Source organism: Dendrobates tinctorius, unplaced genomic scaffold (genome assembly GCF_039654945.1).
Source record: "Dendrobates tinctorius isolate UK_male_01 unplaced genomic scaffold, ASM3965494v1 ptg000257l, whole genome shotgun sequence".
Classification (NCBI taxonomy): Eukaryota; Metazoa; Chordata; class Amphibia; order Anura; family Dendrobatidae; genus Dendrobates; species Dendrobates tinctorius.
Genome location: NW_027361924.1, coordinates 10661414 through 10721816, shown reverse-complemented (window position 1 = coordinate 10721816; position 60403 = coordinate 10661414). Strand labels below are relative to the sequence as shown.

Below are 60403 nucleotides of genomic sequence, written 5' to 3'. Positions count from 1 at the left end.
CAGTCAGTACCACACAGGAGAGGATTAAATACACGGCTCAGCAGTCAGTATCACACAGGAGAGGATTAGATACACGGCTCAGCAGTCAGTATCACACAGGAGAGGATTAGATACACGGCTCCACAGTCAGTATCACACAGGAAAGGATTAGATACACGGCTCAGCAGTCAGTATCACACAGAAGAGGATTAGATACACGGCTCAGCAGTCAGTATCACACAGGAGAGGATTAGATACACGGCTCAGCAGTCAGTATCACACAGGAGAGGATTAGATACACGGCTCAGCAGAGAGTATCACACAAGAGAGGATTAGATACACGGCTCAGCAGTCAGTATCACACAGGAGAGGATTAGATACACGGCTCAGCAGTCAGTATCACACAGGATAGGATTAGATACACGGCTCAGCAGTCAGTACCACACAGGAGAGGATTAGATACACGGCTCAGCAGTCAGTATCACACAGGAGAGGATTAGATACACGGCTCAGCAGTCAGTATCACACAGGAGAGGATTAGATACACGCTCAGCAGTCAGTATCACACAGGAGAGGATTAGATACACGGCTCAGCAGTCAGTACCACACAGGAGAGGATTAGATACACGGCTCAGCAGTCAGTATCACACAGGATAGGATTAGATACACGGCTCAGCAGTCAGTATCACACAGGAGAGGATTAGATACACGGCTCAGCAGTCAGTATCACACAGGAGAGGATTAGATACACGGCTCCGCAGTCAGTATCACACAGGAAAGGATTAGATACACGGCTCAGCAGTCAGTATCACACAGAAGAGGATTAGATACACGGCTCAGCAGTCAGTATCACACAGGAGAGGATTAGATACACGGCTCAGCAGTCAGTATCACACAGGAGAGGATTAGATACACGGCTCAGCAGAGAGTATCACACAAGAGAGGATTAGATACACGGCTCAGCAGTCAGTATCACACAGGAGAGGATTAGATACACGGCTCAGCAGTCAGTATCACACAGGATAGGATTAGATACACGGCTCAGCAGTCAGTACCACACAGGAGAGGATTAAATACACGGCTCAGCAGTCAGTATCACACAGGAGAGGATTAGATACACGGCTCAGCAGTCAGTATCACACAGGAGAGGATTAGATACACGGCTCAGCAGTCAGTACCACACAGGAGAGGATTAGATACACGGCTCAGCAGTCAGTATCACACAGGATAGGATTAGATACACGGCTCAGCAGTCAGTATCACACAGGAGAGGATTAGATACACGGCTCAGCAGTCAGTACCACACAGGAGAGGATTAGATACACGGCTCAGCAGTCAGTATCACACAGGATAGGATTAGATACACGGCTCAGCAGTCAGTATCACACAGGATAGGATTAGATACACGGCTCAACAGTCAGTATCAGACTGCAGAGACCTGTGTGTCGTAAGCAGTGCCTTCCCGCCTCCCACCAATCCCGTAATAACAAAACACCGACAAGCATGGATGGGTTGAACAGGTCGGTCACAGTTTATTAATAAGCAGAGTGAGGCAAGTACAATTCGCAACGGACTCACAGCTGTAGGCCCGCGACCGCTGGGCACGTCGGCTGATGAGAGGTTACGAACCTTGCCCCCCTCTACACTACCGCCACGGAGGATCATGTGTATGACCTACACAGGACTCCGACCCCCACACAACATCATTAAGGCCTGTTCAACCCCGTCCTGCAAGTTTAATAAGAACATATCTAGCCCGATATCTGTTAGATGAACGCCGTCCGGTCTCAGGAGGGGTGAGATGTTTTCTTCCAGATTGTGGTGGTGAACCACGATGCCGAAGTTCTCTTTGACAAACTTTGCCATTTTCGAGTTTATCTTTCTCCTTGACTTGTCAATGGCTTTAGGGTCTTTAGCTCCGTGCCAGACTGTTCGTGATATTATATCAGACCACACCACCACCATATCTGGTATAAGACAAACAGCCCGCTTTATGTCGGTTTTCATTGTCGTGAAGAGCTCCGCTCCTGTTGTCTTGCACAAATCATTACCACCAGCATGTAATACCAATATCAGCCGCCCTTTAGCCGATTTAGAAATTTTAACCAACTCCGGGAAGATCTGCTCCCACTGGAGCCCTCGGATGTCTCTCCAGTTGACCTCTAGTTGTGGGAAGTAAAAATTCTTTCCACCGGGGCGTATCTCGGCTCTTTTGCACGCCCAATAAATAAAAGAATGTCCCAACACCCAAACAGCGGGCTTATAATCTCCTGTAAGAAACAAGATGTGTTATAGCAGGTCTGGTCTTATGTATCTCGCAAAGCATGCGGATTTCCAACGACCCAATCTCTGTACTTCAGCTTCAGCTGCACCGGCCCTAGCTGCTTCAGTGGCTGCTCCGATTCTAAAAGAATGCGTTCCGTATTCTTTGGGGTCTACACCGACAGCTTGTAGACATTTTTTAAAAATTGTGTGAAATTGATATTTAGTAAGTGGGGACCCGTCGGTGTGTGAGAGGAAAAAACGACTTTCGTGTCTTATAACCGCGTAGTGTCTTACTATTTTAACAGGGCATATGGGGCCTTCTAGAGCCTTGACCAGGACCCACGACCCTCTACCGGTGGGATCGCATTTGGATTTCCGCACTCTAATGCGCAGAGCGTCGCTGCATATTACGAGATCCTCATTAATTAACCCGCCTATTAGTGCTGTTTTAGAATGCGGCACCAGTTCACTAATCCTCAGCGCCCCGAAGAATGCGATTGCAAACGCTGTAGATATTAGGGCAGATTCGTATTGAGACTTGCACACCGTTTCAGATTTTGTTATAATATCGTGCAACAGACTTAAAGAAACGGGGCGACGACATTCCTGACTGGGTTGGAGCCTTCTCCAGCCTTTAACGGCTTGCTTTATGAAGAAATATTTAGTTACGTCGGCCCATCCCATTAGCTGAAAGAAAAAGGCTACTCCCGTTAAATTACGCTGCGCTAATGTGCCCGACGCACCTCTACTCTTGAGCAGATTCAGGAGTTCTACCACCACGTCGCATCTCGCCCGAACACACGTATCAACTGGCCTCCCTTTTACTAGCGAGCACCACTCTTCCCATGCCTTACCATAGACCTCCAAGGTAGCCGGTGTCACTGAGGCTCGAATCAAGGGCATCAGTGATTGGCCACTGTGTCCCAGAGGGAGGGAGGACACAGTAGGCCCGTTGGTTCTGCGCTGGGAAGGAAGACTTTGAAGGCCTGCCAATCGGAAGACAACAGAGAGTTAACCATTTTATCATCCACAGTAGGCGTCACTCTGGCTCGGCACCAGATGTTGTGTCTAAGGCATAATAGTGCAAGGCGGCGCGACAGCGCAAGAATCGGTGGTGATGAGGAAGACATACTGTTCAAGCATTTGGCGGTTCCCGGATTTTTGATTAGAAATCTGAGATTTACATTTTTTAGTTTGTCACCCCATAGTTCGACAGATGTAACTATAGCAAACATCTCCCACAAGACGGGGTTGCAGCCCCAGTTGGCAGAGGTCCATATGTCCGGCCATCTGCTTTTGCACCATTGGTTGCAGTAGATTGCAACAAAACCATTTGTGAGATCCGCGCCCACCAGTAGACCTAGGGCGCTGTTTAGCCTTTCCTGAGACATGACACATGTATGCCCATTGTAGTTTTCCAAGAATGCATTCCACACGGACAAATCCGCTCTCATTGAGCGATTAATTCTGATTCGGTGGCCCGGCTGGGCGATGCCCTTTGTAGCTAGTGATAACCTGCGTGAGAAAGCCCTGCCAACCGGCATTACCCGGCAAGCAAAGTTGAGTAAACCTAGTAAGGACTGCATCTGCTGGAGGGTGACTTTCTTTACCACGAGGAAACTTTTAACCATTTGGAGTGTTTTTTCGATTTTATCCGCTGGTAAACGAAAAATCATTTCGTTTGTGTCTATTTCAATACCAAGGAAAGGGAGAACAGTACACGGACCGAGCGTTTTCTCCGGCGATAGTGGGACACCGAAAAGCCTAGAAATAAATTTAAACTTTTGAAGCAGAAAAGAACAGAGTTTAGATTCCTTTGGACCCACAAACAAAAAATCATCGAGGTAGTGGATTGTGGAATTGCTGCCTGTTTCGTGACGTATTACCCAGTCTAAGAAGGTGCTGAAAAGTTCGAAATAGTGACAGGAAATGGAGCAGCCCATGGGCAGGCATATGTCGAAATAAAAAAGCTGGTCCACCTTACAACCCAACAAATGAAAGCATTTGGGGTGCACGGGTAATAGACGGAAAGCTGACTCTATATCGGTCTTTGCCAACAGGGCACCGGGCCCCGCTGCTCGCACAAGCTCAATTGCTCTGTCGAACGACGCGTAAGTTACCGACGAGTCTTCGGGGGGAATTGCGTCGTTGACCGAATCGCCTTTAGGGTAAGATAGATGGTGAATTAGCCGATATTTACCAGGTTCTTTTTTGGGCACAATACCTAAGGGCGAAATCCTGAAATTTTTAAATGGTAATGATTGAAATGGGCCCGCCATCCTGCCGAGTTCGACCTCTTTTATGATATTTTGCTGTAAGACCTCCGGGAACTCCCGAGCTGATTTTAGATTCTTAGCTGATGTTGGTGCTTGGTTAAATTTAAAGGGGATGAAAAAACCGGACCTAAAACCGTCAGATAATTGCTGAGCAGCTTCTTTATTGGGGTAAAGGCTTAGCCAGGGGCCCATGGCGGCTACGCTCACCGGGGTTTTGCCTCGTAGAATTTGCGTTTGCGAAGCGTGTACACCTTGATGCAGGGTGTCCGCCACCGCAGGTTGCACAATGATGTCTATATCTGCATGCCGCCTGAAAGCGACAGTTTCCTTCATTGTATAACAAGCAGGCCCCTGGTCTCCGTACGACCACTAAGTTCTGGCCTGCGGCTGCTGACAAACTAGTGGCCGATGATGAAAAGGGGGGGTGTTTTTGTGTAAGCAATAGTCGTAGCCAGACATCTGTGGCTTTTACTCCCCATCCTAGATCTGGTTGCAGGGCCAGCCTCCTGCGGAACTCCTCGTCATAGCGCCTCCAAGCAACACCGCCATGAGACTTATAGGAGTTATATATCAAATCCTGGTATATGAATAACTCAGAGCAGCGTTCTGGGTGTTTTTGACCCATGATACATCCTAGGACTGCGAAGGCCTGCAGCCAGTTGTTCATGGTATGCGCTATTTTACCTCTATTTCTATCGTATGACCATTCGCCAGTCCTCCTTTCCTTATCTACTGACTGCTGGTCTGCTGATAACAGTGACCGTATGTCAACGTAATCATTATTCCAAATTTTTTCTTTTGTATCTTGGTCTATGTGTGTACCTAGCGGACTAATTCCACAGAAAAAAGCATCTTTGTGTAAACTAGCTAATTGAGGTATATTCCTAGTAATGGTTTGACCTCCCGGCTGGTGTAAGTGGTCAACTAACGCCCTGATAGCAGATACCAGGCTGTTTTCCACAGCGTCATGTGTATTATTAGATGCGTTGATTACGCCAAACTCACCGCTGTTCCTCGCTGATCGAGAGTCTCCAGGAGATGGAGGTACCCCGACTCCGGTGGTGGTGATGTCCTGCCCATGACTGGTGACCTTTGATGACTCTGCGCTCCAAGACCCGTTGGATGTTGCTGGACTTCCATATCAGAAACGGAACCTGAAATGGGTTGAAGTGATAGCTCTTCCCGGCTTGTGGGCAATGGTGGAGCATGTGGCAGCCGATGACTGCTGTCTGCCCGTGGTGGGTATGACGGTGGAGCATGTGGCAGCCGATGACTGCTGTCTGCCCGTGGTGGATATGATGGTGGAGCATGTGGCAGCCGATGACTGCTGTCTGCCCGTGGTGGATATGACGGTGGAGCATGTGGCAGCTGATGACTGCTGTCTGCCCGTGGTGGATATGATGGTGGAGCATGTGGCAGCCGATGACTGCTGTCTGCCCGTGGTGGATATGATGGTGGAGCATGTGGCAGCCGATGACTGCTGTCTGCCCGTGGTGGATATGACGGTGGAGCATGTGGCAGCTGATGACTGCTGTCTGCCCGTGGTGGATATGACGGTGGAGCATGTGGCAGCTGATGACTGCTGTCTGCCCGTGGTGGATATGACGGTGGAGCATGTGGCAGCTGATGACTGCTGTCTGCCCGTGGTGGATATGACGGTGGAGCATGTGGCAGCTGATGACTGCTGTCTGCCCGTGGTGGGTATGATGGTGGAGCATGTGGCAGCCGATGACTGCTGTCTGCCCGTGGTGGATATGACGGTGGAGCATGTGGCAGCTGATGACTGCTGTCTGCCCGTGGTGGATATGATGGTGGAGCATGTGGCAGCTGATGACTGCTGTCTGCCCGTGGTGGATATGATGGTGGAGCATGTGGCAGCTGATGGCTGCTGTCTGCCCGTGGTGGATATGCTGTCGATGATAGCTGCGCACTGGTTCCGACCACGATCTGACCGGAGGTCCCAATTGGTGTTGAGGAGGCCCTCCGTCTGGCTGACTGGGATGGAGATCTCGTACGCCGTCTTCTGGATGCCCCCGACCGCCTGCTGCGACAACTCTCGGGTGCGTCGGACTGTTCAGAAGTAGAAGGTGACCGCCACCTGGATGACCGCGATCTGTGACGGCTTCTATTGGAGCTTCGCTTTTGACTGAAACGGGAACAGCGATAGACAGAGAGACAGCGAGAATGGTGATGGGAATCCCCTGAGGAGGGGGATAAAGACCTGTGGTGTATGGAATTTCGACTACCAAGGTTAGAGCTTATATGCTGACTTGGTGTTTGCCTAAGGGTAGTTTCTGGTACCAGTTGAAGAGGAATATTCAGAGGGCTCTGGGCGATTGCTGTCTGTGTGGCGTTTAGCAGGGAGGATGGCGTTATGTCCGCCAATGATGTGGGGTGTGCAGAGCAGGATTGTCTCATTGGAGGGTCGGCGGTGTATAGTGTGTTGTGCTTGCTATACATGTTTCACCTTGTTGTTGGAGCAGAGCGCGCTGAACGGTCGGGTTGGTCCGGACAGTGCGCTCGGCCGCAGCATTGTTTCTTCTGCATCCCACGTCATCCCGCACTGGCGGCAGAGCTGCGCCCGCAGGGATGATGTTGCAGACCGGGTGTACCTGAGATGGCTGGCGGCCTCCTCTGTAGAGGCTGCTCTACAGGACTTGCCATTGCTGCAGACATGGAGGAAGTAGAGATGGGACGCTGCTTGGGTGGATCTAGGGGCTCAGATGCCTGTCCCTAAACAAAGGATTAGGGGTGGGACTGGAGATGGGCGGGCCTATGCGGTGACGCTGGGCTGAAATGGGTGGAGCTACAGGCCGGCTATAACGCCCAGGTCCCAGCAAAAGTGAAGGGGTGGGTGTGTGAGTGGGAGGACGATTGTGGGAGGAAGTGGGCGGAGCCACTGTCTGATGCACCCGCCCAGGATTAGATACACGGCTCAGCAGTCAGTATCACACAGGATAGGATTAGATACACGGCTCAGCAGTCAGTATCACACAGGATAGGATTAGATACACGGCTCAGCAGTCAGTATCACACAGGATAGGATTAGATACACAGCTCAGCAGTCAGTATCACACAGGATAGGATTAGATACACGGCTCAGCAGTCAGTATCACACAGGATAGGATTAGATACACGGCTCAGCAGTCAGTATCACACAGGATAGGATTAGATACACGGCTCAGCAGTCAGTATCACACAGGATAGGATTAGATACACAGCTCAGCAGTCAGTATCACACAGGATAGGATTAGATACACGGCTCAGCAGTCAGTATCACACAGGATAGGATTAGATACACGGCTCAGCAGTCAGTATCACACAGGAGGGGATTAGATACACGGCTCAGCAGTCAGTATCACACAGGAGGGGATTAGATACACGGCTCAGCAGTCAGTATCACACAGGAGAGGATTAGATACACGGCTCAGCAGTCAGTATCACACAGGAGAGGATTAGATACACGGCTCAGCAGACAGTATCACACAGGATAGGATTAGATACACGGCTCAGCAGACAGTATCACACAGGATAGGATTAGATACACGGCTCAGCAGTCAGTATCACACAGGAGAGGATTAGACACACGGCTCAGCAGTCAGTATCACAAAGGAGAGGATTAGATACACGGCTCAGCAGACAGTATCACACAGGAGGGGATTAGATACACGGCTCAGCAGTCAGTATCACACAGGATAGGATTAGATACACGGCTCAGCAGTCAGTATCACACAGGAGAGGATTAGATACACGGCTCAGCAGTCAGTATCACACAGGAGGGGATTAGATACACGGCTCAGCAGTCAGTATCACACAGGAGAGGATTAGATACACGGCTCAGCAGTCAGTATCACACAGGAGAGGATTAGATACACGGCTCAGCAGTCAGTATCACACAGGATAGGATTAGATACACGGCTCAGCAGTCAGTATCACACAGGATAGGATTAGATACACAGCTCAGCAGTCAGTATCACACAGGATAGGATTAGATACACGGCTCAGCAGTCAGTATCACACAGGATAGGATTAGATACACGGCTCAGCAGTCAGTATCACACAGGAGGGGATTAGATACACGGCTCAGCAGTCAGTATCACACAGGAGGGGATTAGATACACGGCTCAGCAGTCAGTATCACACAGGAGAGGATTAGATACACGGCTCAGCAGTCAGTATCACACAGGAGAGGATTAGATACACGGCTCAGCAGTCAGTATCACACAGGATAGGATTAGATACATGGCTCAGCAGTCAGTATCACACAGGAGAGGATTAGATGCACGGCTCAGCAGACAGTATCACACAGGAGGGGATTAGATACACGGCTCAGCAGTCAGTATCACACAGGAGAGGATTAGATACACGGCTCAGCAGTCAGTATCACAAAGGAGAGGATTAGATACACGGCTCAGCAGACAGTATCACACAGGAGGGGATGAGATACACGGCTCAGCAGTCAGTATCACACAGGAGAGGATTAGATACACGGCTCAGCAGTCAGTATCACACAGGGGAGGATTAGATACACGGCTCAGGAGTCACTATCACACAGGAGAGGATTAGATACACGGCTCAGCAGTCAGTATCACACAGGATAGGATTAGATACACGGCTCGGCAGTCAGTGTTACACAGGAGAGGATTAGATACATGGCTCAGCAGACAGTATCACACAGGATAGGATTAGATACACGGCTCAACAGTCAGTATCACACAGGATAGGATTAGATACACGGCTCAGCAGTCAGTATCACACAGGATAGGATTAGATACACTGCTCAGCAGTCAGTATCACACAGGATAGGATTAGATACACGGCTCAGCAGTCAGTATCACAGGATAGGATTAGATACACGGCTCAGCAGACAGTATCACATAGGAGAGGATTAGATACACGGCTCAGCAGACAGTATCACACAGGATAGGATTAAATGCACAGCTCAGCAGTCAGTATCACACAGGATAGGATTAGATACACGGCTCAGCAGTCAGTATCACACAGGATAGGATTAGATACACAGATCAGCAGTCAGTATCACACAGGATAGGATTAGATACACGGATCAGCAGTCAGTATCACACAGCAGAGGATTAGATACACGGCTCTGCAGTCAGTATCACACAGGATATGATTAGATACACGGCTCAGCAGTCAGTATCACACAGGAGAGGATGAGATACACGGCTCAGCAGTCAGTGTCACACAGGAGAGGATTAGATACACGGCTTAGCAGTCAGTATCACACAGGAGAGGATTAGATACACGGTTCAGCAGTCAGTATCACACAGGAGAGGATTAGATACACGGTTCAGCAGTCAGTATCACACAGGAGAGGATTAGATACACGGCTCAGCAGTCAGTATCACACAGAATAGGATTAGATACACGGCTGAGCAGTCAGTATCACACAGCAGAGGATTAGATACACGGCTCAGCAGTCAGTATCACACAGGATAGGATTAGATACACGGCTCAGCAGACAGTATCACACAGGAGAGGATTAGATACACGGCTCAGCAGACAGTATCACAAAGGATAGGATTAGATGCACAGCTCAGCAGTCAGTGTCACACAGGATAGGATTAGATACACAGCTCAGCAGACAGTATCACACAGGATAGGATTAGATACACGGCTCAGCAGCCAGTATCACACAGGAAAGGATTAGATACACGGCTCAGCAGTCAGTATCACACAGGATAGGATTAGATACACGGCTCAGCAGACAGTATCACACAGAAGATTAGATACACGGCTCAGCAGACAGTATCACACAGGATAGGATTAGATACACGGCTCAGCAGTCAGTATCACACAGGAGAGGATTAGATACACGGCTCAGCAGTCAGTATCACACAGGATAGGATTAGATAAACAGCTCATCAGTCAGTATCACACAGGATAGGATTGGATACACGGCTCAGCAGTCAGTATCACACAGGATAAGATTAGATACACGGCTCAGCAGTCAGTATCACACAGGATAGGATTAGATACACGGCTCAGCAGTCAGTATCACACAGGATAGGATTTCATACACGGCTCAGCAGTCAGTATCACACAGGAGAGGATTAGATACACGGCTCAGCAGTCAGTATCACACAGGATAAGATTAGATACACGGCTCAGCAGTCAGTATCACACAGGAGAGGATTAGATACACGGCTCAGCAGTCAGTATCACACAGGAGAGGATTAGATACACGGCTCAGCAGTCAGTATCACACAGGATAGGATTAGATACACGGCTTAGCAGTTAGTATCACACAGGAGAGGATTAGATACACGGCTCAGCAGTCAGTATCACACAGGAGAGGTATAGATACACGGCTCAGCAGTCAGTATCACACAGGATAGGATTAGATACACGGCTCAGCAGTCAGTATCACACAGGAGAGGATTAGATACACGGCTCAGCAGACAGTATCACACAGGACAAGATTAGATACACAGCTCAGCAGTCAGTATCACACAGGAGGGGATTAGATACACGGCTCAGCAGTCAGTATCACACAGGATAGGATTAGATACACGGCTCAGCAGTCAGTATCACACAGGAGAGGATTAGATACACGGCTCAGCAGTCAGTATCACACAGGAGAGGATTAGATACACGGCTCAGCAGTCAGTATCTCACAGGATAGGATTAGATACACGGCTCAGCAGTCAGTATCACACAGGAGAGGATTAGATACACGGCTCTGCAGTCAGTATCACACAGGAGAGGATTAGATACACGGCTCAGCAGTCAGTATCATACAGGATAGGATTAGATACACCGCTCAGCAGTCAGTATCACACAGGATAGGATTAGATACACGGCTCAACAGTCAGTATCACACAGGAAAGGATTAGATACACGGCTCAGCAGACAGTATCACACAGGATAGGATTAGATGCACGGCTCAACAGTCAGTATCACACAGGATAGGATTAGATACACGGCTCAGCAGTCAGTATCACACAGGATAGGATTAGATACACGGCTCAACAGTCAGTATCACACAGGAGAGGATTAGATACACGGCTCTGCAGTCAGTATCACACAGGAGAGGATTAGATACACGGCTCAGCAGTCAGTATCATACAGGATAGGATTAGATACACCGCTCAGCAGTCAGTATCACACAGGATAGGATTAGATACACGGCTCAACAGTCAGTATCACACAGGAAAGGATTAGATACACGGCTCAGCAGACAGTATCACACAGGATAGGATTAGATGCATGGCTCAACAGTCAGTATCACACAGGATAGGATTAGATACACGGCTCAGCAGTCAGTATCACACAGGAGAGGATTAGATACATAGTCGGGGAGTGTTGGGTGTTTGGTCCCCACCAGTGTTGGTCAGAGACTGTGACCACTTGTGTACCTGAGATTTCGGCTGTTGTCGGCCCTGTTGTATTAGGAGAGCTGGTTGTGCGGGTGAACTAAGGACAATCTGAGGTCGGGTCGTGCAGCTCAGTTTCGGGGTGGAGGGATTGTTCGCGGCCATCTCTGGGCTCCTCAGTAAATACTGGAGACTTAAGAGTCGTGGATCTGGTTGGCTGGACCGCTTACAAAAATGAGCTGCGCCCCTGGGTTCTGTCTGCACCTGGGCATTGTTTGTCCTCTGACTCACAGCGATCGAGTATAAGAGAGAAGACAGTGGAGGAGAAGGCTTCATATCGACCCATCTGTACCGACCCGCTAAACCATGGCCGGGAAGAAGGTAGTCGTGGTCTTCGGAGCCACAGGTAAGTCAACTACTAACTACCTGACCTCAGAGCGGACACGCTCTGCCCCATCCGCGCTGGTGACACCATGCACGTAGATCCCAATGATAGGACTATATACATACTGCTCCGGAGGTCCCTCTAGTGGTGGCTGCAGTAAGACGGCATTTTATCATTGCCCTCATGACTATATACATAGCACGTATCAGGGACACAGGCGGTGAAGCTGAGGGTCTTCAGTCACTGCAAATTTCCACCAGGACCATAATATGTTTTTAGTTTAGCTTTTCTTGTGCTTTCTCTCCTAGGAGCTCAGGGCGGATCGGTCGCTGCCGCTCTCCTGGATGATGGCACCTTTGAGGTCAGGGCGGTGACTCGGGACACCAGCAAATCGGCAGCTGTGAAGCTAAAGGAGGCCGGAGCGGAGGTCGTGTCCGCGGATCTGGACGATGAGAAGAGCCTGGAGGCCGCCCTGAGCGGAGCGTATGGGGCGTTCCTGGTCACCAATGCTTTCGAAGGCTCTAAGAAGGACAAAGAAATTATCCAGGTGAGGTAATGAAGACGCCATGCTTTGCTGGAAAACTGTAGCCAGAGGATCATGGAGGAAAGTGAGGCGTCTCGGGGAGTTCTGGTACCTCCCTAACTGAGCGTGGAGGTGACGGCTCTGCCGTGTGCCCATGTAGGTGATTGTGCTACGTGCGCACTATGTCTGGATTTTATAGTTTTTTTTCTCATCATAAGCAGCAAGGGAGACACCAACTAGGATAGAAGACCCATTCTGACATTTAGGAGTCTGGAAAAGTCAAATAATTGTATTAAAGAGCAAGAACATCCTTCATTGTCTTGTTTGTGAAACAGGGAAAGTTGGTTGCGGATCTGTGTAAACGCCTGAATCTGGAGCTTGTAGTCTACAGCGGCCTGGAAAATGTGAAGAAGACCACCGGGGGAAAGCTGCACGTGCCTCACTTTGACAGTAAAGGCGAGGTAGAGGAGTATTTCCGAGAAATTGGTTGTCCCATGACCAGTGTCCGAGTAGCCTTCTACTACGAGAACCTGCTGCACGAGTTCAAACCACGGAAGAGCGACGACGGGAAGGTGTTTCTTTTAGGTATAAACATGTACAAGAATATAACTACTATAATACTGCCCCCTATATACAAGAATATAACTGCTATAATACTGCCCCCCTATGTACAAGAAAATAACTACTATAATACTGCTCCTATGTACAAGAATATAACTGCTATAATACTGCCCCCTATGAACAAGAATATAACTACTATAATACTGCTCCTATGTACAAGAATATAACTACTATAATACTGCTCCTATGTACAAGAATATAACTACTATAATACTGCTCCTATGTACAAGAATATAACTACTATAATACTGCCCCCCATGTACAAGAATATATCTACTATAATACTGCCCCCTATGTACAAGAATATAACTACTATAATACTGCTCCTATGTACAAGAATATAACTACTATAATACTGCTCCTATGTACAAGAATATAACTACTATAATACTGCCCCCTATGTACAAGAATATAACTACTATAATACTGTCCCCTATGTACAAGAATATAACTACTATAATACTGTTCCTATGTACAAGAATATAACTACTATAATACTGCCCCCTATGTACAAGAATATAACTACTATAATACTGCTTCTATGTACAAGAATATAACTACTATGAGGCTGTGTGCACACGCTGCGGATTATGTGCGGATTCATCCGCACGGATTTTGTAAAATCCGCAGGTGAAACCGCAGGTCAAAAGACCTGCGGTTTTACCTGCGGATTGCTCTGCGGTTTTGCCCTGCGGTTTTTCATCTCCTCAATGGAGGAGATGGCAAACCGCAGGAGAATCCGCAGAAAGAATTGACATGTCAATTCTTTCTGCGGATTGAAAACCGCAGATAATCCGCGCGGAAAATTCCGCACCGTCTGCACTGCGGTTTTTGATTCCCATAGGGAATCATGGTACTGTACACCGCAGCAAAAACTGCTGCGGGTCCGCAGCGGCCAAAACCGCTGCGGAACCGCAGCAAAATCCGCAGCGTGTGCACACAGCCTAATACTGCCCCTATGTACAAGAATATAACTACTATAATACTGCCCCCTATGTACAAGAATATAACTACTATAATACTGCCCCCTATGTACAAGAATATAACTACTATAATACTGCTCCTATGTACAAGAATATAACTACTATAATACTGCCCCCTATGTACAAGAATATAACTACTATAATACTGCTCCTATGTACAAGAATATAACTACTATAATACTGCTCCTATGTACAAGAATATAACTACTATAATACTGCCCCTATGTACAAGAATATAACTACTATAATACTGTCCCCTATGTACAAGAATATAACTACTATAATACCGCTACTATGTACAAGAATATAACTACTATAATACTGCTCCTATGTACAAGAATATAACTACTATAATACTGCCCCTATTTACAAGAATATAACTACTATAATACTGCTCCTATGTACAAGAATATAACTACTATAATACTGCCCCCTATGTACAAGAATATAACTACTATAATACTGCTCCTATGTACAAGAATATAACTACTATAATACTGCCCCTATGTACAAGAATATAACTACTATAATACTGCTCCTATGTACAAGAATATAACTACTATAATACTGCTCCTATGTTCAAGAATATAACTACTATAATACTGCCCCTATGTACAAGAATATAACTACTATAATACTGCCCCCTATGTACAAGAATATAACTACTATAATACTGCCCCTATGTACAAGAATATAACTACTATAATACTGCTCCTATGTACAAGAATATAACTGCTATAATACTGCCCCCTATGTACAAGAATATAACTACTATAATACTGCTCCTATATACAAGAATATAACTACTATAATACTGCCCCTATGTACAAGAATATAACTACTATAATACTGCCCCCTATGTACAAGAATATAGCTACTATAATACTGCTCCTATGTACAAGAATATAACTACTATAATACTGCTCCTATGTACAAGAATATAACTACTATAATAATGCCCCCTATGTACAAGAATATAACTACTATAATACTGCTCCTATATACAAGAATATAACTACTATAATACTGCTCCAATGTACAAGAATATAACTACTATAATACTGCCCCTATGTACAAGAATATAACTACTATAATACTGTCCCCTATGTACAAGAATATAACTACTATAATACCGCTACTATGTACAAGAATATAACTACTATAATACTGCCCCTATGTACAAGAATATAACTACTATAATACTGCCCCTATGTACAAGAATATAACTACTATAATACTGCCCCCTATGTACAAGAATATAACTACTATAATACTGCCCCTATGTACAAGAATATAACTACTATAATACTGCTCCTATGTACAAGAATATAACTACTATAATACTGCCCCCTATGTACAAGAATATAACTACTATAATACTGCTCCTATATACAAGAATATAACTACTATAATACTGCCCCTATGTACAAGAATATAACTACTATAATACTGCCCCCTATGTACAAGAATATAACTACTATAATACTGCCCCCTGTGTACAAGAATATGACTACTATAATACTGCCCCCTGTGTACAAGAATATAACTACTATAATACTGCCCCTATGTACAAGAATATAACTACTATAATACTGCCCCCTATGTACAAGAATATAACTACTATAATACTGCTCCTATGTACAAGAATATAACTACTATAATACTGCCCCCTATGTACAAGAATATAACTACTATAATACTGCTCCTATGTACAAGAATATAACTACTATAATACTGCCCCTATGTACAAGAATATAACTACTATAATACTGCTCCTATGTACAAGAATATAACTACTATAATACTGCCCCTATGTACAAGAATATAACTACTATAATACTGCCCCCTATGTACAAGAATATAACTACTATAATACTGCTCCTATGTACAAGAATATAACTACTATAATACTGCCCCCTATGTACAAGAATATAACTACTATAATACTGCTCCTATGTACAAGAATATAACTACTATAATACTGCCCCTATGTACAAGAATATAACTACTATAATACTGCTCCTATGTACAAGAATATAACTACTATAATACTGCCCCTATGTACAAGAATATAACTACTATAATACTGCCCCCTATGTACAAGAATATAACTACTATAATACTGCCCCCTATGTACAAGAATATAACTACTATAATACTGCTCCTATGTACAAGAATATAACTACTATAATACTGCCCCTATGTACAAGAATATAACTACTATAATACTGCTCCTATGTACAAGAATATAACTACTATAATACTGCCCCTATGTACAAGAATATAACTACTATAATACTGCCCCCTATGTACAAGAATATAACTACTATAATACTGCTCCTATGTACAAGAATATAACTACTATAATACTGCCCCCTATGTACAAGAATATAACTACTATAATACTGCTCCTATGTACAAGAATATAACTACTATAATACTGCCCCTATGTACAAGAATATAACTACTATAATACTGCCCCCTATGTACAAGAATATAACTACTATAATACTGCTCCTATGTACAAGAATATAACTACTATAATACTGCCCCCTATGTACAAGAATATAACTACTATAATACTGCTCCTATGTACAAGAATATAACTACTATAATACTGCCCCTATGTACAAGAATATAACTACTATAATACTGCTCCTATGTACAAGAATATAACTACTATAATACTTCCCCTATGTACAAGAATATAACTACTATAATACTGCCCCCTATGTACAAGAATATAACTACTATAATACTGCTCCTATGTACAAGAATATAACTACTATAATACTGCCCCCTATGTACAAGAATATAACTACTATAATACTGCTCCTATGTACAAGAATATAACTACTATAATACTGCCCCTATGTACAAGAATATAACTACTATAATACTGCCCCCTATGTACAAGAATATAACTACTATAATACTGCTCCTATGTACAAGAATATAGCTACTATAATACTGCTCCTATGTACAAGAATATAACTACTATAATACTGCCCCCTATGTACAAGAATATAACTACTATAATACTGCTCCTATGTACAAGAATATAACTACTATAATACTGCTCCTATGTACAAGAATATAACTACTATAATACTGCCCCTATGTACAAGAATATAACTACTATAATACTGCCCCCTATGTACAAGAATATAACTACTATAATACCGCTCCTATGTACAAGAATATAACTACTATAATACTGCTCCTATGTACAAGAATATAACTACTATAATAATGCCCCTATTTACAAGAATATAACTACTATAATACTGCTCCTATGTACAAGAATATAACTACTATAATACTGCCCCCTATGTACAAGAATATAACTACTATAATACTGCTCCTATGTAAAAGAATATAACTACTATAATACCGCTACTATGTACAAGAATATAACTACTATAATACTGCTCCTATGTACAAGAATATAACTACTATAATACTGCCCCTATTTACAAGAATATAACTACTATAATACTGCTCCTATGTACAAGAATATAACTACTATAATACTGCCCCCTATGTACAAGAATATAACTACTATAATACTGCTCCTATGTACAAGAATATAACTACTATAATACTGCCCCTATGTACAAGAATATAACTACTATAATACTGCCCCCTATGTACAAGAATATAACTACTATAATACTGCCCCCTGTGTACAAGAATATAACTACTATAATACTGCCCCCTATGTACAAGAATATAACTACTATAATACTGCCCCCTGTGTACAAGAATATGACTACTATAATACTGCCCCCTGTGTACAAGAATATAACTACTATAATACTGCCTCTATGTACAAGAATATAACTACTATAATACTGCTCCTATGTACAAGAATATAACTACTATAATACTGCCCCCTATGTACAAGAATATAACTACTATAATACTGCTCCTATGTACAAGAATATAACTACTATAATACTGCCCCTATGTACAAGAATATAACTACTATAATACTGCCCCTATGTACAAGAATATAACTACTATAATACACCCCCCTATGTACAAGAATATAACTACTATAATACTGCTCCTATGTACAAGAATATAACTACTATAATACTGCCCCCTATGTACAAGAATATAACTACTATAATACTGCTCCTATGTACAAGAATATAACTACTATAATACTGCCCCTATGTACAAGAATATAACTACTATAATACTGCCCCCTATGTACAAGAATATAACTACTATAATACTGCCCCCTATGTACAAGAATATAACTACTATAATACTGCTCCTATGTACAAGAATATAACTACTATAATACTGCTCCTATGTACAAGAATATAACTACTATAATACTGCTCCTATGTACAAGAATATAACTACTATAATACTGCCCCTATGTACAAGAATATAACTACTATAATACTGCCCCCTATGTGCAAGAATATAACTACTATAATACCGCTCCTATGTACAAGAATATAACTACTATAGTACTGCTCCTATGTACAAGAATATAACTACTATAATACCGCTCCTATGTACAAGAATATAACTACTATAGTACTGCTCCTATGTACAAGAATATAACTACTATAATAATGCCCCTATTTACAAGAATATAACTACTATAATACTGCTCCTATGTACAAGAATATAACTACTATAATACTGCCCCCTATGTACAAGAATATAACTACTATAATACTGCTCCTATGTACAAGAATATAACTATTATAACACTGCCCCTATGTACAAGAATATAACTACTATAATACTGCCCCTATGTACAAGAATATAACTACTATAATACTGCCCCTATTTACAAGAATATAACTACTATAATACTGCCCCTATGTACAAGAATATAACTATTATAATACTGCCCCTATGTACAAGAATATAACTACTATAATACTGCTCCTATGTACAAGAATATAACTACTATAATACTGCCCCTATGTACAAGAATATAACTACTATAATACTGCTCCTATGTACAAGAATATAACTACTATAATACTGCCCCTATGTGCAAGAATATAACTACTATAATACTGCTCCCTATGTACAAGAATATAACTACTATAATACTGCCCCCTATGTACAAGAATATAACTACTATAATACTGCCCCTATGTACAAGAATATAACTACTATAATACTGCCCCCTATGTACAAGAATATAACTACTATAATACTGTCCCCTTTGTAAAAGAATATAACTACTATAATCCTGCCATCTATATGTCCTGATGACATTTGTGTTGCGTGTTACTCCAGGCCTTCCGATGGGTGATGTACCCCTGGATGGGATATCGGTAGAAGATTTGGGTCCAGTCGTTGTTGCGATTCTGAAATCTCCAGCCTGCTATAAAGGAAAGGACATCGGGCTGAGCGCAGGGAAGTTATTGGTGGAGGAATATGCCAAGATAATGTCCAAAATCTCCAAGAAGATCATCGAAGATGCCAAGGTGAGAGTGACCACAAGAGAGTGGCGTGTATTCACAGACTGTGGTCCTGCCCAGTATTATGCCACCGACACTGGTAACGGCCATCTCCTTTCCACCATTAGACTCCGGTTGGATCCGTCACTTTTTTTTTCAAATCTGTTTAATTTTCTATTCTATTTTCAGATTCTTCCTGAAAAATTAGAGGAGCGGGAAGGAGACCACAACATGGGCAACATGTTCCGATTTTACATGATGAAACCCGACCGGGATGTGGAGCTCACCCACAAACTGCACCCTAAAATTAGGAGTTTCCATCAGTGGATGGAGGAGAAGAAGGAGGCCTTCAAGTGGTAATGTCACTGTCCCCTACAATAAAGTCTTCATAACCTGCTGGGTTTACTGTTTTTTGTTAGGGCCTTGTACACATTAGAAACATGTCAGCCAAATTTACGTCTTTTTACATATCCTGCTGCACTGATGCGTGAGGAGGTCTCCCAACTCTTTCCTAGGATGTGGACTTCCTTTGGGTCCTTGGGCTAAGTCCTCGGAGTTACCACTGACTGGTTGTGTAGGCTGGCAGGAAAAATGGTGAGGGATAACTAAACCCAAAGCTTACTAAATACTCCCGACACATGAATGTCTATGTCAGCATTAAAAGGCCTTGGGTAATCCCATCATTGGGGTTTGCCGGGCAACTTGTGAAACCCAACGTGGAGTACAGCAAAGGGCGGCTGCTATAAAGGAAGGGAGCGGAGCGCTGCCTGGAGCCGATAACTAAACCTCCCCATCTCCAGGTAGAGATGGCAAATGCCTCAAGCGCTGCTGAACTTCTCTGGAAAACTGAGCTCCAGTTAGTTTTCTACCATGATGTTGAGGATCTCCAACGTTTACCTTCAGGACATGGGTGATGGGTTGTGGAGGAGGCATGTTATTGGCACAGAGGAGGTGTTTCCTGGAAAAGGGGCTTAACCATGAAACCTCTGAAATTGAGAAACATTAATTCCGTCCTTTAAGTTGGCAAGTATGGTTTTGCATTTTAGGGTGACACATAATTATAGAGTCTGTCAGCACTTAAAATTGTTTGTCGGAAAAATGCCCCCAAATCTGGACCCACCCGAAAAGACTGAGCCATCTCCTCCATAAATAAGAACGTGCAAATCGACCAAGTGTTCCAGTGTTTTCTATCTAATAGTCACTGCCAAAACTCCTCTATCCCCTCTTGAAGCTTTTGTACCCTCTTAACTCCTGTCCCCCAGGACTTCACTATACTCTCCAAATTAATTTGTCCTCTTGAGACCCCTGGGACCCCTCATACTCCTTTCCAAAACTTCTCTGTCCTCCCCATATTAATCTGTCCTCTCCAGACTGCTTTTCTTTCCATACCACTCTGTCCTCTCGATCTTCTCCAGAAGACACCTCTGTCCCCTTCAGACTCCGTTCTTCTCCAAAAGAATCTGATGTCCTTTGCAGACTCCTCTGTTCCTTTCCAGGATATATTCCATTTCCTCTAAAGTCCTTTGTCCCATTCAAGATCCCACAAACTCCTCTGTCCCCTCCAGACTCCTCTGTCCCTTCCAGATGATTCCTACAGCACCTCCAGACTACCTCTGTTGCCATCCAGAGTCCTTTGTCCCCTCCAAGACCCCACAGACCCCTGTTGCCTTCTAGATGATGCCTGTATCCCCTCCAGACTTCTTTGTTTTCCTTCAGACAAATCCTACATCCCCTCTAGACTATTCCTCCATCCGCTCCAGACTCCTCCTTTCCCCTCCATACGATTCCTACATCCCCTCCAGACCCCTCTGTTTCCCTACAGACCCCACTGTTTCCCCTACAGACCCCTCTGTTCCCCTTCAGATGATTTTTACATCCCCTCCAGACCCCTCTGTTCCCCTCCAGACCCTTCTGTTCCCCTCCAGACCCTTTTGTTCCCCTCCAGACCCTTCTGTTCCCCCCCAGACCCCTCTGTTTCCCTTCAGGCGATTCCTACATCCCCTCCAGACCCCTCTGTTCCCCTTCAGACGATTTCTACATCCCCTCCAGACCCTTCTATTCCCCCCCAGACCCCTCTGTTCCCCTTCAGGCGATTCCTACATCCCCTCCAGACCCCCTTTGTTCCCCTTCAGGCGATTCCTACATCCCCTCCAGACCCCTCTGTTTCCCTCCAGACCCCTCTGTTTCCCCTACAGACCCCTCTGTTCCCCTTCAGATGATTTCTACATCCCCTCCAGACCCCTCTGTTCCCCTCCAGACCCTTCTGTTCCCCTCCAGACCCTTCTATTCCCCCCCAGACCCCTTTGTTCCCCTTCAGGCGATTCCTACATCCCCTCCAGACCCCTCTGTTCCCCTCTAGAACCTTTTGTTCCCCTGCAGCCTCCTCTGTTCATCTCCAGACTCCTGTAGCAGATGCTTATCTCCAGGGAGAACAAAAGGAAAGGATCAGCAGGAAATTTACCTGGCCGGATTCTTATCTCCTCCGAAATCATCTGGAGACCTCCGTACACATTAGACTGCTGGCCGTTCTCCTTGATATCGGGGTCTTGTGCTGCCTGGCGGGGGGACATATAATCTCCTGTGTGCTGGGCATCAGTGCTTCAGGTGAGCCCCACATGCCATGCAGCCATTGCCGTGCCCAGCACATACTGGTCAGATGTCCAGGGCCGACCCTCCTTGCATGAGGATCAGCAGATTGTGTGACTTTAGCCGGAGGAAACAATAAAGAATGCACAGGGATTTTTTGATAACGTTTTAATTGCAAAACAACCCCAAAACTCCCAAATTCTTATCTTCCCCCATTCACAGGGCTTTGATGAACGCCTCCTTATTCTCCTCCAACCAGGGCTGGAATCTCTTGGTGTTGGGGTTCAGTTTATGGGTGAGCGCCACGTCCCTGTCAGGGTTCATCTGGTAAAACTTGAACATGTTGGCCATTTCCTGAGCCCCTGGGAAGGGCAGCTTTTCGTAAACCTCAGGGGGGATCTGTGAGAAAAGAAACAAGGGACAGAATAATATTAAGGAACCTTCCCTAAAGTCTTGAGGAGCCTTGTGACGAGATGAGGGAACGTGTCACTGCACAACTAGGTAGATTGGTAAAATCTCGGCCATTAGGTGGCGATGTCTCTTGCTGCTTTAACACAGATCAGTACAGATCGCCACCTAGTGGTTAAATAAGAAACAGATTTTCCCCACCGTCCCAGACCTTGGAGTCTTTGATGGTCTTGCCGGAGACCTTGGACATGATCTGTGCGTATTGCGCCGCCGTCAGTTTTTCTGCACTGAGTCCGATGTCCTTCCCTATATAATCCTTGGGACTTTTCAAGATGCTGAGAACTGCTGGGCCCAGATCCGCCACAGAGATCCCATCCATGCCGACGTCACACATGGGAATAACTGCAAAAAAAATATATATATATATACCGGTATAAACCCACAGCCAATCACAAGAATGCTGAGCTCTGATTGGTTGAAGTCTCACCCAGGTCGTAGCAGGAGCCGTCCTTAGATTTATGGGGTTTGAGGTCGGATAAAAAGTTCTCGAAGTAGAAGGCGAGTCTGACGCTGGTCATGGAGCAGGAGATCGCTCGGAAATACTCCTCCACTTCCCCTTTACCGTCAAAATGCAGAACCTCCAGCTTCCCTCCAGTCAACTTGTTGACGTTCTCCAGTCCACTGTAGACCACGTGCTTCAGGCCCAGGCGTTTACACAAATCTGCGATGACTTTACCCTGGAATGCAAGAATTTATAATATAACTGCTGGGGCAAACAACCCAACCTGCCCACCACGGGCCAGTACCAAAAGTACAATATGCGGTATAACTGATCCCTGCTCTCCATAGTGCACAATTACAGGCAATCATCTGCTTGCCCCTTGTGGTCACTGCCAGTATTGCATTTATAAACAGTTTTTTTCCCAGTGTTTCTACTTGTGACTACTGATCTTACCTGTTTCACCTCCTTTTCCTTACTAAAGTGATCCCAGAAGTTGGTGACCACGAAGGCTCCATACGCCCCGCTCAGTGCGGCCTCTAGACTTTTCTCATTTTCCAGATCTGCGGACACGACCTCCGCTCCGGCCTCCTTTAGCTTCACAGCCGCCGGTTTGCTGGTGTCTCGAGTCACCGCCCTGACTGCAAAGTTGTGGTCCTTTAAGAGGGCATTGGCGACCGAACCCCCCTGAGCCCCTGAAATAATAAAAAAAAAATACATTTATGCATATGTAGGACTAAATAATAATGCTTTTCTGGCTGACGCTCCATATTGGTCCCTGGCAGATAGACCACGTTTCTTGTGTCAGCACGGGACCACATCTGTGTGTGAAGGGGGCTGGCTGGCGGCCCTTTATATATTGACTGGGGGCTGGCTTAGCTATTAAAATGGGCTGCCAGCCAGCCCCCTCCACACACAGATGTGGTCACAAGTCACGCTGCCACAAACTGGGATGGAGCAGCTACTAGAGGATCGGGGTATCCTATAATGTTTTTTTTTTGGCCTGGAAAACCCCTTTAAGAATTTTTTTTCCCTGTCAACTCTGACTGCCCTCGCTGTCCCAGACTCCGCTTCAGACTCCATCCTCGTGAATGTTTCACTAGTTTTGACCTTCAGTAAGTTGGTTTTCCTTCACCTCGCTCCACCAGTCAGCAACTGATCTGCAGATACATCTTGGAAGTCCAGACAATGGTGGAGGGGTTGAAGAGGAAAAACCAAAAACGTCCTTAGACTTGCACCCTGTGATTGACCGTTTCATTACCACTTCCAATAATCCGACACATTCTAGCATAGAACTGCCGGATAATCCAGAATACAGTCATGTTTTTCACTCTAGATTCTACAAGTAAATTCTACCAAGATAATTAGTGTGTGCCCCTCACGCTGTTATAATAGAGGACCTCGTAAACAACATCACAGAAAAAAAAGCCAAACACAGCCAAAACTGGCTCACAATTCCAAAGCACTAAGGTGGCAGCAGGGCCCAGTGATAAAATCTGTCACTTGCCATAAATATGTAATGTTTCTACCCGGTGTCAATGCCGCTGTTCTCCTGAATCCGGCGATGTTTTTCTTTTGCTCCTGAGCCGCTCTGTTCCTGAGATATGACCCCGATCTTTCCTGCAAGTAAATCTAGTCTTTTCCTCCAAGTGGGCATGGTCTTCTGTGAGACCACGCCTTCTTGGGTAACAAGACAATATTTATATACAGGGAGGTGAGGGCCATATCTCAGGAATGGAGAGGATCAGAGACAAAAGAAAAACATCGCCGGATTCAGGAGAACAGCGGCATTGACACCGGGTAGAAACATTACATATTTATGGCAAGTGACGGGTAGACGTCCGGTAGGGTTGGCAACTAACAAACTCTTCATATAGCATAGTCGGTCCCTAAGAAGTCAAACAGCCGCATAAGTGACCCATCTCGCAGGACAACACTTACCACAATGTATACAAGTGCCCCCAATCATTACTGATCCCACTAAGTATAGAGACCAGTAGATCCAGCTCCCATAGTCATGGCCCTGGGCAAAACTTACAGAATGCTTTGCCCATCCCTGCACTGAGCGTCTGCTACTGACAGAGGCACAACTACTGTATAGGAGGTGGCCGCCACCCCCAGGCCCTGGGGTAGGAGGGGTGCAGGATTCTAGAAGAATCAGAGGATGGTCGCAAATATTCCCTTGTGCTCCTGAAGCTTCAGGCGCTTTTATAGGTAGATTAATGGGTGAGCGTCACTGATCACTATGCAAGCTGTACGGTGATCACTGATCGCCCGACGGGATCTAGAGATGATCATTGATTGCCGGGCAAGATAGAAGATGGTCACTGATCGCCCGGCGGGATAGAAGATGGTCACTGATCACCCGGCAGGATATAAGATGGTCATTGATCGCCCAGCAGGATATAAGATGATCACTGATCGCTCTGCGGGATATAAGATGATCACTGATCGCCCTGCGGGATATAAGATGATCACTGATCGCCCTGCGGGATATAAGATGATCACTGATCGCCCTGCGGGATATAAGATGGTCATTGATCGCCCAGCAGGCTAGAAGATGGTCACTGATCGCCCGGCAGGATATAAGATGGTCATTGATCGCCCAGCAGGATATAAGATGATCACTGATCGCCCAGCAGGCTAGAAGATGGTCACTGATCGCCCGGCAGGATATAAGATGGTCATTGATCGCCCAGCAGGATATAAGATGATCACTGATCGCCCTGCGGGATATAAGATGATCACTGATCGCCCTGCGGGATATAAGATGATCACTGATCACCCGGCAGGATATAAGATGATCACTGATCGCCCAGCAGGCTAGAAGATGGTCACTGATCGCCCGGCAGGATATAAGATGGTCATTGATCGCCCAGCAGGATATAAGAAGATCACTGATCGCCCTGCGGGATATAAGATGATCACTGATCGCCCTGCGGGATATAAGATGATCACTGATCGCCCTGCGGGATATAAGATGATCACTGATCACCCTGCGGGATATAAGATGATCACTGATCACCCAGCAGGCTAGAAGATGGTCACTGATCGCCCGGCAGGATATAAGATGGTCATTGATCGCCCTGCGGGATATAAGATGATCACTGATCGCCCTGCGGGATATAAGATGATCACTGATCGCTCTGCGGGATATAAGATGATCACTGATCGCCCTGCGGGATATAAGATGATCACTGATCGCCCTGCGGGATATAAGATGATCACTGATCACCCTGCGGGATATATAAGATGATCACTGATCGCCCTGCTGGATATAAGATGATCACTGATCGCCCTGCTGGATGTAAGATGATCACTGATCACCCTGCGGGATATATAAGATGATCACTGATCACCCTGCGGGATATAAGATGATCACTGATCGCCCTGCTGGATATAAGATGATCACTGATCACCCTGCGGGATATATAAGATGATCACTGATCGCCTTGCTGGATATAAGATGATCACTGATCACCCTGCGGGATATATAAGATGATCACTGATCACCCTGCGGGATATATAAGATGATCACTGATCGCCCTGCGGGATTTAGGATGATCACTGATCGCCCTGTGGGATATAAGATGATCACTGATCACCCTGCTGGATATAAGATGATCACTGATCGCCCTGCTGGATATAAGATGATCACTGATCACCCTGCGGGATATATAATATGATCACTGATCACCCTGCGGGATATATAAGATGATCACTGATCGCCCTGCGGGATTTAGGATGATCACTGATCGCCCTGTGGGATATAAGATGATCACTGATCACCCTGCGGGATATAAGATGATCACTGATCGCCCTGCGGGATATAAGATGATCACTGATCGCCCTGCGGGATATAAGATGATCACTGGTCACCCTGCGGGATATAAGATGATCACTGATCACCCTGCGGGATATATAAGATGATCACTGATCGCCCTGCTGGACATAAGATGATCACTGATCGCCCTGCTGGATATAAGATGATCACTGATCACCCTGCGGGATATAAGATGATCACTGATAACCCTGCGGGATATAAGATGATCACTGATCACCCTGCGGGATAAAAGATGATCACTGATCGCCCTGCGGGATATAAGATGATCACTGATCGCCCTGCGGGATATAAAATGATCACTGATCGCCCTGCGGGATGTAAGATGGTCACTGATCGCCCTGCGGGATATAAGATGATCACTGATCACCCTGCGGGATATAAGATGATCACTGATTGCCCTGCTGGATATAAGATGATCACTGATCACCCTGCGGGATATATAAGATGATCACTGATCGCCCTGCTGGATATAAGATGATCACTGATCGCCCTGCGAGATATAAGATGGTCACTGATCACCCTGCTGGATATAAGATGGTCACTGATCGCCCTGCAGGATATAAAATGATCACTGATCGCCCTGCGGGATATAAGATGATCACTGATCGCCCTGCGGGATATAAAATGATCACTGATCGCCCTGCGGGATGTAAGATGGTCACTGATCGCCCTGCGGGATATAAGATGATCACTGATCACCCTGCGGGATATAAGATGATCACTGATTGCCCTGCTGGATATAAGATGATCACTGATCACCCTGCGGGATATATAAGATGATCACTGATCGCCCTGCTGGATATAAGATGATCACTGATCGCCCTGCGAGATATAAGATGGTCACTGATCACCCTGCTGGATATAAGATGATCACTGATCGCCCTGCGAGATATAAGATGGTCACTGATCACCCTGCGGGATATAAGATGATCACTGATCGCCATGCGGGATATAAGATGGTCACTGATCACCCTGCGGGATATAAGATGATCACTGATCGCGGCTGCATATTCATGTGTTTATATCCAGAAATGTCACTAAGAATTTCCGGTGTAAACTTTCCCTACATCTAGTTTCCTGTAACATTAACCCTTGAAGATGCAGCTCCCTATAAGTGAGGTAGAGGTAGCTATAAAGCATTCAGGACCCCGCTGCACCTAGTGCGCCTCCTTACTAATGTCGCTGGACCTAGTGCGCCTCCTTACTAATATCGCTGGACCTAGTGCGCCTCCTTACTAATGTCGCTGGACCTAGTGCGCCTCCTTACTAATGTCCACACCCCGACGCGCTGCTCGGGGTAAACGTTTATCCGGACCCCATGTCAGTGATAGTTCTGTTGCCCTGTGATACCAGCGCCCAGGTGCAACTACATCTTCTGCACCCCCTGTGAATTGTGCAGCACGGCGCACCGTCTGCACAGGTCCTTATTTTTTGGCCTGGGGTTCCTTTATAGGCCCAGAGGCCCACGAGGGATCGCGGACCCCGCAGCCACATAACCTGCACTCACCTGTGGCCCCGAACACTGTGATAACCTTCCTGGCAGCCATGAGGATCCGTGCAGCTTCGCAGTCAGGATCAGTGTGTACAGGGAGCTGCTCCTTATACTGCAGCCAGCCCCAGTGACTCAGCACAGTATCCAAGGGGCAGGTTGTATGGGAAGAAGGGATCGGCTGTGTTTGGATAAGATTTTGGGCGCGCCGGTTAAGCAGAGCCAATGGCCACCTGGAGAATAAAGACGAACTCCCAAAAGTTGGACTCGTTCCTAGAACATTGGGCACAGGTGAAGTCAGGAGATGCCCAGAGAAATGTGTCAGCATGGACCGGTGATGTGAGGGCTGGGGGCCCTTGTAATACGCGCTGGGGCCCTCACAAGATGTGTTCCCTGATAAGTCTCTATAAGAATATCATCCCTCAGGAGACCGTGCAGAGACCCCAGGACTGACCAGACGCAGTCAGCTCCATTCTGTGACCTTATGGATGACGCCTTCCCTGCTGTCATTCTCTTCCCTTTTCTTCTCCACCTTAACCAGACCTTCATGACGGCTTCTCCCGGCCAAGAGTCATCCGGACAAGCGCCCAGATGATTTCAGCTCCTTCTTTTCCAGCACATTCACATACTGCAATAACTCTGACAGGTAGCAGTCGATGAATAGAATATGCAGCACACTGTGCCCCCTGAATAGAATATGCCCCACACTGTGCCCCCTGAATAGTATACCCCACACTGTGCCCCTGAATAGAATATGCCCCACACTGTGCCCCCTGAATAGAATATGCCCCACACTGTGCCCCCTAAATAGAATATGCCCACACTGTGCCCCATGAATAGAATATATCCCACACTGTGCCCCCTGATTAGAATAAACCCCACACTGTGCCCCCTGAATAGAATATACCCCACACTGTGCCCCCTGAATAGAATATACCCCACACTGTGCCCCTGAATAGAATATGCCCCACACTGTGCCCCTGAATAGAATATACCCCACACTGTGCCCCCTGAATAGAACATACCCCACACTGTGCCCCCTAAATAGAATATACCCCACACTGTGCCCCCTGAATAGAATATGCCCCACACTTTGCCCCCTAAATAGAATATGCCCCACACTGTGCCCCCTGAATAGAACATACCCCACACTGTGCCCCCTGAATAGAATATACCCCACACTGTGCCCCCTGAATAGAATATACCCCACACTGTGCCCCCTGAATAGAATATACCCCACACTGTGCCCCCTGAATAGAATATACCCCACACTGTGCCCCTGAATAGAATATGCCCACACTGTGCCCCCTGAATAGAACATACCCCACACTGTGCCCCCTAAATAGAATATACCCCACACTGTGCTCCCTGAATAGAATATGCCCCACACTGTGCCCCCTGAATAGAATATACCCCACACTGTGCCCCCTGAATAGAATATACCCCACACTGTGCCCCTGAATAGAATATGCCCACACTGTGCCCCCTGAATAGAATATGCCCCACACTGTGCCCCCTAAATAGAATATACCCCACGCTGTGCCCCCTGAATAGAATATACCCCACACTGTGCCCCCTGAATAGAATATACCCCACACTGTGCCCCCTAAATAGAATATACCCCACACTGTTACCTCTAAATAGAATATACCCCACTCTGTGCCCCCTGAATAGAATATACCCCACACTGTGCCCCCTAAATAGAATATACCCCACACTGTTCCCTCTAAATAGAATATACCCCACACTGTGCCACCTGAATAGAATATGCGCCACACTGTGCCCCCTGGATAGAAAAAAAACCCACACTGTACCCCTGAATAGAACATACCCCACACTGTGCCCCTGAATAGAATATACCCCACACTGTGCCCCTGAATAGAATATGCCCACACTGTGCCCCCTGAATAGAATATGCCCCACACTGTGCCCCCTGAATAGAATATGCCCCACACTGTGCCCCCTGAATAGAATATGCCCCACACTGTGCCCCATGAATAGAATATACCCCACAGTGTGCCCCATGAATAGAATATATCCCACACTGTGCCCCCTGAATAGAATATACCCCACACTGTGCCCCCTGAATAGAATATAGCCCACACTGTGCCCCCTGAATAGAATATGCCCCACACTGTGCCCCCTGAATAGAATATGCCCCACACTGTGCCCCCTGAATAGAATATGCCCCACACTGTGCCCCTGAATAGAATATGCCCACACTGTGCCCCATGAATAGAATATATCCCACACTGTGCCCCCTGAATAGAATATACCCCACACTGTGCCCCCTGAATAGAATATAGCCCACACTGTGCCCCCTGAATAGAATATGCCCCACACTGTGCCCCCTGAATAGAATATACCCCACACTGTGCCCCCTGAATAGAATATACCCCACACTGTGCCCCCTGAATAGAATATGCCCCACACTGTACCCCCTGAATAGAATATACCCCACACTGTGCCCCCTGAATAGAATATGCCCCACACTGTGCCCCCTGAATAGAATATGCCCCACACTGTGCCCCCTGAATAGAATATGCCCCACACTGTGCCCGATGAATAGAATATACCCCACACTGTGCCCCATGAATAGAATATACCCCACACTGTGCCCCCTGAATAGAATATACCCCACACTGTGCCCCCTGAATAGAATATACCCCACACTGTGCCCCCTGAATAGAATATGCCCCACACTGTGCCCCATGAATAGAATATACCCCACACTGTGCCCCCTGAATAGAATATGCCCCACACTGTGTCCCCTGAATAGAATATGCCCCACACTGTCCCCCTGAATAGAATATAAGATGATCACTGATCACCCTGCGGGATATAAGATGATCACTGATCACCCTGCGGGATATAAGATGATCACTGATCAACCTGCGGGATATATAAGATGATCACTGATCACCCTCCGGGATATAAGATGATCACTGATCACCCTGCGGGATATAAGATGATCACTGATCGCCCTGCGGGATATAAGATGATCACTGATCACCCTGCGGGATATATAAGATGGTCACTGATCACCCTGCGGGATATAAGATGGTCACTGATCGCCCTGCAGGATATACGATGATCACTGATCACCCTGCGGGATATAAGATGATCACTGATCGCCCTGCTGGATATAAGATGATCACTGATCACCCTGCGGTATATAAGATGATCACTGATCACCCTGCGGGATATAAGATGATCACTGATCACCCTGCGTGATATAAGATGATCACTGATCACCCTGCGTGATATATAAGATGATCACTGATCACCCTGCGGGATATAAGATGGATCACTGATCGCGGCTGCATATTCATGTGTTTATATCCAGAAATCTCACTAAGAATTTCCAGTGTAAACTTTCCCTACATCTAGTTTCCTGTAGCATTAACCCTTAAAAATGCAGCTCCCTATAAGTGAGGTAGAGGTTGCTATAAAGCATTCAGGACCCCTCTGGACCTAGTGCGCCTCCTTACTAATGTCGCTGGACCTAGTGCGCCTCCTTACTAATGTCGCTGGACCTAGTGCGCCTCCTTACTAATGTCGCTGGACCTAGTGCGCCTCCTTACTAATGTCCACACCCCGACGCGCTGCTCGGGGTAAACGTTTATCCGGACCCCATGTCAGTGATAGTTCTGCTGTCCTGTGATACCAGAGCCCAGGTGCAACTGCATCTTCTGCACCCCCTGTAAATTGTGCAGCACGGCGCACCATCTGCACAGGTCCTTATTTTTTGGCCTGGGGTTCCTTTATAGGCCCAGAGGCCCACGAGGGATCGCGGACCCCGCAGCCACATAACCTGCACTCACCTGTGGCCCCGAACACTGTGATAACCTTCCTGGCAGCCATGAGGATCCGTGCAGCTTCGCAGTCAGGATCAGTGTGTACAGGGAGCTGCTCCTTATACTGCAGCCAGCCCCAGTGACTCAGCACAGTATCCAAGGGGCAGGTTGTATGGGAAGAAGGGATCGGCTGTGTTTGGATAAGATTTTGGGCGCGCCGGTTAAGCAGAGCCAATGGCCACCTGGAGAATAAAGACGAACTCCCAAAAGTTGGACTCGTTCCTAGAACATTGGGCACAGGTGAAGTCAGGAGATGCCCAGAGAAATGTGTCAGCATGGACCGGTGATGTGAGGGCTGGGGGACCTAGTAATACGCGCTTGGGCCCTCACAAGATGTGTTCCCTGATAAGTCTCTATAAGAATATCATCCCTCAGGAGACCGTGCAGAGACCCCAGGACTGACCAGACGCAGTCAGCGCCATTCTGTGACCTTATGGATGACGCCTTCCCTGCTGTCATTCTCTTCCCTTTTCTTCTCCACCTTAACCAGACCTTCATGACGGCTTCTCCCGGCCAAGAGTCATCCGGACAAGCGCCCAGATGATTTCAGCTCCTTCTTTTCCAGCACATTCACATACTGCGATAACTCTGACATGTAGCAGTCGATGAATAGAATATGCCCCACACTGTGCCCCCTGAATAGAATATACCCCACACTGTGCCCCCTGAATAGAATATACCCCACACTGTGCCCCTGAATAGAATATGCCCATACTGTGCCCCTGAATAGAATATGCCCCACACTGTGCCCCCTGAATAGAATATACCCCACACTGTGCCCCTGAATAGAATATGTCCATACTGTGCCCCTGAATAGAATATGCCCCACACTGTGCCCCTGAATAGAATATGCCCCACACTGTGCCCCCTGAATAGAATATACCCCACACTGTGCCCCTGAATAGAATATGCCCCACACTGTGACCCCTGAATAGAATATGCCCATACTGTACCCCCTGAATAGAATATGCCCCACACTGTGCCCCTGAATGGAATATACCCCACACTGTGCCCCCTGAATACAATATGCCCACACTGTGCCCCTGAATAGCATATGTCCCACACTGTGCCCCTGAATAGCATATACCCCACACTGTGCCCCCTAAATAGAATATACCCCACACTGTGCCCCCTGAATAGCATATGTCCCACACTGTGCCCCTGAATAGCATATACCCCACACTGTGCCCCCTAAATAGAATATACCCCACACTGTGCCCCCTGAATAGCATATGTCCCACACTGTGCCCCTGAATAGAATATACCCCACACTGTGCCCCCTAAATAGAATATACCCCACACTGTGCCCCTGAATACAATATGCCCCACACTGTGCCCCCTGAATAGAATATACCCCACACTGTGCCCCCTGAATAGAGTATACCCCACACTGCGCCCCTGAATAGAATATGCCCCACACTGTGCCCCCTAAATAGAATATGCCCCACACTGTGCCCCCTGAATAGAATATGCCCACACTGTGCCCCTGAATAGAATATACCCCACACTGTGCCCCTGAATAGAATATAACCCACATGTGCCCCTGAATAGAATATACCCCACACTATGCCCCCTGAATAGAATATGCCCCACACTGTGCCCCTGAATAGAATATGCCCTACACTGTGCCCCCTGAATAGAATATGCCCACACTGTGCCCCCTGAAAAGAATATGCCCCACACTGTGCCCCCTGAATAGAATATGCCCATACTGTGACCCTTGAATAGAATATGCCCATGCTATGCCCCCTGAATAGAATATGCCCATACTGTGCCCCTGAATAGAATATGCCCCACACTGTGCCCCCTGAATAGAATATGCCCACTGTGACCCCTGAATAGAATATGCCCATACTGTGCCCCCTGAATAGAATATGCCCCACACTGTGCCCCCTGAATAGAATATACCCCACACTGTGCCCCCTGAATAGAATATGCCCCACACTGTGCCCCTGAATATAATATAACCCACATGTGCCCCTGAATAGAATATACCCCACACTATGCCCCCTGAATAGAATATGCCCCACACTGTGCCCCTGAATAGAATATGCCCTACACTGTGCCCCCTGAATAGAATATGCCCACACTGTGCCCCCTGAAATGAATATGCCCCACACTGTGCCCCCTGAATACAATATACCCCACACTATGCCCCCTGAATAGAATATGCCCCACACTGTGCCCCCTGAATGGAATATGCCCACACTGTGCCCCTGAATACAATATGCCCCACACTGTGCCCCCTGAATAGAATATGCCCATACTGTGACCCCTGAATAGAATATGCCCATGCTATGCCCCCTGAATAGAATATGCCCATACTGTGCCCCCTGAATGGAATATGCCCACACTGTGCCCCTGAATAGAATATGCCCCACACTGTGCCCCCTGAATAGAATATGCCCACTGTGACCCCTGAATAGAATATGCCCATACTGTGCCCCCTGAATAGAATATGCCCGACACTGTGCCCCTTGAATAGAATATACCCCACACTGTGCCCCTGAATAGAATATGCCCAGACTGTGAACCCTGAATAGAATATGCCCATACTGTGCCCCCTGAATTGAATATGCCCCACACTGTGCCCCCTGAATACAATATGCCCACACTGTGCCCCTGAATAGCATATACCCCACACTGTGCCCCCTAAATAGAATATACCCCACACTGTGCCCCCTGAATAGCATATGTCCCACACTGTGCCCCTGAATAGAATATACCCCACACTGTGCCCCCTAAATAGAATATACCCCACACTGTGCCCCTGAATACAATATGCCCCACACTGTGCCCCCTGAATAGAGTATACCCCACACTGCGCCCCTGAATAGAATATGCCCCACACTGTGCCCCCTGAATAGAATATACCCCACACTGTGCCACCTGAATAGAGTATACCCCACACTGCGCCCCTGAATAGAATATGCCCCACACTGTGCCCCCTAAATAGAATATGCCCCACACTGTGCCCCCTGAATAGAATATGCCCCACACTGTGCCCCCTGAATAGAATATAACCCACATGTGCCCCTGAATAGAATATACCCCACACTATGCCCCCTGAATAGAATATGCCCCACACTGTGCCCCTGAATAGAATATGCCCTACACTGTGCCCCCTGAATAGAATATGCCCACACTGTGCCCCCTGAAAAGAATTTGCCCCACACTGTGCCCCCTGAATAGAATATACCCCACACTATTCCCCCTGAATAGAATATGCCCCACACTGTGCCCCCTGAATGGAATATGCCCACACTGTTCCCCTGAATAGAATATACCCCACACTGTGCCCCCTGAATAGAATATGCCCTACACTGTGCCCCTGAATAGAATATAACCCACATGTGCCCCTGAATAGAATATACCCCACACTATGCCCCCTGAATAGAATATGCCCCACACTGTGCCCCTGAATAGAATATGCCCTACACTGTGCCCCCTGAATAGAATATGCCCACACTGTGCCCCCTGAAAAGAATATGCCCCACACTGTGCCCCCTGAATAGAATATACCCCACACTATTCCCCCTGAATAGAATATGCCCCACACTGTGCCCCCTGAATGGAATATGCCCACACTGTTCCCCTGAATAGAATATGCCCCACCCTGTGCCCCCTGAATAGAATATGCCCATACTGTGACCCCTGAATAGAATATGCCCATGCTATGCCCCCTGAATAGAATATGCCCATACTGTGCCCCTGAATAGAATATGCCCCACACTGTGCCCCCTGAATAGAATATGCCCACTGTGACCCCTGAATAGAATATGCCCATACTGTGCCCCCTGAATAGAATATGCCCCACACTGTGCCCCCTGAATAGAATATACCCCACACTGTGCCCCCTGAATAGAATATGCCCCACACTGTGCCCCTGAATAGAATATAACCCACATGTGCCCCTGAATAGAATATACCCCACACTATGCCCCCTGAATAGAATATGCCTCACACTGTGCCCCTGAATAGAATATGCCCTACACTGTGCCCCTGAATAGAATATGCCCACACTGTGCCCCCTGAATAGAATATGCCCCACACTGTGCCCCCTGAATAGAATATACCCCACACTATGCCCCCTGAATAGAATATGCCCCACACTGTGCCCCCTGAATGGAATATGCCCACACTGTGCCCCTGAATAGAATATGCCCCACACTGTGCCCCCTGAATAGAATATGCCCATACTGTGACCCCTGAATAGAATATGCCCATGCTATGCCCCCTGAATAGAATATGCCCATACTGTGCCCCCTGAATGGAATATGCCCACACTGTGCCCCTGAATAGAATATGCCCCACACTGTGCCCCCTGAATAGAATATGCCCACTGTGACCCCTGAATAGAATATGTCCATACTGTGCCCCCTGAATAGAATATGCCCCACACTGTGCCCCCTGAATAGAATATACCCCACACTGTGCCCCTGAATAGAATATGCCCAGACTGTGAACCCTGAATAGAATATGCCCATACTGTGCCCCCTGAATAGAATATGCCCATACTGTGCCCCCTGAATGGAATATGCCCACACTGTGCCCCTGAATAGAATATGCCCCACACTGTGCCCCCTGAATAGAATATGCCCATACTGTTCCCCCTGAATGGAATATGCCCACACTGTGCCCCTTAAAGGAATATGCCCCACACTGTGCCCCCTGAATACAATATGCCCACACTGTGCCCCTGAATAGCATATACCTCACACTGTTCCCCTAAATAGAATATACCCCACACTGTGCCCCCTGAATAGCATATGTCCCACACTGTGCCCCTGAATAGAATATACCCCACACTGTGCCCCCTAAATAGAATATACCCCACACTGTGCCCCTGAATACAATATGCCCCACACTGTGCCCCCTGAATAGAGTATACCCCACACTGTGCCCCTGAATAGAATATGCCCAGACTGTGAACCCTGAATAGAATATGCCCATACTGTGCCCCCTGAATAGAATATGCCCATACTGTGCCCCCTGAATGGAATATGCCCACACTGTGCCCCTGAATAGAATATGCCCCACACTGTGCCCCCTAAATAGAATATTCCCCACACTGTGCCCCCTAAATAGAATATGCCCCACACTGTGCCCCCTGAATAGAATATGCCCACACTGTGCCCCTGAATAGAATATACCCCACACTGTGCCCTCTGAATAGAATATGCCCCACACTGTGCCCCTGAATAGAATATAACCCACATGTGCCCCTGAATAGAATATACCCCACACTATGCCCCCTGAATAGAATATGTCCCACACTGTGCCCCTGAATAGAATATGCCCTACACTGTGCCCCCTGAATAGAATATGCCCACACTGTGCCCCCTGAATAGAATATGCCCCACACTGTGCCCCCTGAATAGAATATACCCCACACTGTGCCCCTGAATAGAATATGCCCAGACTGTGAACCCTGAATAGAATATGCCCATACTGTGCCCCCTGAATAGAATATGCCCCACACTGTGCCCCTGAAAGGAATATGCCCCACACTGTGCCCCCTGAATACAATATGCCCACACTGTGCCCCTGAATAGCATATACCCCACACTGTGCCCCCTAAATAGAATATACCCCACACTGTGCCCCCTGAATAGCATATGTCCCACACTGTGCCCCCTGAATAGTATATACCCCACACTGTGCCCCCTAAATAGAATATACCCCACACTGTGCCCCCTGAATAGCATATGTCCCACGCTGTGCCCCTGAATAGAATATACCCCACACTGTGCCCCCTAAATAGAATATACCCCACACTGTGCCCCTGAATAGAATATGCCCCACACTGTGCCCCCTGAATAGAATATGCCCCACACTGTGCCCCCTGAATAGAATATGCCCCACACTGTGCCCCCTGAATAGAATATACCCCACACTGTGCCCCCTGAATAGAATATGCCCCACACTGTGCCCCCTGAATAGAATATGCCCCACACTGTGCCCCTGAATAGAACATACCCCACACTGTGCCCCCTGAATAGAATATACCCCACACTGTGCCCCCTGAATAGAATATGCCCCACACTGTGCCCCCTGAATAGAATATGCCCCACACTGTGCCCCCTGAATAGAATATGCCCCACACTGTGCCCCTGAATAGAATATGCCCCACACTGTGCCCCCTGAATAGAATATGCCCTACACTGTGCCCCCTGAATAGAATATGCCCACACTGTGCCCCCTGAATAGAATATGCCCCACACTGTGCCCCCTGAATAGAATATGCCCTACACTGTGCCCCCTGAATAGAATATGCCCCACACTGTGCCCCCTGAATAGAATATGCCCCACACTGTGCCCCCTGAATAGAATATGCCCCACACTGTGCCCCCTGAATAGAATATACCCCACACTGTGCCCCCTGAATAGAATATGCCCCACACTGTGCCCCCTGAATAGAATATGCCCCACACTGTGCCCCTGAATAGAACATACCCCACACTGTGCCCCCTGAATAGAATATACCCCACACTGTGCCCCCTGAATAGAATATGCCCCGCACTGTGCCCCCTGAATAGAAAATGCCCCACACTGTGCCCCCTGAATAGAATATGCCCCACACTGTGCCCCCTGAATAGAATATACCCCACACTGTGCCCCCTGAATAGAATATGCCCCACACTGTGCCCCCTGAATAGAATATGCCCCACACTGTGCCCCCTGAATAGAATATGCCCCACACTGTGCCCCTGAATAGAATATGCCCCACACTGTGCCCCCTGAATAGAATATGCCCTACACTGTGCCCCCTGAATAGAATATGCCCACACTGTGCCCCCTGAATAGAATATGCCCCACACTGTGCCCCCTGAATAGAATATGCCCTACACTGTGCCCCCTGAATAGAATATGCCCCACACTGTGCCCCCTGAATAGAATATGCCCCACACTGTGCCCCCTGAATAGAATATGCCCCACACTGTGCCCCCTGAATAGAATATACCCCACACTGTGCCCCCTGAATAGAATATGCCCCACACTGTGCCCCCTGAATAGAATATGCCCCACACTGTGCCCCTGAATAGAACATACCCCACACTGTGCCCCCTGAATAGAATATACCCCACACTGTGCCCCCTGAATAGAATATGCCCCACACTGTGCCCCCTGAATAGAATATGCCCCACACTGTGCCCCCTGAATAGAATATGCCCCACACTGTGCCCCTGAATAGAATATGTCCCACACTGTGCCCCTGAATAGAATATGCCCTACACTGTGCCCCCTGAATAGAATATGCCCACACTGTGCCCCCTGAATAGAATATGCCCCACACTGTGCCCCCTGAATAGAATATACCCCACACTGTGCCCCCTGAATAGAATATACCCCACACTGTGCCCCCTGAATAGCATATGTCCCACACTGTGCCCCCTGAATAGAATATGCCCCACACTGTGCCCCTGAATAGAATATGCCCCACACTGTGCCCCCTGAATAGAATATGCCCCACACTGTGCCCCCTGAATAGAACATACCCCACACTGTGCCCCCTGAATAGAATATACCCCACACTGTGCCCCCTGAATAGAATATGCCCCACACTGTGCCCCCTGAATAGAACATACCCCACACTGTGCCCCCTGAATAGAATATACCCCACACTGTGCCCCCTGAATAGAATATGCCCCACACTGTGCCCCCTGAATAGAATATGCCCCACACTGTGCCCCCTGAATAGAATATGCCCCACACTGTGCCCCCTGAATAGCATATGTCCCACACTGTGCCCCCTGAATAGCATATTCCCTACACTGTGCCCCCTGAATAGCATATGTCCCACACTGTGCCCCCTGAATAGAATATGCCCCACACTGTGCCCCCTGAATAGCATATGCCCCACACTGTGCCCCCTGAATAGCTGTGGCTCACAGCCCGCTGCACTCTGTTCTCGCCCTTCGCCTTTATTACATGATTACTATTACTGCATTTCTATATTTTTAGATTATTTTCCAGTCTTCACATTATCTTGTATTATATACCTGTACAGCGTTATCACACGATGTCCGCACTATTATATTATTTATAGCATCGCATTATATGACATTTTTATTATATGATTTTAGATTATATTTTATTGTCATTTTACTTATTACATTTATATTTTGAGCTCTTAGTCAGCAAAATTAAGGACATAGAGGAGCCAGCACCTCCGCCATGACGCCGCGGGCGCGGGCCTTTCAGCAGTTTGTTCTGTTCCTATACAATGACGCAGCAGAAATCACCGACATGACACAGCAAAACTCAATGTATAGAGTCACATAAAGTGCAAGTCATGTAGGGACGGGAGCGGGGGAAGGGCCGGGGCCACAGGGGCATCACTCATCTATAGGGCTGACTGCCATCTGTGAGGGAAACGTTCCTGTATCAGGACCCAACATTAACTCTGCAGAATTACTGATTCTAAATCTCTTACTATCCAGTATTATACCCCGGAGCTGAAATTTCCCAGCATTCCCTGCTTTTCACAGTCTTTACAAAGTTTAACTTATTAATTTGGATTATGAGAAGTTTCAACTTCACCCCAAATGCAATATGGTCGTCTGATAAAGGAAAATGGGAACGAGCCCTCTGTATTATAGGAGCACGGCAAAGGTGTTAGTAGGGATCCAAGGCAAGCATGGCGGCTAACAACCAGCAGAATAGTGAGTGCAGCTCTGGAGTATAATACAGGAGGTAACTCAGGATCAGTAATGTACTGTATGTACACAGTGACTGCACCAGCAGAATAGTGAGTGCAGCTCTGGGGTATAATACAGGATGTAACTCAGGATCAGTAATGTAATGTATGTACACAGTGACTGCACCAGCAGAATAGTGAGAGCAGCTCTGGAGTATAATACAGTATGTAACTCAGGATCAGTAATGTAATGTATGTACACAGTGACTGCACCAGCAGAATAGTGAGTGCAGCTCTGGAGTATAATACAGGATGTAACTCAGGATCAGTAATGTAATGTATGTACACAGTGACTGCACCAGCAGAATAGTGAGTGCAGCTCTAGAGTATAATACAGGAGGTAACTCAGGATCAGTAATGTAATGTATGTACACAGTGACTGCACCAGCAGAATAGTGAGTGCAGCTCTGGGGTATAATACAGGATGTAACTCAGGATCAGTAATGTAATGTATGTACACAGTGACTGCACCAGCAAAACAGTGAGTGCAGCTCTGGAGTATAATACAGGATGTAACTCAGGATCAGTAATGTAATGTATGTACACAGTGACTGCACCAGCAGAATAGTGAGTGCAGCTCTGGGGTATAATACAGGAGGTAACTCAGGATCAGTAATGTAATGTATGTACACAGTGACTGCACCAGCAGAATAGTGAGTGCAGCTCTGGGGTATAATACAGGATGTAACTCAGGATCAGTAATGTAATGTATGTACACAGTGACTGCACCAGCAAAACAGTGAGTGCAGCTCTGGAGTATAATACAGGATGTAACTCAGGATCAGTAATGTAATGTATGTACACAGTGACTGCACCAGCAGAATAGTGAGTGCAGCTCTGGAGTATAATACAGGATGTAACTCAGGATCAGTAATGTAATGTATGTACACAGTGACAGCACCAGCAGAATAGTGAGTGCAGCTCTGGGGTATAATACAGGATGTAACTCAGGATCAGTAATGTAATGTATGTACACAGTGACTGCAGCAGCAGAATAGTGAGTGCAGCTCTGGAGTATAATACAGGAGGTAACTCCGGATCAGTAATGTAATGTATGTACACAGTGACTGCACCAGCAGAATAGTGAGTGCAGCTCTGGAGTATAATACAGAATGTAACTCAGGATCAGTAATGTAATGTATGTACACAGTGACTGCACCAGCAGAATAGTGAGTGCAGCCTGGGGTATAATACAGGAGGTAACTCAGGATCAGTAATGTACTGTATGTACACAGTGACTGCACCAGCAGAATAGTGAGTGCAGCTCTGGAGTATAATACAGGATGTAACTCAGGATCAGTAATGTAATGTATGTACACAGTGACTGCACCAGCAGAATATTGAGTGCAGCTCTGGAGTATAATACAGGAGGTAACTCAGGATCAGTAATGTAATGTATGTACACAGTGACTGCACCAGCAGAATAGTGAGTGCAGCTCTGGAGTATAATACAGGAGGTAACTCAGGATCAGTAATGTACTGTATGTACACAGTGACTGCACCAGCAGAATAGTGAGTGCAGCTCTGGAGTATAATACAGGATGTAACTCAGGATCAGTAATGTACTGTATGTACACAGTGACTGCACCAGCAGAATAGTGAGTGCAGCTCTGGAGTATAATACAGGATGTAACTCAGGATCAGTAATGTAATGTACACAGTGACTGCACCAGCAGAATAGTGAGTGCAGCTCTGGGGTATAATACAGGATGTAACTCAGGATCAGTAATGTAATGTATGTACACAGTGACTGCACCAGCAGAATAGTGAGTGCAGCTCTGGAGTATAATACAGGATGTAACTCAGGATCAGTAATGTAATGTATGTACACAGTGACTGCACCAGCAGAATAGTGAGTGCAGCTCTAGAGTATAATACAGGATGTAACTCAGGATCAGTAATGTAATGTAATAATAATAATAATAATCTTTATTTATATAGCGCCAACATATTCCGCAGCGCTTTACAGTTTAACAGTTTCAAAACACAAGTCATAAGTAACAACGCTAACAATACAATAATTAAAGCAAAATAAGACGAAATAAGACGACCCTGCTCGTGAGAGCGTACAATCTACAATGAGGTGAGGGAGATACAGAGTACAGGTGTGTATTTACAATGGTGTATTTACAATGAAGGTCCAGCCATCTTGCGGGAGTGAAGGATGGATGGAGATAGTGAATGGGCTACACACGCACACTTACACAGAGAATGACTTTGATTAGTGAATGTGATAGGCCGCTCTGAACAGGTGTGTTTTGAGGGAGCGCCTAAAACTATGCAAATTGTGGATAGTCCTGATTTCTTGGGGTAGAGCATTCCAGAGGATAGGAGCAGCACGGGAGAAGTCTTGGAGTCGGGAGTGGGAGGTACGGATTAGGGCAGAGGTTAGTCGAAAGTCGTTTGCAGAGCGCAGCGATCGGCTAGGCCGATAGACAGAAATGAGAGAAGAGATGTAGGGGGGTGCCGCACTGTGGAGAGCTTTGTGGGTGAGAACAAGTACTTTGAATTGGATCCTATAATGAATGGGCAGCCAATGTAAGGACTGGCGAAGAGCGGACGCATCCAAGTACCGATTACCCAGATGGACGATCCTGGCTGCTGCATTGAGTATGGACTGGAGAGGGGATAGTCGAGTGACGGGGAGGCCAATTAATAGAGCGTTGCAGTAATCCAGGTGAGAGTGGATCAATGCTACAGTGAGGGTTTTTGTTGTTTCCACAGTGAGAAAAGGGCGGATTCTAGAGATGTTCTTTAGGTGTAAGCGGCAGGAGCGGGCAAGGGATTGTATATGGGATGTAAAGGAGAGATTGGTGTCAAACATAACACCCAGACAGCACGCCTGCTGCCGGGGTGTTATTGTGGTACCACCCACGGAGAGGGAAATGTCAGGTTTAGGGAGGTTAGTAGATGGCGGGAGCAGAAGAAGTTCAGTTTTGGAGAGGTTGAGTTTCAGATAGAGAGCGGACATGATATTGGAGACTGCGGACAGACAGTGGCGTTCTGTAGTACAGCGGGGGTAAGGTCGGGGGAAGACGTGTATAGTTGTGTGTCATCAGCATAAAGATGGTACTGAAAGCCAAATCTGCTGATGGTCTGTCCAATTGGGGCCGTGTAGAGAGAGAAAAGAAGGGGGCCAAGGACTGAGCCCTGAGGTACCCCAACAGTGAGAGGAAGAGGAGATGACGTGGAGCCAGAGAACAAAACACTGAAGGAGCGGTCAGAGAGATAGGAAGAGAACCAGGAGAGTGCAGTGTCCTTAATGCCTAGTGACTGGAGCCTAGAGAGTAGGAGATGGTGGACAACAGTGTCGAAAGCTGCAGATAGGTCAAGAAGAATGAGCAGAGAGTGGTCACCGTTACGTTTTGCTGTCAGAAGGTCATTGGTCACTTTGATGAGTGCAGTTTCAGTTGAATGTAGGGGGCGGAAGCCGGACTGTGAAGGGTCTAGAAGGGAGTGAATGGAGAGGTAACGGGTAAGGCAGGAGTAAACTAGGCGTTCCAAAAGTTTAGAGATGAAGGGGAGATTGGAGACTGGTCTGTAGTTGTTTGTGCAGGATGGGTCGAGAGCAGGTTTCTTTAGTAATGGAGTAACGATGGCGTGTTTGAAGGAGGATGGGAAAATGCCCGAGGAGAGGGAGAGATTAAAGATTGTAGTTAGGTGGGTTGTGACGACTGGAGACTGGAGATGTGAGGGAATGGGGTCGGTAGTGCATGTAGTCGGACGAGAAGAAGAGAGGAGTCTGGAGACTTCTTCTTCTGTGATGGGATCAAATGTGGAGAGTGAGCCAGGGGAGATGTAGGAAGGGATGGGAGTCACAGCACTTGGTGGTTGGGAGCAGATTTCTTGACGGATATTATCTATTTTTTCTGTAAAGTGGGAGGCCAGGTCATCAGCACAAATGTCTGTGATAGGGGCTTGTGCTTTTGGCCTGAGGAGGGAGTGAAAAGTGTCAAAAAGTTTCTTGGGGTTGTTGGCTAATGAGGAGATCAGGGTGGTGAAGAAGGTCTGTTTGGCAAGGTGAAGGGCAGCGTTATAGGTTCTTAACATAAATTTGAAGTGGATGAAGTCTTCTGGTTTGCGGGTTTTTCTCCATAGGCGTTCAGCACTCCTGGAGCATCGCTGGAGAAGTTGAGTTTGCGATGTGAGCCAGGGCTGTTTTACTCTGTGTTTGGAGGTTCTGAGGGTGAGGGGAGCTACTTGGTCAAGGGTGCTTCTAAGAGTGTCATTGTAGTGATGAACAGCCAGATTAGGACAGGAAAGAGAGGAGATTGGGGACAGAGATGAGTGTAGGGAATCTGAAAGTGTCTGAGGGTTAATGGCTTGCAGATTTCTGAATGTGTGATAGGTAGGAGTGTGCTGGGGTGGGTGAGGATTTGTGAGCGTGAAGGAGAGAATGTTGTGGTCAGAGAGTGGAAGCGGTGAATTATTTAGGTGGGAGATTGAACAGAGCCGGCAGAAGACCAGATCAAGGGTGTTACCGTCCTTATGTGTCTCAGAGGTTGAAAGCTGTGAGAGGCCTAGAGAGGTGGTTAGTGATAGAAGCTGGGATGCAGATGTAGAATTAGGGCTGTTAATGGGGATGTTGAAGTCTCCCAGGATGAGGGTTGGTAGTTCTGAGGACATGAAGTATGGCAGCCAGGCTGAGAAGTGGTCAGCGAATTAGGTGGGTGAGCCTGGGGGCCGGTATATGACCGCTACCCTGAGGGAGAGGGGACGGAAGAGCCTGATGGTGTGGACCTTAAAAGAAGGGAATAAGAGTGATGGGACTGGGGGGATGACGTGGAAAGTGCATTTTGGGGACAGGAGTATGCCAACTCCACCACCAGGTCTGTTTGTGGGTCTCGGGGAGTGAGAGAATTGTAAGCCACCGTAGGAAATGGCAGCAGGAGAGACAGTGTCAGAATCCTGAATCCAGGTTTCAGTGAGGGCCAACAGATTAAGAGAGTTGTTCAGAAAGTAGTTGTGTAGGAAAGGAAGCTTGTTACAAGCAGACCGTGGATTCCAGAGGGCACAATTAAAAGATTGAGATGAGGGAGTGCAAGTAATGTTAATCAGATTATTGTGGTTTCGATATGAGGTAGGGTAGGGGTTGAGGTTGGGGGATGGTGGACCAGGGTTGGGGGAGATGTCCCCTGAAATCAGTAGGAGTAGGAAGATAAAGAGTAAATAGTTGTTGGAATTGTAAGTAGTTTTTTTCTGCGATGTGTTTGGGCAAGATGGGCTGAGGTTTCTCAGGAAGGTGAGGAGTGTGTGGGAGCTGTACATGGGAAAAGGAAGTATAGAGGGGCTGATGTGTATGAGTCGTGATGGAGGGGGGATAGGGTGATGAATGTGGATGGCAAGGGAACACAGGAGGATAAAAATAAAGCACATGGTTAAAGGGGAAGGCAAATTGTGGGTTACCTGACTAACTGCCATGTATAACTGCCGTTTTGCTGGATGCTTATCTTCTGTGATGCTTTGCTTATGGGATGCTTGCGTGCTGTACCCCACACTGCGTGCTTCCCCTTAGCAACTACTACATATATAGGCCACACTACAGGGTCAGGAGAGAGGGATTGTGGGAGCTGGTTGGGTATAATTTGGCAGCTGGGGCCAGCACACCAGGGGATGGTTAGATGATCAAAGGCACTAGACCAAGATGTGGCAAAATGCTATAGCACCTTCCACCTGATAAGATCTAGAAAGGCCCCAGTCACAGATCTAAAGCAGTAAGTATTACATACAGTGCAACAAATGAATTATACCAAAGCTTTAGCAAGCACATTTAAATATGCAGCAAAATGGTAAAGCAGCAGAAGTATGGAGTTGTACCATTTGGATATGTTACAGCAGAGAATAGAGGCAGCAGAGGTGGGAAGTGGTATCATTCAGGCTGCTTGCTGGCAGTGAATGGAGTAAATACATGCAGGGTGGCTCAGTTGATTACCTGTGTGAAGAGAGAAGATGAATGTTAATTCCATGCCACGTATAACTGCCGTTTTGCTGGATGCTTATCTTCTGTGATGCTTTGCTTATGGGATGCTTGCGTGCTGTACCCCAATGTATGTACACAGTGACTGCACCAGCAGAATAGTGAGTGGAGCTCTGGGGTATAATACAGGATGTAACTCAGGATCAGTAATGTAATGTATGTACACAGTGACTGCAGCAGCAGAATAGTGAGTGCAGCTCTGGGGTATAATACAGGATGTAACTCAGGATCAGTAATGTAATGTATGTACACAGTGACTGCAGCAGCAGAATAGTGAGTGCAGCTCTGGAGTATAATACAGGATGTAACTCGGGATCAGTAATGTAATGTATGTACACAATGACTGCACCAGCAGAATAGTGAGTGCAGCTCTGGAGTATAATACAGGAGGTAACTCAGGATCAGTAATGTAATGTATGTACACAATGACTGCACCAGCAGAATAGTGAATGCAGCTCTGGAGTATAATACAGGAGGTAACTCAGGATCAGTAATGTAATGTATGTACACAGTGACTGCACCAGCAGAATAGTGAGTGCAGCTCTGGGGTATAATACAGGTGGTAACTCAGGATCAGTAATGTAATGTATTTACACAGTGACTGCAAAAGCAGAATAGTGAGTGCAGCTCTGGGGTATAATACAGGATGTAACTCAGAATCAGTAATGTAATGTATGTACACAGTGACTGCACCAGCAGAATAGTGAGCGCAGCTCTGGAGTATAATACAGGATGTACCTCAGGATCAGTAATGTAATGTATGTACACAGTGACTGCAGCAGCAGAATAGTGAGTGCAGCTCTGGAGTATAATACAGGAGGTAACTCCGGATCAGTAATGTAATGTATGTACACAGTGACTGCACCAGCAGAATAGTGAGTGCAGCTCTGGAGTATAATACAGAATGTAACTCAGGATCAGTAATGTAATGTATGTACACAGTGACTGCACCAGCAGAATAGTGAGTGCAGCTCTAGAGTATAATACAGGATGTAACTAAGGATCAGTAATGTAATGTAAGTACACAGTGACTGCACCAGCAGAATAGTGAGTGCAGCTCAGGAGTATAATACAGGATGTAACTCAGGATCAGTAATGTAATGTATGTACACAGTGACTGCACCAGCAGAACAGTGAGTGCAGCTCTGGAGTATAATACAGTATGTAACTCAGGATCAGTAATGTAATGTAAGTACACAGTGACTGCACCAGCAGAATAGTGAGTGCAGCTCAGGAGTATAATACAGGATGTAACTCAGGATCAGTAATGTAATGTATGTACACAGTGACTGCACCAGCAGAATAGTGAGTGCAGCTCTGGAGAATAATACAGGAGGTAACTCAGGATCAGTAATGTAATGTATGTACACAGTGACTGCACCAGCAGAACAGTGAGTGCAGCTCTGGAGTATAATACAGGAGGTAACTCAGGATCAGTAATGTAATGTATGTACACAGTGACTGCACCAGCAGAATAGTGAGTGCAGCTCTGGGGTATAATACAGGAGGTAACTCAGGATCAGTAATGTAATGTATGTACACAGTGACTGCACCAGCAGAATAGTGAGTGCAGCTCTGGGGTGTAATACAGGATGTAACTCAGGATCAGTAATGTAATGTATGTACACAGTGACTGCACCAGCAGAATAGTGAGTGCAGCTCTGGGGTATAATACAGGATGTAACTCAGGATCAGTAATGTAATGTATGTACACAGTGACTGCACCAGCAGAATAGTGAGTGCAGCTCTGGGGTATAATACAGGATGTAACTCAGGATCAGTAATGTAATGTATGTACACAGTGACTGCACCAGCAGAATAGTGAGTGCAGCTCTGGGGTATAATACAGGATGTAACTCAGGATCAGTTCTGAACAAATAAACTGTCAACTGGCAAACAACCCCTTTGATGGCGTGTTCCTTCATCATATTCGTACAATGATGTCCTATTTGTTGTCTCCATACTGATGTGACAGGGAAACGTTAAAGAAACAGTGATGAATTCTGTGATAAATCTCTGGTTTTCGGTGTTTCTAGAATTATTAGCTATACAGCGCAGAAGACGGGGCGCTCCTCCTCATCTTCCGGTCTGTGGCAGATGCAGAGCGTCTCGCCATCACTTGCTTTATTCCGAGCAGTTTCGGTTTCCTTACAGTGATTCAGCATTTCTGACATTACGCCAGATTTCCTGAGCCGTGTGAACAGTCACATAGAGGACAAGTCTTATGAGGCCACTGATTTAAAGGGGCTCTCCATATCTAGCTGTATTATGAGGGACACAGGGAAGTCCCCACACCACATCAGGTTCTTACTCCAATAACAAGTAATGAGCACAGATCTCCTCTGATTCTAGTGGATCTCCATTTCTTTCTACAAGCTTCAGAGCTGCAATCATAATTCTGTAGGCTTCAGAGCTGCAATCTCTCAGTATTCCTTTATCGTTCTATGTTTGCTTGCATTCTGGGAAATGTCATCCCTCACATTATAGGAGCTCCCTTTCCTTGTTGTGGTTTGGCTATAGGGGCGGGGCTTTCTTCTATTGTTGAAAGTGCAGAGGGGGGAGGCTCCTGCTGCAGACAGTGAGGAGGAGACATGGCTGAGCGCTTGTGTTGTAATCTTATTTTCTTCCAATACTCAGGGAAGGAGAGAGCCAGAGCCTGCATGCAGCGGAGCTTACAGAGCCTGCGTAGAGCGGAGCCGAGCTTACAGAGCCTGCGCGGAGCGGAGCCAAGCTTACAGAGCCTGCATAGAGCGGAGCCGAGCTTACAGAGCCTGCATAGAGCGGAGCCGAGCTTACAGAGCCTGTGTAGAGCGGAGCCGAGCTTACAGAGCCAGCGTGGAGTGGAGCCGAGCTTACAGAGCCTGCGTAGAGCGGAGCCGAGCTTACAGAGCCTGCATAGAGCGGAGCCGAGCTTACAGAGCCTGCATAGAGCGGAGCCGAGCTTACAGAGCCTGTGTAGAGCGGAGCCGAGCTTACAGAGCCAGCGTGGAGTGGAGCCGAGCTTACAGAGCCTGCGTAGAGCGGAGCCGAGCTTACAGAGCCTGCGTAGAGCGGAGCCGAGCTTACACAGCCTGCGTAGAGCGGAGCCGAGCTTACAGAGCCTGCGTAGAGCGGAGCCGAGCTTACAGAGCCTGCGTAGAGCGGAGCCGAGCTTACACAGCCTGCGTAGAGCGGAGCCGAGCTTACCCATCTTTGTGGGTTAGCTGTCTCAGTGGCTCACACATGTCTGACAGATGACTGCAAAATTTGGAGGGATAATTTACCATGCCCAAAAATCGTTGTACTCCATAAACAGCAGTAGGGGTAGGCAACTCTTGTATTGCTCTCACCTTTTCAGAATCCACTTTTACACCGTTTGAAGTCAGACGATGTCCAATATCGGCCACTTCTGTCATTGTCAGTTTGAATTTGTCCAAGTTCAGCTTTATGTGTTTTGCTCTGCATCTCTGTCTTGCTCTGCACAACCTGTCTCCTCCATACATCTGTGACATGGTCTCCAGGTACCTACCCACACGCAACCTTCGATCATCCCAAGATCTCTTTTTCTACTCCCCCCTTATCTCTTCTTCCCACAACCGCATACAAGACTTCTCCCGTGCTTCCCCCATACTCTGGAACTCTCTGCCGCAACACATCAGACTCTCACCAACAACGGAAACCTTCAAGAAGAACCTGAAGATCCACCTGTTCCGACAAGCCTACAACCTACAATGATCCTCAGTCTACTGAACCACCGCACGACCTGCTCTACCCTCTCCTACTGTATCCTCACCCATCCCTGTAGACTGTGAGCCCTCGCGGGCAGGGTCCCCTCTCCTCCTGTACTTGTGTGTCCCTTGTCTTACACATGTTTATTATACTTGTCTATATTTCCCCTTTTCATATGTAAAGCGCCATGGAATAAATGGCGCTATGTAAATGTATAATAATAATAATATTAATCTGTCCAAAAATTGTATCATCTTCTGATCGTGATCCTTGATTGCAGATTCCATATCTTCACCTTCTCCCACTATTAGTATATCATCTGCTATTGTCTTCACTCCATATACAGAAGGGGGGCTAAAGGAAAAAAGAGAGCGCAATAGGGTCTTATCCGGGTGGTGATTCAAATTAAATATAGAAAATCCACTCACCTATTCCAGGAGAGAAAAGGGCATAAGAACCAACTGTCAGCCTGCTGCACGCCCGAAGGTCCACTCCGTGACCGCCAATGTGAATCCTTATGGATAAAGTATTTTCTCGGACTTAATGTGCGCTGCTTGACAAAGTTCAATTTAGTACGACATGAGAAGTTTTAACTGTTTAATTCCCTTCCGATGTCCCGCGCAGTCTTCCGGCCTCTCTCCACGCTCCGGTCCCAGTGATCCTTTGTGAGAATGACCGCGAGATGTCACGGTCTCGAGGGATAACAAAGTCTCGCGGTCATTCGTGCAAAGGATCACTGGGACCGGAGCGTGGAGAGAGGCAGGATGGCTGCTCGGGACGTCGGAAGGTGAGAATAACTATATTTTTTATTTTGATTCTATTTTTTACAGGGATGGCCAGCGATGCTGGGCGCTCGGCCTCGCTGTACTGATCGCTGGTGAAGCTGTCTGTGTGACAGCTCACCAGCGATCACATAGCGACTTACTAGCGATCCTGACACCTTGATATCGGTGTCGGGATCGCTGGTAAGTCGCTTAGTGTGACGGGGCCTTTACAGAGAAGAGGCCTGATAGCACCAGTCCAGAAGAGCACAGATTGGATCAGCAGGTTGGTCATAGTGCAGAAACCATCGGGCAAGGTAAGAATATGCATTGATTACCTCTCCTTGTAGGTAATCTGGTAGGCTGCACGGTGTTGTCAATTTCTAGCCTATATTTACCTTCAAAGCACCCATCACCTTCACATAAATCAGCATACTTCGTTTTTATTTTCTGCTGTGCTCTGCGTTTACTTTGGGATTTGTTATACCCTGGGAAACGTCAGACATAATATTCTGAGACTGTACTTTTATTAAGTCCATTGCCTGAACAGCTTTTACTCCCAATAATGGCACATGGTTACCACCACGCAACACGGTACATTCAACTCTATAACTCTCTGTTACATGGGTTCTGTATCCTGAGCTTACATGTCCCCATCGGTCTCAGAACACTTTTGTTGTACATCACCAGGACCTTGTCAGTTGGCTCCATAGAAACCTGTTTGTTCCGCAGAGCAGATGGCATTACATTGCAGCTTGCTCCACAATCTAATGGGCTTCTCATCCAACCAGAATGTTGCATAAAGCTGCTTGGCATCCTTGCCTACTGACTGCCTGACTACACTGACTTTCTCTGCTGCAGGCTGCAGTTGTAGCCATGTAATGCCCTCTGTACTCTCAGTGCCTGGTGTCACAGTGTGGAGCTGTCTGTACTGTTTGCCTGTTCCTTGCCTGCAGACAGCTGAGAAATGATTCTTCTTGCCACATGATCTGCAGGTTTCCCCATATGCTGAACACTTGGTTTTGCCTCTCTCATGTCTTTTCCCACAATACTTGCAGTGGACAGTGCTTATAGGGGAGCTTGGTCTTGTCTTTCCTTTCATAGATATTGCATGTACCTTATCATCATCATTATCACTGGTGCCTGCCATCATCTTTAGGCTGTGTTTTGTCAGTTCAGCAGCCCTGCAGATTTGCATGCATTTCTCTAAAGTCATGTCTTCCTCTCTCAGTAATCTTTCTCTGAGATGACTGTCTCTTATGCCACACACCATTCTGTCTTTGATTAGACTGTCCCTGATCTCTCCAAAGCCACATGTTGTTGCTGCCAGCCTCCTCAGCTCTGTCAGATATCTGTCCACATTTTCACCATCCTCCTGTTGTCTTGTGAAAAAGTTGTATCTTTCCACTGTCTCGTTCTTCTTTGGGTCACAGTGTTTATCAAATGCCTGCACAATAACTGCTAGAAGGAGGCTGTCTGTGTGTGGGAGTAAGGTGTGGGCTAATTCTCTGCCATTTTCCCCAATAAGGTAATAAAACAGCTTCACTTTTCGTTTGTCATCAGTGGGGGCCACTGTGAGATCCACATACAGTGTAAACAAAGCTCCCGTGTCCCGGATTTGGCGGGACAGTCCCGGTTTTGATTGCATGTCCCGCTGTCCTGGGCGGTAGCTTATTTTTCCCGCATTTCACTGAGCCGCTCCCCCCCAGACAGACCCACCGGCCACTGCAGCCCCACAGTGATGAATCCAAGCGCCGATCGCTGGGTTCTTCAGTGCGCACAGGACCTGTGATGAGGTCACAGGAGGGGAGGAGTCAGGGGGTCACATGATCAGGGGCGTCCCCCTGATCATGTGACCCCTGACTCCTCCCCTCCCGTGACCTCATCACAGGTCCTGTGCGCACAGCCCTGACCCCTGAGTGCCTGCAGGACTCTGCTGTGCTGGTTGTCATGGTGCTGGATGAGATGAAGTTTATGTGTGGGGTCAGGAGGGGTTTACAGGGTGGATGTAGCAGAGCTGCGCGTGTACGAGGTGTACGGAGCAGAGTCGCATGTGTACGAGGTGTACGGAGCAGAGTCGTGTGTGTACGAGGTGTACGGAGCAGAGCCATGTGTACGAGGTATACGGAGCGGAGCCGCACGTGTACGAGGTGTACGGAGCAGAGTCGCACGTGTACGGAGCGGAACCACGTGTGTACGAGGTGTACGGAGCGGAGCCGCGTGTGTACGAGGTGTACGGAGAGGAGCCGCGTGTGTACGAGGTGTACGGAGAGGAGCCATGTGTGTACGAGGTGTACGGAGCAGAGTCGCACGTGTACGAGGTGTACGGAGCAGAGCCACACGTGTACGAGGTGTACGGAGCAGAGTCGCACGTGTACGAGGTGTACGGAGCAGAGCCGCACGTGTACGAGGTGTACGGAGCAGAGGTGTACGGAGCAGAGTCGCACGTGTACGAGGTGTACGGAGCAGAGTCGCACGTGTACGAGGTGTACGGAGCAGAGCCGCACGTGTACGAGGTGTACGGAGCAGAGCCGCACGTGTACGAGGTGTACGGAGAGGAGCCGTGTGTGTACGAGGTGTACGGAGAGGAGCCATGTGTGTACGAGGTGTACGGAGCAGAGTCGCACGTGTACGAGGTGTACGGAGAGGAGCCGTGTGTGTACGAGGTGTACAGAGAGGAGCCATGTGTGTACGAGGTGTACGGAGCAGAGTCGCACGTGTACGAGGTGTACGGAGCAGAGCCGCACGTGTACGAGGTGTACGGAGCAGAGTCGCACGTGTACGAGGTGTACGGAGCAGAGCCGCACGTGTACGAGGTGTACGGAGCAGAGGTGTACGGAGCAGAGTCGCACGTGTACGAGGTGTACGGAGCAGAGTCGCACGTGTGCGAGGTGTACGGAGCAGAGTCGCACGTGTACGAGGTGTACGGAGCAGAGCCGCACGTGTACGAGGTGTACGGAGCAGAGCCGCACGTGTACGAGGTGTACGGAGCAGAGTCGCACGTGTGCGAGGTGTACGGAGCAGAGTCGCACGTGTGCGAGGTGTACGGAGCAGAGTCGCACATGTGCGAGGTGTACGGAGCAGAGTCGCACGTGTGCGAGGTGTACGGAGCAGAGTCGCACGTGTGCGAGGTGTACGGAGCAGAGTCGCACGTGTACGAGGTGTACGGAGCGGAGCCGCACGTGTACGAGGTGTACGGAGCGGAGTCGCACGTGTACGAGGTGTACGGAGCAGAGTCGCACGTGTACGAGGTGTACGGAGCAGAGTCGCACGTGTACGAGGTGTACGGAGCAGAGTCGCACGTGTACGAGGTGTACGGAGCAGAACCGTGTGTGTACAAGGTGTATGGAGCAGAGTCGCACGTGTACGAGGTGTACTGAGCGGAGCCGTGTGTACGAGGTGTACGGAGCATAGTCGCACGTGTACGAGGTGTACAGAGCAGAGTTGCACATGTACGAGGTGTATGGAGCAGAGTTGCACGTGTACGAGGTGGACGGAGCAGAACCACATGTGTACGGGGTTTGCACATGTATGAGGTGTGCGGAGCAGAGCCGCACATGTACGAGGTGTACAGAGCAGAGTTGCACGTGTATGCTATAGAAGGTTTGCACATTTATGAGGTGTGAGGAGCAGAGCCACATGTGTATGAGGTGTACGGATCAGAGTTGCACGTGTACGGGGTGTACGGAGCAGAGTCGCACGAGTATGAGGTGTACGGAGCAGAGCCACGTCTGTACGAGGTGTACGGAGCAGAGCCGCGTGTGTACAAGGTGTACGGAGCAGAGCCATATGTGTACGGGGTGTACGGAGCAGAGCCACGTCTGTACGAGGTGTACGGAGCAGAGCCGCGTGTGTATGAGGTTAACTGAGTGGAGCCGTGTGTGTGCGAGGTGTATGCAGCGGAACCGTGTGTGTATGAGGTGTCCCGGATCCAGCGGGACAGTCCTGATTTTGATAGTCTGCCCCGGCCGGGAGCTTACTTTTCCAGCGGACACAGGAGTACACGGCGGAGCCCCAAAGAGAACTTTAAAATTCAAACGGGACATTTCACCGGAAGCGATGTGCTAGAAACTGACCGGAAATGAGGTAATTTCGGGAGGAGATTGTGACGGGACCATGGAGGCACTTCAGGGAATGCTTCAGATCCATCACCATGTCCTCCTCCGATAGTGTGGACAGCAGGATCACCTTGGACTCAGGGATGCCGGCCATGTGAGCGGATCGTGATATGTCCTGCACCGGGAGGCTCAGGGGGGCATTACAATGGGAGCCGGGCTGCTATAGTATCTTTATAGAATCTTTCTTTCTCACTCTGTTTCTTTCTTTCTCTCTAATCTTTCTTTCATCTGTATCTTTCTTTCTCTCTGCTCTTTCTTTCCCCTCTTCCTTTCTCTCGCTTTGTTCTTTCTTTCTCCTCCTTCTTTTTCTCTTTAATCTTTCCTCTCTTTATTTTTCTCTGTTCTTTCTTTCCCCTCTTCCTTTATCTCTCTCTCTGTTCTTTCTTTTGCTATGTTCTTTCTCTGTTCTTTCTTTCCCCTTTCTTTTTCTCTCTAATCTTTCACTCTCTGTTCTTCCTTTCTCTCTGTTCTTTCCTATCTTTCTCTTTCTGTTCTTTCTTTATCTCTGTTCTTTCTCTCTCTCTGTTCTCTTTTTCTTTCTCTCTCTCTGTTCTTTCTGTACCATCTTTCTTTCCCATCTCTCTCTCTGTTCTTTCTTTCATTCCCCTCTTTCTTTCTCTCTGTTCTTTATTTCTTTCCTCTCTCTCTCCGTTTTCTTTTTTCTCTCTCTGTTCTTTCTTTTCCTCAGTACCAGTCAGTGTGCCCTCAGTACCAGTCAGTGTGATCAGCAGTGCTAAATGGGTGTGTTTTGGGCATGGACATGGGTGTGGCTAGTTGTGAAATGGGTGTGGTTGGGGCGTGGCCTAAAATTTGCCGCGGCGCGCCGCAGCCCTTGTCCCTCTTTCCCTTCTTCAAAAGTTGGGAGGTATGATGTAAACTCTTCCTTCCATTGTCTCCAAGTCTGGGACAAATTACATGAAGTCACATCCAGTCCCTGAGGGGGCTTCAGACCAGTCTCCATGTTGCAGTAATGTCAGGGAGTCTGTACTTACAGGTGCTGTGATTCTCTGTGATCCTCTGTACAGTCCCAGCCTCACACAAGCTCTGAGGATTTGCAGGTTCTGTGCCCAGATGCCACCATGTTCTGTTATGCATTTCCGGTCAAGGATCGCACTCCTTGGATATCTCCAGGCTTTTTATTACATGAGACTTGTGATACATTCCTCCATTACAAGATGTCTGCTAACAACAACTGACCAACAAGTTCTTACACTCTATATTACACACATCAAAGTAGTGAGACCCCTAGAGGCCACATCAACATATAACATATTGCTACACGAGCTTACAGAGCCTGTGCAGAGCTTACAGAGCCTGCGTAGAGCGGAGCCGAGATTACAGGGCCTGCGCAGAGCTTACAGAGCCTGCGTAGAGCGGAGCCGAGATTACAGGGCCTGCGCAGAGCTTGCAGAGCCTTTGCGGAGTGGATCAAAGCTTACGGAGCCTGTGCAGAGCTTACAGAGCCTGCGTAGAGCGGAGCCGAGATTACAGGGCCTGCGCAGAGCTTGCAGAGCCTTTGCGGAGTGGATCAAAGCTTACAGAGCCTGTGCGGAGCTTACAGAGCCTGCGAGGAGTGGATCAGAGCTTACGGAGCCTGCGCGGAGCAGAGCTTACAGAGCCTGCGCGGAGCTTACAGAGCCTGCGAGGAGTGGATCAGAGCTTACGGAGCCTGCGCGGAGCAGAGCTTACAGAGCTTGCGCGGAGTTTACAGAGCCTGCGAGGAGTGGATCAGAACTTACAGAGCCTGCGCGGAGCTTACAGAGCCTGCGAGGAGTGGATCAGAGCTTACGGAGCCTGCGCGGAGCAGAGCTTACAGAGCCTGCGCAGAGCTTACAGAGCCTGCGAGGAGTGGATCAGAACTTATAGAGCCTTTGCGGAGTGGATCAGAGCTTACAGAGCCTGCGCGGAGCTTACAGAGCCTGCGAGGAGTGGATCAGAGCTTACGGAGCCTGCGCGGAGCAGAGCTTACAGAGCCTGCGCAGAGCGGAGCCGAGCTTACAAACCCTGCGCGGAACGGATCAGAGCTTACAGAGCCTGCACGTAGCGGAGCTGAGCTTACAGAGCCTGCGCAGAGCAGAGCCGAGCTTTCAGAGCCTGCGCGGAGCGGAGCCGAGCTTTCAGAGCCTGCGCGGAACGGATCAGAGCTTACAGAGCCTGCGCGGAGCGGAGCTGAGCTTACAGAGCCTGCACAGAACAGATCAGAGCTTACAGAGCCTGCACGCAGCGGAGCTGAGCTTACAGAACCTGTGCGGAGCGAAGCAGAGCTTACAAAGCCTGTGCGGAGCGAAGCAGAGCTTACAGAACCAGTGCGGAGCGGAGCATAGCTTACAGAGCCTTTGTGGTCTCTAACGTTTGAAAGAATTTCGGCAAGAAATGAGCAGAAATGTAAATGCAGCTCTGGATGTTATTGGAGCATTATTATATTTTATCCTGGCCAAGTTCTAATCTGTATGTTACATTATCCACATAGGCGCACATAAATCTTATTTTCGGGTCCTGTAGGAGGTTACGCCTTGCAGGACTGCCACTAGGAATTTTGGGGCCCCATACTGGCAAAATTTTCGGGGCCCCCTTGAGACTCCGCCCAGGCTCCACCCCTCAAACTGTCCGCAGTCCCACCGCTCTCTCTTGGAAAAACTCCACTTCTCACCTATCACACATTAACAGTTCCCATCACCAGATCACACATATACTCGGCAGCTTTTGCTTTGGACAAAAGATTTTTTTAAGCCGCCACCATAACAGGGTAGACACTTTTGGCCGGGCTCTACTCTATTGTAACCTATTAAATATTTATTAAAAAATGCAATACACTTTAGGTATATTTTTATTTATTTTTCAATTTTTAAAATGACCAATAATATCACATACAAGGAACAAATACCGCTACACCATGTCCAGACCACATATTACCACCACATAGTGACCTATAATACCACATACAAGGAACAAATACCGCCACACCATGACCAGACCACATATTACCACCACATGGTGACTGAATACTACAATACTGATCATTAATAAAAAAACATAATACTATCACCATAAGTGGCATTATACACAGGAGATGTGTAGTATGCAGTGTCTGTGTACAGGTAATACAGTGATCAATGACATTATACACAGGAGCTCTGTATATAATGTATAGGTAACACAGTGATCACTGGTGACATTATATACAGGACCTCTGTATATATAGTATACAGTGTATAGTGTCAGTGTACAGGTAACACACTAACTCACCTGTGACGTCTCTAGGTGAAGTCCTTCATCCTTGCTTTTCATCTTTCATCCAGCACAGACCGCCATCACGTCTTCCAGCCAGGACTCGTCTCTGCAGGAAATAACACAGTTATCTAGAGCTCCGCTTGCAGAACACATTACTTATTTTTTCCCAACTTCTACATTACACCACATGAAGAAAAAAAGGCGACATAGTGTCGCTCTGCACAGTAACAGGACCGCCTCCCATTTAAAACAGTATCCTCAAAAAATTAAATACATCACTGCAGTAATAATATCCCTTAATTAGCCCCTATAGTAATAATATCCCCTATCCTGACCCCTGTGTGTCTCATTCCTGGCTTCAGCCATAAGTTCTCCCATCCCGCCCTCATGAGTATCCATTCTGCCCCATGATCCTGTGCGATCTGTGTCCAACCATGCCCTGTATCTCCATTCGGCCCCGATGTTCAGCATTTTGCCCCATATCCAGCATTCTGCCCCATACTCAGCATTCTGCCCCATGTTCAGCATTCTGCACCCAGTCCAGCATTCTGCCCCATGTCTCGCATTCTGCCCCCATGTTCAGCATTCTGCCCCCAGTCCAGCATTCTGCCCCATGTTCAGCATTCTGCCCCATGTTCAGCATTCTGCCCCATGTTCAGCACTCTGCCCCCATGTCCAGCATTCTGCCCCATGTCCAGCATTCTGCCCCCATGTCCAGCATTCTGCCCCCATGTCCAGCATTCTGCCCCCATGTCCAGCATTCTGCCCCATGTCCAGCATTCTGCCCCATGTCCAGCATTCTCCCCCAGTCCAGCATTCTGCCCCATGTCCAGCATTCTGCCCCCAGTCCAGCATTCTGCCCCCATGTCCAGCATTCTGCCCCCATGTCCAGCATTCTGCCCCCATGTCCAGCATTCTGCCCCATGTCCAGCATTCTGCCCCATGTCCAGCACTCTGCCCCAGTCCAGCATTCTGCCCCATGTCTCGCATTCTGCCCCCATGTTCAGTATTCTACCCCATGTTCAGCATTCTGCCCCCAGTCCAGCATTCTGCCCCATGTTCAGCATTCTGCCCCCAGTCCAGCATTCTGCCCCATGTCCAGCACTCTGCCCCAGTCCAGCATTCTGCCCCATGTCTCGCATTCTGCCCCCAGTCCAGCATTCTGCCCCATGTCCAGCACTCTGCCCCAGTCCAGCATTCTGCCCCATGTCTCGCATTCTGCCCCCAGTCCAGCATTCTGCCCCACGTCCAGCACTCTGCCCCAGTCCAGCATTCTGCCCCCATGTTCAGCATTCTACCCCATGTTCAGCATTCTGCCCCCAGTCCAGCATTCTGCCCCATGTTCAGCATTCTGCCCCCAGTCCAGCATTCTACCCCATGTTCAGCATTCTGCCCCCAGTCCAGCATTCTGCCC

General features: G+C 47.4%; 4 protein-coding genes across 4 annotated transcripts; 1 reads left to right on the top strand and 3 right to left on the bottom strand.

Moving 5' to 3' along the window:
* Positions 1 to 1487: 1487 nt before the first annotated feature.
* Positions 1488 to 5659, bottom strand: LOC141069220 (uncharacterized). Its single transcript, XM_073558653.1, has 3 exons — positions 5526 to 5659; positions 3099 to 3230; positions 1488 to 2249 (listed from the first exon to the last, which is right to left on the bottom strand). Exons 2-3 carry the CDS (start codon positions 3145 to 3147, stop codon positions 1654 to 1656), a joined length of 645 nt encoding a protein of 214 aa, XP_073414754.1. The 5' UTR covers positions 3148 to 3230; positions 5526 to 5659; the 3' UTR covers positions 1488 to 1653.
* An 840-nt stretch (positions 5660 to 6499) lies between these two features.
* Positions 6500 to 20206, top strand: LOC141069219 (nmrA-like family domain-containing protein 1). Its single transcript, XM_073558652.1, has 6 exons — positions 6500 to 6770; positions 12151 to 12263; positions 12551 to 12789; positions 13101 to 13350; positions 19647 to 19837; positions 20000 to 20206. Exons 2-6 carry the CDS (start codon positions 12224 to 12226, stop codon positions 20168 to 20170), a joined length of 891 nt encoding a protein of 296 aa, XP_073414753.1. The 5' UTR covers positions 6500 to 6770; positions 12151 to 12223; the 3' UTR covers positions 20171 to 20206.
* A 2334-nt stretch (positions 20207 to 22540) lies between these two features.
* On the bottom strand, positions 22541 to 28808 carry LOC141069217 (nmrA-like family domain-containing protein 1). The gene is made up of 5 exons (XM_073558650.1): positions 28655 to 28808; positions 23760 to 23998; positions 23292 to 23541; positions 23016 to 23206; positions 22541 to 22795 (listed from the first exon to the last, which is right to left on the bottom strand). Exons 1-5 carry the CDS (start codon positions 28692 to 28694, stop codon positions 22613 to 22615), a joined length of 903 nt encoding a protein of 300 aa, XP_073414751.1. The 5' UTR covers positions 28695 to 28808; the 3' UTR covers positions 22541 to 22612.
* A 14289-nt stretch (positions 28809 to 43097) lies between these two features.
* Positions 43098 to 48519, bottom strand: LOC141069216 (uncharacterized). The gene is given in 2 exon segments (XM_073558649.1): positions 43098 to 44197; positions 44200 to 48519. Coding segments are annotated over 2 exon segments (2403 nt in total). The 5' UTR covers positions 45821 to 48519; the 3' UTR covers positions 43098 to 43415.
* Positions 48520 to 60403: the final 11884 nt, after the last annotated feature.

Coding starts and splice junctions, on each gene's coding strand:
- LOC141069220 (XM_073558653.1), bottom strand. CDS start 3,147: ATGCCCTTGATTCGAGCCTCAGTGACACCGGCTACCTTGGAGGTCTAT. Junction 2,250..3,098: donor GGCTACCTTGGAGGTCTATG/GTAAGGCATGGG, acceptor TGTTTCTTACAG/GAGATTATAAGCCCGCTGTT.
- LOC141069219 (XM_073558652.1), top strand. CDS start 12,224: ATGGCCGGGAAGAAGGTAGTCGTGGTCTTCGGAGCCACAG. Junction 12,264..12,550: donor CGTGGTCTTCGGAGCCACAG/GTAAGTCAACTA, acceptor TTTCTCTCCTAG/GAGCTCAGGGCGGATCGGTC. Junction 12,790..13,100: donor AGGACAAAGAAATTATCCAG/GTGAGGTAATGA, acceptor TTTGTGAAACAG/GGAAAGTTGGTTGCGGATCT.
- LOC141069217 (XM_073558650.1), bottom strand. CDS start 28,694: ATGGCTGCCAGGAAGGTTATCACAGTGTTCGGGGCCACAG. Junction 23,542..23,759: donor AGGAAAAGGAGGTGAAACAG/GTAAGATCAGTA, acceptor CTTGCATTCCAG/GGTAAAGTCATCGCAGATTT. Junction 22,796..23,015: donor AGACCATCAAAGACTCCAAG/GTCTGGGACGGT, acceptor CTTTTCTCACAG/ATCCCCCCTGAGGTTTACGA.